The sequence below is a fragment of the Phoxinus phoxinus genome, assembly GCF_949152265.1.
Source record: "Phoxinus phoxinus genome assembly, chromosome: 7".
Lineage (NCBI taxonomy): Eukaryota > Metazoa > Chordata > Actinopteri > Cypriniformes > Leuciscidae > Phoxinus > Phoxinus phoxinus.
This window is the reverse complement of record NC_136882.1, coordinates 3,074,279-3,146,132: the sequence shown is the minus strand read 5'-3', so window position 1 is coordinate 3,146,132 and position 71,854 is coordinate 3,074,279. Positions and strand designations below refer to the sequence as shown.

Below are 71,854 nucleotides of genomic sequence, written 5' to 3'. Positions count from 1 at the left end.
TCCCTGATATTTCTATCCAGAATATGTTGTACATTATTCATGGCATATAAGTTCATAAATGGAGGAACCTTGTGTGAACATTCTCCTATTGATTTCAATTCAATAGTTTTTTTTCTTCAAAGCAGAATACTTGTTTGTATAATCGATGGGCTATAGTCAATTTAAAGGGTTAGTTCACCCAAAAAGGAAATTTATGTCATTAATTACTCACCTCATGTCATCCCAGACCAGTAAGATATGCCCATCCCTGCAGGTATGTCCCTCTTTGGCTAATGTATTTTCAAGATGGAGGCGCAAACAAGGAGATAATCCATCCGTCGGAGACAGAAGTCTATCAAGCCATCACCTGCTGTTAGCATCCCATTGACTCCCATTAATTTTGGCGTCAATTTGACAGCGAATAACTTTACATCTGAGGCGTCCAAAGACTCCATTTGTCCATTATTTATTTCTAAAGAAACACGACAATGTATAAAAGGCTCCATTACCTTGTACCTTACGTTATGACCCCGTAGAAGCCGTCTAACGATTGCGTCATAACCACTTGACTCTCTGTCGCACAGTCGAGAGATTACCATATAGACTGATGGAGAAGCTCGTGAGGCATAAAGTCTGATAAAGTGAAGGGAGAAGCCCATAGAGAGTGATAAAGTTGCTCCCGCTGCTGCGCATGGACAGCTAATGCTCACGCTCTCCGTCTCTGCGAGATTCGGAAGGGAATGATTCAGATTTCTCTCGGCACAGCTACTAGAAGACTTACAGCCGTCAGACAGGCTCATGTCACATCTACGTCATGAAGCTCAGTTTGAGCCTGCGCAGTTCGCCCAGCAATCAGGAAGTGATGCTTCTAATTGACCGTTCGCAAAGACGGTCTGTCAGATCCCCTTAGTTACTGTTAATGTCCGACAAGCTACGCCGCTCTCACACACACACACCATGTTCTCACGCAGTAAAAAAATACATTGTGGAGCAGAGAGGACACTGACAACGCGCTGACAGACAGGACAGACTTACTTTTCGGTTAATTTTTATATTAACCATATTAAACAAAGTCTCACCTTTCAAATTTGGTCATTTTTTTAAAGAAATTTAAACAATAAATACCGTTTTGTGGCTCTTTAATGTGTCTGTCAGATCGCTGTAGAGCCTCAGTTAAAGCTGCTCGTGAACCGATCATCTCTTCCTTCTAGTTAAAGGTACAATATGCAAGATTTTTTGCCACTAGAGGCGCTACATTCCAAACAACAACAACAAGGTAGCTTGATGACGATGTGAAGGAGCGTGGAATGATGGGAACTGTGGTTTTTATCTCCACCGTGGATGTAAATCAGTCAGACGGGAATCGAAAAATCATGTTCATGGATGAGGTAAAGTTCTATTTTTATAAATGTTGCGTTTAACCTGTTAGCCTTCACCAGAGCGAGGACGCTCTGAAGCGTTTTTTTTTTTAAATAGTTCAAAGTTACTATCAGATTTAATGTTATTACCTTGACAAACTATACATCATTAAAAATATATAAGTCTCACGTTTCAGTATTTGACCACTATTGTATTCTGAGAAACTTATAGTGACAGTTATGTCTTAATTTGTGTCAGGATTTATGTAATGAAAAAATGAGTCGATACCTTTAATGTGAATTATGAGCATCAGCGCGTCCATTCATAAAAAAACTCCGGTGGTGTTGTCTTGAGAACGTGTGACAAAACAACGTTCCTCAGGGCTTTTGGCTCAAAAATGTGCAGATTTGGAGAAATATTGATATATTCTCATAGGTTTACATCAGATTTCTATAGACAGGAATAATATTTATTGAATTTATATCAAAATGCGTCCATGTAATCATATGCGCGCTGGATACTCTGATGTACTGTGTTTTCAACCCATACAGAAGACTGAGGGCGCCAGAGATACACAGAATAATCCATATACGGATGCACTGCACATGAAGAAGAGCCCTACCATGTGACCTTCCAGGACGTCACTTACATAAACACAGCTAGCTTTCAGAGATCGTTGTAACATGCAGATAAAGATGTTTTGAAGACAATAAACATGATTGCAATGATATTTGATTTACCTGTGTTCTTCGAGCCATGTCAGGTATTTTTATAATAATAGATTATATGTATAATGTAATGCTAATCTATATAGACTTTACAATAGTGCAGAATAACATAAACTCATTTATTTTCTGTCTGATTTTCTTTTCTGAAGCCAAATAAGCTCATAGAAGATTATTTAAAACACTCGACTTGCGCTTTAAAGTAAGTTTGGAGCACACACACGGTTTTAATCTCATAAATTGTCGTGTATTGATGGTGTGCTAAGCTAACATGCTAGCTAGCTCTCTAGTTGCACCTGCCATCTAGCTGTTATTTTTTATGATTTTTTTCTAAATCGGAATGCTTACTGAAATATTTATTTATTTAAGAAAGGCATTTGATACAGTTTCAAATGTGAAGTGAAGATTATGAAAGAAATTAGGGGGTGAAACACCGTGATTAGCCAGTCGTTAGCGATTATAATGGAGACAAAGGAAAAGAATATTTATGGCCATAAGCCGGCTGGAAAGGTGTAAATGTGTGCAGGAGAGACTGACACTGAATGGGGCTCGTTTGCACCACAAAACAATAGAGACAATAGACTGAATAGATGCTAATAGATGACAATAAACACAAGTTTGCATTTTAGAGTCAATTCAAAATAAAGTCATTTGAGATGATCTTGAAAAACATTTAACAAAATACAGAGTTTTAGACTTATCACCTTCAAATTTTAAATATAACATGGTCAGACATGTGGCTTTAGCTGGAGTGCATTTCTAGAGTGCTGACGGGCCAACTTCAATTTAATTTTCATGAAGATGTTTCATAAAAATAAATTTCTAATAACTTACACAACTTTGAAGCTATTCATAATTTTTTTTTCATTATGACAATAATTCATTCTACATTTCCAATAAAGTGCCAGGTGTCAGCTTTCAAATGAGATCATGCTTGTGCTTTTAGGACAAAGGGTCAATTAACTGAATCTGTTTTAGGTTCAGAATGCAATTTCTGGGGATTTTTCAAAAATGGCGCTGAAGGCTAACAGGTTAAAACCTGTTAACCTTCACCAGAGCGAGGACGCTCTGAAGCGTTTTTTTTTTTAAATAGTTCAAAGTTACTATCAGATTTAATGTTATTACCTTGACAAACTATACATCATTAAAAATATATAAGTCTCACGTTTCAGTATTTGACCACTATTGTATTCTGAGAAACTTATAGTGACAGTTATGTCTTAATTTGTGTCAGGATTTATGTAATGAAAAAATGAGTCGATACCTTTAATATGAATTATGAGCGTCAGCTGCTCCATTCAGAAAAAAACTCCGGTGCTGTTGTCTTGAGAACGCGTGACAAAACAACGTTCCTCAGGGCTTTTGGCTCAAAAATGTGCAGATTTGGAGAAATATTGATATATTATCATAGGTTTACATCATATTTCTATAGACAGGAATAATATTTATTGAATTTATATCCAAATGCGTCGATGTATACATAAAGAGCGCTGGATACTCTGATGTACTGTGTTTTCAATCCATACAGCAGGCTGAGGGCGCCATTTGCACAGTTTTTTCCAAATATGAAAGCTCACGAAGAAGAAATAACCTGTGACCTTCCAGGACGTCACTGACATAAACACTAAACACAGCTAACGTTAGCTTTCAGAGATCGCTATAACATGCAGATAAAGATGTTTTGAAGACAATAAACATGATTGCAATGATATTTGATTTACCTGTGTTCTTCGAGCCATGTCAGGTATTTTTATAATAATAGATTATATGTATAATGTAATGCTAATCGGTATAGACTTTACAATAGTGCAGAATAATATCAAATCATATATTTTCTGTCTGATTTTCTTTTCTGAAGCCAAATAAGCTCATAGAAGATTATTTAAAACACTCGACTTGCACTATAAAGTAAGTTTGGAGCACAAAAAGGGTTTTAATCTCATAAATTGTCGTGTATTGATGGTGTGCTAAGCTAACATGCTAGCTAGCTCTCTAGTTGCACCTGCCATCTAGCTGTTATTTTTTATGATTTTTTTTCTAAATCGGAATGCTTACTGAAATATTTCTTTATTTAAGAAAGGCATTTGATACAGTTTCAAATGTGAAGTGAAGATTATGAAAGAAATTAGGGGGTGAAACACCGTGATTAGCCAGTCGTTAGCGATTATAATGGAGACAAAGGAAAAGAATATTTATGGCCATAAGCCGGCTGGAAAGGTGTAAATGTGTGCAGGAGAGAGTGACACTGAATGGGGCTCGTTTGCACCACAAAACAATAGAGACAATAGACTGAATAGATGCTAATAGATGACAATAAACACAAGTTTGCATTTTAGAGTCAATTCAAAATAAAGTCATTTGAGATGATCTTGAAAAACATTTAACAAAATACAGAGTTTTAGACTTATCACCTTCAAATTTTAAATATAACATGGTCAGACATGTGTCTTTAGCTGGAGTGCATTTCTAGAGTGCTGACGGGCCAACTTCAATTTAATTTTCATGAAGATGTTTCATAAAAATAAATTTCTAATAACTTACACAACTTTGAAGCTATTCATAATTTTTTTTTCATTATGACAATAATTCATTCTACATTTCCAATAAAGTGCCAGGTGTCAGCTTTCAAATGAGACCGTACTTGAGCTTTTAGGACAAAGGGTCAATTAATTGAATCTTTTTTAGGTTGGGTATGCTATTTCTGGGGATTTTTCAAAAGTGGCGCTGAAGGCTAACAGGTTAATGGCATGCTTTTATTTAATTAAAATGAATTAACCGCAAGAAAAGTAAGGTTTAATACTAAATTGGTTATCATAGATGTTACTGTATTTGTCGAATTCATTGTTGTGATAACGCTGCCCAGTTTTACATGTTCTAAACAATTGTTGTAAAAGTACATTCGAACATGCCCACATCATTTGCCAAAAGACGGATTGATCTTTATGTTTAACACATGCTATATTTATTTACATGGCCATAAACACCAGGGGCCTGTTTCAATAAGGAGGTTCAACCAACTCGGAGTTAAAACTTGAACTCTGAGTTGACTTACCCTGAGATGGGAAACTCTGGGCCCTATTTTAACGATCTGAAACGCAAGTGTCAAAGTGCAAAGCGCAAGTAACTTTGTGGGCGGATCCCGGCGCTGTTGCTATTTTCCCAGCGGGATAAATGACTCTTGCGCCCGACGCAAATGTAAAAGGGGTTGGTCTGAAGTAGCTTCATTATTCATATGTGTGGTTTGGGCGTAACGTGAAATAAACCAATCAGAGCGCCATCTCACATTCCCTTTAAGAGCAGGCGCGCTTGTTCCATGGCGGATCGCTATTATAACGGCGGATTTGCCGGCGCACGCCAGGAGCAGTTCACAGCCGAGGAAACCGACGTTCTCGTCAGGGCTGTAAAACACAGAGAAGTGGCATTGGGGATGATGGGAGAAACCCACCCAAATTAGGTTCGGTTAAACAGGCGTATAATTTGGGTAAATGTGTAGCCTAATCTAGATTTTTTTTTTTTTTTTATCTAGATAGATCTTTTTCACATCTTCACGGACACAACAATGATTTCCCTCGTGTGTTAATATTTTTCCTTGTAATAATGTATGATTTGCAAAAATGAAAACTGCTGCATCTGTTTATATTAGAGAATCAAAGTGGATGCGCGTTAACATTATGGCCAAGCACGCGCCCTTAAAATACCATATCACTAACGCGCAACGCGCCACTGTCTTTAGACTGTTTTTTTCCTGATCAATGGCGCAATTGCTTTCTAAAACTGGAAAATAGCACCATGGAAGTTTTGCGCCGGAACACGCCTTCTCTTTGCGCTGAACCTCCCCCGCGAGCGCAAGTTCATTCCCTAATTTACCGACGTGCGTCTGTGGAGGGAAAAGTCCGCTGTGCGCGGGTGCAAAATAGGAATGATACATGCGTCGGTGTTCAAAGTCAATTGCGCTGGGTGCAAGATAGGGCCCTCTGAGTTTTCGGTTACAGATCAGCTGAAATTAGTTAGTTCAATCAACTCTAGGTTGACTGACTCAGAGTTAAGCGCGTGCACCACAACTATAGAAAGCCATTATCAATGGAACGCAGATATCATGAGTCACCATGGCAACAGCGCCAGACACAAAGAGGAATTACTGTTATACAGTGTTGGGTGTAATTAATTACAACGTAATCTAAATATTGTAATTTATTTAAAGGGATTACTCTTAATTCTACTGTCATTTAAAATAAAATCTGATGTAATTACATTAAATAGGCTACTGCATAGACTATAGAACAATTCTGTGTAAAACAATAGTGGATTTAACATACATTTTTAAAAGGTATATTTTTAATATAACATTCTCCCTCTACACACTTTGGTCAATTCAAGAATAATTCATGCAATTGAATTGTGTTCATTTGAAAGCATTACAAGTGCAATTTCTTGTCTCTCCTTGTATTGTTCAAGTGGTTGAGGTTGATATGGGATTTAGTAATTAATAATAAGTAGACCAATACTTTCTAAAGATAGTAATTATTACATTAATCTAATTACACTGTTGAAGATGTCATTTGCAGCTAGTAATTAATTACTATTTTAGAGTAACTGTTATAATATCAGGTGAAACTGGAAGAACAGTTATTCAACCTTTAAATTTTCATATAGGCTATGTGCAATCCTGCAGGCATTAAAAGAATGTGGCAGCAGCTGAAAATAAAAAATATAAAAACATAATTCAATCAGGTAAGGCTTGAGCATATCATGGGTGTAGGCTACCTGACTTTACAAACATTTGACATATTAAATAACTAAATAGCATCCAGTGTCTAGCAGTGCAGCAGCATTTTTGGCTAGAGGAACTCCTTCATCAGAGCCAGTCACTCCCGGAGATCCAAGGGCCTTCATAAAATGTAAGACGTCTACATATGTGTTATTTTTTATATAGGGCATTTTAAATATTTCCATTTATTTGACTTTGGGTTGGGTTTTTCGTTGGTCCCAAAAGATTCTGATGGTAATATCTGTCTTTTGGAGCCTCCTGTCCCAACAGACCCCAGGCAGTTGTAAGTAGCCGACTCAATACACCATAAATTATGCAAATAGTGTTATAAAGTGTACTCGACCAAATGCTCATCTTCACAGGACGATGGGGATGAAACAGTTTCTGCTGCCATAGAGAGGCCTACAGAGGTAATGTTAATATTATGTGTCTACAGATCAGACAATCTACACATTCACATTTGTATGTGGAGTATAGAATCTAAGTTTATATCTAAGTATAAACAGACATTCTTATATTTCCCCCCAGTGTGTGGAAGAACAGCAGGAGGACGGTCCATCAACTTCTGGTGCACAGATGAACACACTTCAGTGATTTTCAGTAAATGCCACTGTTTAATTCTGTAGAATTTGTTTAGAACTACATGATGTGTGACTAATCTACTGTATTTTCAGTTGCCAGTTAAAAAGTTATATAGACTTCATCTTATTATAAAAAAATTAAAAAACAGCGGTAAAAACAGCAATAAATAAATGTACAGAAAGAATGAATTAAGTGTTTAAACACCACTTCCTCTTTAAAAAAGGGGAGGAGGCCGCAAGAAACTCTGGGTTTACCGAAGAAAACCTGCTCCCGACCAGGTTAGGTTCACAGAGTAAGTTACCATAGTAACTGACTCTGAGTATAAGTTACCTCTCTTTCAGAAACGGGGAAAACCCAGAGTTTCCCTCATTTCAGGGTTAACATACTCAGAGTTTTCACTTAACTTCCTTTCTGAAACAGGCCCCAGATGTGATAAACAATGTCAACAAACTTAACACAAACCTAAAGCAATAATACTTTCCTTACATAAACATAACTATTACCGAATGCTACATTTGGAATATATAAAATTGACCCGTACGCTCACCTGCTCACTTCAGGTTGGTGGAGAGTTCCTGCCTCAAGTGGAGGAGTTTAAGTATCTTGGGGTCTTGTTCACGAGTGAGGGAAGGATGGAACGGGAGATTGACAGACGGATCGGTGCAGCTGCTGCAGTAATGCGGTCGTTGTACCGGTCTGTCGTGGTGAAGAAAGAGCTGAGCCGCAAGGCGAAGCTCTCGATTTACCGGTCAATCTACGTTCCTACTCTCACCTATGGTCATGAGCTTTGGGTCATGACCGAAAGAACATGATCCCGGATACAGGCGGCCGAAATGAGCTTTCTCCGCAGAGTGGCTGGGCGATCCCTTAGAGATAGGGTGAGGAGCTCGGTCACTCGGGAGGAGCTCAGAGTAGAGTCGCTGCTCCTCCACATCGAGAGGGGTCAGCTGAGGTGGCTCGGGCATCTGTTCCGGATGCCTCCTGAACGCCTTCCTGGGAAGGTGTTCCGGGCACGTCCCACCGGGAGGAGACCCCGAGGAAGACCTAGGACACGCTGGAGAGACTATGTCTCCCGGCTGGCCTGGGAACGCCTCGGTGTCCCCCCGGAAGAGCTGGAGGAAGTGTCTAGGGAGAGGGAAGTCTGGGTGTCTCTGCTTAGACTGCTGCCCCCGCGACCCGGCCCCGGATAAGCGGAAGAAGATGGATGGATGGATGGATGGACCCGTACGTTTATGGGACGTGTCTCTGTCGACAGAACCGGCTGCAATCGGTAAAGAATAATTGTGTTCCATAACGACTGCAAGAAAGCTAACGTTTGTTTGTTGCTTGATAGACACTACAACTACAGCTTCCGCATTTGTCCAGGACTCCACCAGAGAATGTCTAATAAGACGGGCTCTGACTCCGCGTAGTACGAGCGGAAACCGAGGGTGACGCGGATATGACGTCACTGACTGGCGACTCCAGCTCACCCCCGCTCACACGCCCCGCTTCCTCGGTTAAAATCACAATTTTCTCATGATTTAAAAATAGTTGGAAACATTTGGGATATTGTAAGTAATCAACTTAACTAAATATATAACACTGGCCTTGTGATTTTGGGATATTTTAATGCACAAATATTATATTGTACCTTTAATTTACAGCATCAAATAAACAAGTTCAAATCCTCCCATGTTAATCTACTAACTCTCCTGACTGCTTTGTCGGACAAAATGACGGATGGCAAAGTATGATTGGTCAGATCACCTTTTCTTCAAGTAAGAAAAGAGTATGTTTATAAGGAAAGCAGTCTTAGCAAAGGATGGTTTCAATCCATCGACCTCTGGGTTATGGGCCCAGCACGCTTCCGCTGCGCCACTCTGCTCTCTATAATAAGCTTGCCATTCTCACAACCTTTCAAAAGGACTTGCGTTAGGCACATTTGAAGTACTCTTGTCATAATTTAGATCAGGTGAAAAAAACAGAATGTTATAGCATAGAGTTTAGGGAACTTTTCTTCAAGTAGGAACAGAGCATGTATTTAAGTAAGAAAGGTTTAGCAGAGGATGGTTTCGATCCATGGACCTCTGGGTTATGGGCCCAGCACGCTTCCGCTGCGCCACTCTGCTCCAGATAATGGACTTGACATATCCTACTGTTTTCAAAAGGACTTGCATTTAGGCACACTTGAAGTGATCTTCTGTTATCTATTAGACCATGTGAAAAATACACAGAGGGTTTTAGCACACAGCTGAGGCAACTTTTCTCCAACTAGGAACGGAGCATGTACATAAGTAAAGCAGTCTTAGCAGAGGATGGTTTTGATCCATCGACCTCTGGGTTATGGGCCCAGCACGCTTCCGCTGCGCCACTCTGCTGTAATCCACCCCAGATGGGACTCGAACCCACAATCCCTGGCTTAGGAGGCCAGTGGCTTAGGAGGAAAGAGACAAGATAAAGTTGCATTAATAAATATTCATGCTAAAGTGTTACTTGGTTAAATAAGTTCACATACTTAGATCAGTTTTTTTTACCAATTTATTTATTTTTTAAACGTGGAGCCTCCAGTCAGGCTTCTTTAGTGTGCAGTCTCTATCGGCTCATTTAGTGTGCAGTCTAGCTCTATAGGCTCCTTTAGTGAGCAGTCTAGCTCTATAGGCTCCTTTAGTGTGCAGTCTAGCTCTATAGGCTCCTTTAGTGTGCAGTCTAGCTCTATAGGCTCCTTTAGTGTGCAGTCTAGCTCTATAGGCTCCTTTAGTGTGCAGTCTCTATCGGCTCCTTTAGTGTGCAGTCTAGCTCTATAGGCTCCTTTAGTGTGCAGTCTCTATAGGCTCATTTAGTGCGCAGTCTAGCTCTATAGGCTCCTTTAGTGTGCAGTCTCTATAGGCTCATTTAGTGCGTAGTCTAGCTCTATGGGCTCCTTTTGTAAAGGGCCCTGACTGAGTCTGTTTCCGCCTGAAACATAATTCCACCACAAACAAGTTTACAAGTTTCCACCACGATCATTACAAGTTTTCTGGAGGCTAATCAACTCACAAAAAGTTCCTTGACAAACACCTGTAATTTATGTCAATGGTTTTAAATCCTTAACTTCTTCACATTTCTTCTGAAGCCTGTTGAGGTAGAGGCTTCAGTTTCTGGGACAGGTTGTGAAAAATCCTACAATAAAAGAGATGTGTAAGGGCCAGTCCCTGTTTTATGCCACATTCAAATGTTTGCCTTAATAAAAAGCCCAGTGCATTCACCTCAGCACCTGTCCTAAAACACAGACAGACTGTCTTCATCATCTCCTCCACCCTAATAAATAAAAGTAGGCCAATATAAAGCATAACTGTTGTAAAGCAGGTTATGTTTCTGGTGTTCTGTCTGCTGCATACTGACCTCTGTGTGCGGGACTGTGTGTGTGTGTGTGTGTGTGTGTGTGTGTGTGTGTGTGTGTGTGTGTGTGTGTGTGCTGGCTTTAACAGGGACACTGCATTTCCCTCGACTGCAGAACATACAGTCAGCCATATCTAAAACTTAAAATAGTAATGTATCGCAACGTACCCAGTGTTACTTGCTTAGAGGAGCCAGCACAGGGTCAGATTGTACAGCACCTGTAATCCCATCCATAATCAGAGCCAACTCAGTAATAATAATAATAATAATTCATTACATTTATATAGCGCCTTTCTGGACACTCAAAGCACTTTACATAGAAGGGGGAATCTCAATCACCGCCAATGTGCAGCATCCACTTGGATGATGCGACGGCAGCCATATTGCGCCAGAACGCCCACCACACACCAGCTTACTGGTGGAGAGGAGACATTGATGAAGCCAATTAGTATATATAGGAGGATGATTAGGAGGCCATGATGGACCAAGGCCACTGGGCATATTTTGGCCAGGATGCCAGGGTTACACCCCTACTCTTTCGAAAGACATCCTGGGATTTTTAATGACCACAGAGAGTCAGGACCTCGGTTTAACATCTCATCCGAAGGACGGTGCTCTTTGACAGTATAGTGTCCCCGTCACTACACTGGGGCGTTAGGACCCACACAGGCCACAGGGTGAGCGCCCCCTGCTGGCCTCACTAACACCTCTTCCAGCAGCAACCTGGTTTTTCTCAGGAGGTCTCCCATCCAAGTACTAACCAGGCTCAGCCCCGCTTAGCTTCAGTGGGAAACCAGTCTTGGGCTACAGGGTGATATGGCTGCTAGACTCAGTGTATTCTGGAGGAGTGGCCCTCCACGGTTTTCTGAGTTCCACTCTTTTTTCTAGAACTAGAATTGTTTGTGATTAAATGTTTACAAAAATAATAAAAGGTTATGTGTAACTTACTACTTTGAATTATATTTTTATATTTTGTCTTTATCTGCTGCCAAGAACGTTTGGAGTTGCATCTAAAAATCAATGAATATTAATCTTTATCAGTACATTTACATTTACATTTATTCATTTAGCAGACGCTTTTATCCAAAGCGACTTACAAATGAGAAACAATAGAAGCAATTAAACTGCTATAACCCTTCACAGTACAATCCAACGCATTTTTTTTATTTATTTTTTTAATTTTTTTTTTTTATAATAGAATAGATAAGAAAGTGTTAGTGTTAGTAGTACTGGATCAAGTGCTCAAGTGCTGCCGAAAAAGATACGTCTTCAGCAGTTTCTTAAAGATGGCTACAGATTCAGCAGCTCTGGCTGAGTTAGGCAGATCATTCCACCAGCAGGGAACAGTCATGGTAAAGGTCCGAGAGAGAGATTTCGTGCCTCTTTGAGATGGCACCACCAGACGCCGCTCACTTGCAGAGCGCAAGTTTCTGGATGGCACATAAGTCTGAATTAATGAGTTCAGGTACAGGGGAGCAGTGCCAGTGGTTGTTCTGTAGGCAAACGTCAGTGACTTGAATTTGATGCGAGCGGCAACCGGCAACCAGTGCAATTTCGTGAGGAGAGGAGTGACGTGTGCTCTCTTCGGCTCGTTGAAGACCACTCTAGCTGCAGCATCTGGATCAGTTGCAGAGGTTTGACAGTGCAAGCTGGGAGACCAGCCAGGAGAGCATTACAATAGTCCAGTCTGGAAAGAACAAGAGCCTGAACAAGGAGTTGTGTAGCATGCTCTGATAGGAAGGGCCTGATCCTTCTGATGTTGTACAAGGCAAATCTGCATGACCGGGCAGTGCTAGCGATGTGGTCTGTGAAATTCAATTGGTCATCAATTACAACTCCAAGGTTCCTGGCTGATCTTGATGGAGTTATGGATGACGAGCCTAGCTGGATGGTGAAGTTGTGATTAAGTGCTGGGTTAGCCGGGATTACAAGTAGCTCTGTCTTCGCAAGGTTTAGTTGAAGGTGGTGGTCCTTCATCCAGCCAGAAATGTCTGTCAGGCAAGCTGAGATGTGAGCGGCTACCGTCGTATCATCAGGCTGGAATGAGAGGTAGAGTTGTGTGTCATCAGCGTAGCAGTGGTAGGAAAAGCCGTGTTTCTGAATCACAGATCCTAGTGATGTCATGTAGATTGAGAAGAGAAGTGGTCCAAGCACTGAGCCCTGAGGCACACCAGTGGCTAGATGTTGGGTCTTAGACACCTCACCCATCCACGACACCCTAGAGGACCTACCCGAGAGATAAGACTTGAACCACTGGAGTGCAGTTCCCGAGATGCCCTTCATCTTTAGGATTGACAGGAGGATCTGGTGGTTAACTGTGTCAAAGGCAGCAGACAGATCAGCAGGATGAGAACAGAGGACTTGGAAGCTGCCCTTGCCAATCTCAGAGCTTCAATTACTGAGAGCAGAGCAGTCTCAGTTGAGTGTCCGCTTTTGAAGCCAGACTGATTGTTGTACAAGAGGTTGTTCTGCGTAAGAAAGGAGGAGATCTGGTTGAAAACAACTTTTTCAAGTGTTTTTGCGACGAATGGAAGAAGGGATACCGGTCTGTAATTCTCTAGATTTAGAGTGGGTTTCTTAAGCAGTGGGGTTACCCGAGCCTGCTTGAATGCTGTGGGAAATGTACCAGTGTGAAGAGATGTGTTTATGATGTGTGTGAGTGTGGGTATAAGTAAGTAAGTAAGTAAGTAAGCTTTATTTATATAGCACCTTTCACAGGTATAAGGCCACAAAGTGCTTCACAATAAAAACATTTATATAATAAAAATATACAAAATAAAAGCATAAACAGAACATGATCATATCAACCCACAAGCAGCTAATTAAAAGCCTGTACAAATAGATGAGTCTTTAGTCTGCATTTGAAGGCATCAACAGAGTCAATAGAGCGCATAGATGAAGGGAGGTCATTCCACAAACTAGAAGCAACAGCCTGAAAGGATCGGTCACCTCTAGTACGATAGCGAGTGCGCGGAACCGTCAGCAGATTCTGATCCACAGACCTCAGAGCACGCACAGGGGTATAGCGCTGAATCAAATCACTAATATAAGAGGGAGCCTGACCATGCAAAGCTCTAAAAACTAAAACCAAAATTTTAAAATTTATCCTATGAGACACTGGTAGCCAATGAAGTTCTTTTAGGATAGGGGATATATGAGACCTCCTATTAGTACGTGTCAGAATTCTAGCTGCAGAGTTTTGTACTAATTGCAGTCGAGAGAGCTCCTTCTGGTTTAGGCATGAAAATAAACTATTACAATAGTCTAAACGAGAAGACACAAAAGCATGAATGATAAGCTCCAAATCATTTTGTGAGACCATGTTTCTAATTTTTGAGATTTTCCTTAATTGAAAGAAGCAGTTTCTCGTCAGCTGCTTGCAGTGCTGCACTAATGACAAGTCTTTGTCCAGGATGACTCCCAAATTTCTAAGACTTGACTTAGCAGACTAGCCTAAATCACCCAGGTATTTTTTAATCCCAGGGATTGCATCCTCAGGGGCAATAATCAGTGTTTCTGTTTTGTCTGCATTTAGCTGCAGAGAGTTAACACTTAGCCATTCTTTCATTTCCACAAGACAAAGCAGCAAGGAGTGTAACTTACAGATCTCTGTTGGCTTAAAACTGCAGTATAGTTGGATATCATCCGCAAATAGGTGAAAAGAAACATCGCTGAACTTTTGTATGATCTTTCCCAGGGGGATCAAATACAACAAAAATAAAACAGAGCCTTGAGGCACTCCACAAAGCAAATCCGCAGACTCCGACCTTATTTGGTTAGATAACAGAGTAAGAAATAGCTTGAAGTAGGTTAGTGGGAATAGGATCAAGCGGACAGGTAGTAGGGCGATTGGAAAGGAGGAGTTTGGAGACTTCGGTCTCTGAAAGCAAGGAGAAAGAGGGTAGAATGTGTGTGTTAGCTGGTAAACTGTGTGTGTTAATTTGTGGATTAGTAAATTGGCCGCTGATGGTGGTAGTTGTTTATGAAGAATGTGGCAAAATCATCAGCTGTTTGGGTTGATGAAGGAGGACGAGGAGGAGGGTTAAGAAGGGAGGAGAAGGTTTTGAAAAGCATGCGAGAGTCAGAAGAATTGTTAATTTTGTTGTGATAGTAAGTAATTTTAGCAGTAGATATGTTAGCAGAGAAGGAAGAGAGGAGGGATTGATAAAGACCAAGGTCAGTATGATCTTTGGATTTGCGCCACTTCCTCTCTGCACCCCTGAGTTTAGCACGATGTTCACGAAGAACATCAGATAACCAGGGGGCAGAGGGAGTGGCGCAGGCTGGCCTGGAGGAAAGGGGGCAGAAGTTGTCCTAGAAGGATGTTAGAGTGGAGAAAAGAGTATCAGTTGCACTGTTAGTATCTAGTGCTGAGAGCTGGTCTGGTGGAGGAAGTGTGGACGAGACCAAAGAGGATAGACGAGAGGGTAAGAGTGAGCGTAGGTTACGCCGAAAGGTGACCTGTGGAGGAGTGTGTGTTGTGTTCTGAGGCAGGTTGAGAGTGAGGAAGTGATCTAAGGTGTGCAGTGGAGTGACTAGAGTATGGTCAGTGGAGCAGTAGCGTGTGTAAATAAGGTCCAGTTTGTTACCCGATTTGTGAGTAGCCGCAGTCGATACTCGTTTGAGATCGAATGAGGCAAGCAGAGTGTGGAAATCAGCAACTGGAGGTTTTTCAAGGTGGATGTTGAAGTCTCCAAGAACTATGAGAGGAGTGCCATCCTCTGGGAAGGAAGAGAGTAGCACATCTAGCTCCTCTAAGAAACTGCCAAGCTGACCTGGGGGACGATATACAACTACACAATGAATTTTAATAGGACTAGTGATGGTAATAGAATGTGATTCAAATGAGTTGTTACACAGAGGTGGTAAATTATTAAATTTCCAATCGTTTGAGATGAGCAGACCGGTACCTCCACCCCTTCCAGTCAGACGAGGGGTGTGTGAGAAAGTGAAGTTAGAGGAGAGCGCAGCCGGTGTGGCTGTGTCTTCTGGTCTGATTCAGGTCTCAGTCAGGGCCAAAAGGCTGAGACCTGTATGACTAGAAATAGATGTAATGAAATCAGCTTTGTTAACTGCGGACTGGCAATTCCAGAGACCAATAGGAAAAGGGAAAATAGTACTAGAAGACATGGGAAGGGTACGCAGGTTGTTAGGATTGTGCCGCCTCCGACGTGTGACATTGGATTTACGAATGTTAGTAATAGTAGGGATTATAAAACACATGGTGTAAGAGCTCACAAACAGAAAGATCAGTTGAAAGGTGAGTAGAAAGGAGAGGAAATTACAATAAGATAAAACAGAGATAGAAATTAATACTCAAGTGCCTTGAGGTGTCCTTGCTCGGTGTAGTCGCACAGGTAGAGTCGTTGGTCTTTACACTCTTCGGTCTTCACACGAGCCACTTAGCCACTCCCCGCAGCGAAACTCAAGTCACGACACAAACAAAGGCCACGTGCGCTCGCGTTTTGCCCGAGTAAAACACAGTAAACAACACAAAGTTTCCTAGCAACAAAGAACCGCGCTAAATCGACTGAGAAAAGTAAACACTCACACACTGAAGTTCTCTCTTGCTGTTCGACTATATTTCACACACACATACATTCATAGCCTACATATATACATAATTTTACATTAATATAGAATGTAGCCTATTTGTTTAGCTTACACATTAACCCAATCAGCAATCTTTCTCCAACAGTCTTCTCTTGCTTTGGCAGCAGAGACCGTATTGTTTCGAGCTTGTAATACATATTTAAATTAATCGTAATTCTGAATGATTATCTCTTGCTCCTCCGCGGAAAAAATATATCTCAGTAAATACAGTATCATGCATTGTAAATATGTAACTTATGTGACATAGTTCTAGCCTACCTGTTTTGCAGTCCATTTACTTTTACCATTTACCTGTTTTATTGACTTCTTACCGAGGTTGAAAAACACTGATTGATCCGAGGCATATACATTTCGGTAAATTCGGGTTTATTTACTAATAGTAAAGAAGAGCAGAGCCGAGAAGAGTTCGAGTTGATCGGGTCACGTGCCGCTTGAACTGAGACGCTACAGAGATCTGTCACGGGACGTCACATTTACAAGCGCCAAAACGGTATTATTGTTTGAATTGCGTAATAAAATTGACAGAATCTGAGAGCTGATCATTTATTTTATATCAAAGTATCCTGCTCTGTCTTGTCTGTCGTTGTCAGTGTCCTCTTTGCTCCGCGATTTTTTTCTGCGTGAGAAAATGGATGTGTGGCGTGAGAGCGTTTGAAAAGGACCAACTGCGTGAGTCTCGCGCTCAATGCGTGAGAGTTGGCAGCCCTGGATAGTGATTTTGACCTGAAAGCTGATCAAAAATATATTTGTTGAGGGCCAATAGCAAAACATAACCTCTAAGTACATCTTCAATTTCCCGGGCTTGCTCTTTCTCTCACGGTGCGTGCACACTGGCGCAAAGCGAGCATTTTAAAACTTTTCTATGGAAGCTGAGCTTTACGCTCATGCACGAGAACAAAACTGAAAACACTCACTTCATGCCAGTGTGCACTGTCAACATGTAATGCAATCGTTTATGCCGGATCGTTGAGAAACAATGGCGGAACGCAAAAATCCAAAATCTGATCCAACTCAAATAAAGCACTGTAAATAACCCTCAGTTATTTGAATTCGTTTTGGGCATCAATATATTATTCTGATATTCTCGTAATTCTATATTTCTTAATATTGTGTTTATTATATTTTGGAAGTTTACATTGCACTCTTAGTTATTTAACCTATAGAGACCTTTATTTTGAAAGGCGGCTTGCCGGAAAGGCTAACAGATCGCTCGCACACAGAGAGCGCGCATACAGAGATTGCTGACAGACGGAGACACGGAGCCAGGCGGTCACGGATCTGAATTATAGTATTAAGGTCACCTTTAAAGTGAATTTAGGCATCTAGTCGCTGTTTATTTTTATTTTGTAGTATTTGTTTTTTGTCCGTTTGTTTTAGCACCTGGCTGGAAAGGAGTACAAGGTATACATCATGTATATATATATAGCATATCTCGTCTTTATTTTATATGTGTTTGTTTGATTTATGAGTAATTTAAGTTGTTTATGATAAATGTTAGTATTAATTTAGTAATTTTGTTGCTATATCGTCTACTGTTTTGTTTAATTTATATGTATGTGAATTATTTACACATTCCAATAATGTTAATTCATCTGTTCTAGCTCTTACGGTGTTGTGATGGCATTGTGAAGATGTAGTGAAGGTATTAAAGGTGGGGTATGTAATTCTCTTTTTTGGCCATTTTTTCTAAATCACTTAAAATCCTATTCCTAACCCACTTACAGCCACTGAGTTAGAAGCACTGAAATAAAAATTAAGCAATTTAATCATCTGTGGAACGGGCAGGACTCGAAAAACTCCAGTCAATCATTTCCAAGACCACCTAGAATCATTGGACATGTGCGTCAATCAATCGGTCGTACCATCCCCCCCTCCCTGTCCATGTTCTTTGAATGGGTGGAGTCAAAGGAAAGAAGGTAGGACCATTTGAGTTGTGTATTTTCAAAATCTGCCAGCCGTTTTGCAAATCACATACCCCACTTTTAAGGACAATAAATCGACAACATCAGTGAGAGAGCGAATTTTCTTTATTCAACCGGGCTGCTACAAGCACTGCCTAACATCCATTAAACATGATCACCCTCCTACCCTTGAGTGTCTGTGTCCTGGCAATTTCAATTCCCTTACAAAAAGTTTACATTAGGGGAAAAAATACCTTTATGTATCTTTTTGACCTAACCCTTGTTTAGGTATTGTTATAGTATATGATTGACTTATTTTAAAATGGCCTCCTCACAAATCCACCGAAAAGCATCATTACATGGATAATCAGCCAATCCTGGCCCACGATTTAAAGCACAATCTTCATCAGTTCCACCGAAACTATTTGGCTCTCCAGACGCCCAGAACCTGAAATTAAAGATCAACATTTGCTTTCTGTGTGATATGATACTGACTGTGAGAATCATTTCTTAGACAATAATCAGTTTAATTCAGTGATTTCTCACCCGGAGTTCAGTGTGCTGCCATCAACCCATTTCCATGTGCCCTCCACATCACGGTCAGTCCCACCAATCCAGACTTTAACATCAGAAGATATTTTCTTTACAAAACCCTGTAAAAATGAAACAATAACACATTTAGATCTTAAAGAGAATTAACTATTTTCTTCCTATAAACTGTCATCCAGTCAGAAAACGAGTTTACTCACTTGTTCTTCTCTGTTGTTTATGATGATCAGATCGGCTCCTCTCTCTGTACAGTATCTTCTGCTCTCACTCCAGCTCTTGTTCTCAGAGGAAAGGAAGTAAAGACTGGATTTATAGTAAATCCATCTGTCTGTAAACACAACCAGTTTAGGTTTAAGCACTTGATTCCCATCACACTGACCTACAAACTTATTTTTAACCGGTTTCACCTAAATAATTAGTAATGTATCCTGTAAAAATTAAAGTTTTTAATATACTTTATGCTTACCCTTTACACGAAGACTTTCTGACAGTTCATTTTTCTCCTTGTTTAACTGGTCTCTGTGTTTAATCAGCTCAAGGTTACTTGATGAAAATCCATCCCTCTCTTTTGTCAATTGCATGTTCCTGGTAAGTAGCTCATCTCTCGCTTCTGTGAGGTTGGAGATCTTGGTCAGTAGCAGTAGCTTGGTCTCTTCAGTGTAGTTTGTGCTCTCTGTCTTGATGTGGACACACAGCACTATGACCGCGGTCAGCAGAACAACACACAGCAGAACCAAACACACGAGAGCTGCTCTGGAGCTTCTGTTCCTCACAGTATCACTCCCTGAACACCACAGATATGAAGATCATTGCTAATTGCTCATATGACTCAAATGTGTGTGTTATAATGAAATGAATCTCAGTACCTGTGTGTTGAGGTGTTTGTGAGTTCTCTGTTTCTGTCCTGACATCAGAACCGTTTATAGGATCCACATTAGCATAGATATTCATCTCTTCTTCATCTTTTCTGTCCATGCCATCTTTCCTGGGAATGTTCATATTGCCATAAGACATATTCAGTCTGCCGGAGTTAGATGTGAGATTATTAGAAGTTGTTTCTTCAAGTGGATTGCATGCTCTGAACTTCTGCTTTTGAGCTTTTGCTTTCAGCAGACTCAACGCCTGTGGTCAAGATCATGTGATATCCAGTTGAGGGGCTAAAACACACCTCTTTGCTGACTATTGATAAAAAAGTACTTCAACAAGTACTTATACATATATGTACAAAATTATCTTTATGGTTGTGAGTTTTAAGTTTGGGAGAAAGATGTGTATTTTTGTGTATATTTTTCTTTTCTTTGTTTTTCTAACAAATTATATCAGTCAGCATCAAGTGCTATATATCATTTTAAACAGGAGAACTTGAAGTTTCAATCTAGCTAACTTGAATTCCCAGTTTTACATTTATTTTGTCTTACAATGGATTGATTTACCAGATTTAAGAAAAACCTCCTGGAGTTTGGATGTTTTCCCTTTAGAAAGTTATACTTGGATATTCTAGATTTCCAGATGAAATTTTGTCTACATGTAACAATCCCTAAGCAAGTTATAGCAATTTATTACAACATTACTATAGGCGATTTTCAGTGAAAAGGCAGGATAAATACACACACTAAATATGACTAACAACGGATAAGGACTGACTGAACTGAAGGAACTAAATACAAACACTGATGAACATGATGAACTGAAGGTGACACAGATGATGATAATTAACGAAGAGTAATGAGGAGCGGGAAAACTGAACAAGGAAGACATGTGACTGATCAAAACAAGATAAACAACAGGACAGATGAACATAACTGTGACACATAGAATAACATTATAACTTTAACACACTGAAATGCAGTTAAGTGTGATAGTATAGAGCGAGTGAGACAGCGCTGCGTTACCTCACAAGCTTCAGTCGTCTAATAAACTGTCCTGTGTGAGTAATTCAGCACTTGCGGGTAGTTCGGTAGATTAATGTCCTTATTCCTTTATATCCGCGGGACTCGCGTGTGGCGCTGATATCTGTCTCTTATTAGCACTCGCGTCTGCTTCACACCACAGTCATGATAAACACATCAATGTGTTCACTCATCCATAAACATTATTAGATCCATCAGCTTGACGACAAGTCCCATAATTCCGCTTATCACTGCGTCATCAACCTACGCCTTTCCCAGATAGCAAATAGTAATTGAACAGATGTTAAATCAACATCCCGCTGTCAACGATAAAGTCATTGAATCAACGTCGAACTCTGATGTTGATTCTTCATCATGTTGCACCCTCTATTATCATTGAAACAACGTTTAAATCATACCTAGAGATCAACAGAATTTCAATGGTATTTTGTTTCAATATCCATTGTAATCGATGTTGAAATCCCAGCATATCAACAAAATTCAATGGTTTTTTAGATGGTATCAATCACAGAGTTGACAGTAGTTTTCGACAGTAAAGTAATGAGGGAATCTCTGCCTCTTGATCCTGACGATGCTTGCAATGTTTTGCTTTTCTCAATAACATTGCTGAGATGCTCTTTCAAGCAGACATCATACTCTCCCAATAAAATGATCATCTCCAAAAAATGTCCATGGTTAATTCTATTGATGTCCAATGTATATGCAGTCTCATTCTCTACCTGTCTGTAGCTTAGCCCTCTCTTCCCTATTACTTTAACAACCTCCACTACCCGTTCCAAAACCTGACGTCTCCTTTTTACTTGGTCTCTGTGCGCTGTCAGTTGTCTGCAACTACAAGATGCAGTTCTGAAAAGTCTTGTGAAAAAATGTTTACTGTGTTATTTGGCATTATTTCAGTGACTTAACATTTCGTTTTTTTCAATAAACACGCATAAGCACAATTTTCTCATAAATACACACATGTGCATACATGCTGCTCACATATTATTGTAGCCCTGTTTGTGCTGAACACAGTGTAATCAAATTAGCCATTAATATGTTTTAAAGCAACTGAAAAAGCACAAATTTCAAAGCATGTCAAAACTTCTCCAAGGCCCCAAAACCCCTTCAGACCCCAGAGGGTTAAACAATAAATACTGTTTTGTGGCTCTTTAATGTGTCTGATAGATCGCTGTGTCGCCTCTGAAGGGTTGGTCAAAATCCCTTGTCTCTTCAGTCAGTTATATATATATATATTTCATTCCATATCCTTTTGAATGCTTACATTACTTTTATAATAATCAATAATCAAGTATATGCATTATCACATAATCATTTCTATATTCTTTTGTGCTTGTGAAATTATATTTTTCTCTTGAATACATGTTGCATTCCAGTCCTGGCCTAAACACGAGGGACACGTTTCGCACGTACTTCACGACACCCCCAACTCTCCGGGGGTCAAGGGTGACAGGTGGCTCCTTGTCTCTGGAACAGAGGATCAAGCTATACAGTGTTTTACATGTGTTTTAAATGTATTCTGTCATGTATATTTTCTCTAGAGAGTAATGCAATTTCTCTCCCTTTCTTCCTGAGGAGCTATGTTTTGGTTAACTGATAATGCAGAGCTCAAGCACTCTTTGGCCTTGGTGATGTTATTTGGTGTTGTTCTGTGTGTGTGCGTTTGACTTTCTACATAGGCACTGGGGACACAACGCTCAGCCATACTGGCGCTCTCCTCTAACCTGCGAGGTCAACGCTGACCTAAATCTGAGGATTGGCGACAGCTATCCTAACTAATGGCGATAGGCACCTTTTATCTGCTCACATGTGTTAAATTGTTTATGGTTTTATGTTCTCTCAGCCAATCAGATGTATGATGATGCTATGCTTGCCCTTGCAAAATGGTATAATTGGTGTATGATTTTGTGTAAGGTAGAGTTGGCTTGCGACCTCCTCGTGAGACTTTGACGCTCGCTCTACCGATGAAACTGCAAACTATTCTTCAGTAAATTTTTATCTTTTTGATTGAACCTCACGACTCCTGGTCTTCTTTCATCATATCTGGTCTCGGGTCTTATAACTGTTACCCCCCTAACAGTTTGGTGGAGGATTGGCGGGAAACCATTCTGTGGTGACATCTCTGGCAAATCAGCAAACAAGGTAGAAAGATTTTATTAAGTATTAGGGCTGTCTGATTGGAAGAGATTTTGAAGGGGAACGGGAGAGCTTCACTCCGACGAGGCGAGTGAAGATTATTTATACTACGAGAGTATAAAGGGTTGCTGTTTTGTTTAAAACAGCAAAAGTGAAACGCACTCTGTGGGGGCCCAGTGGGGCAATACGGGTGTGGTACACCACCCCAGCAGAGGGCGTCCCTGGATTAGGTCCAGTGGCACCGCAAAACCTGATCAATCTCTTCCATCTCAGATAGGGGATCCCCGAAGTTAGTGATTCAGGCAGATAGGGAACAAGATGTTAGTTAAATCAATAAAATAAAATAAAAATAGTAAAATATAGGGTTGTTTGCCAGGGATGCATCAGGAACGGTCCCAAACAAATAAATATATATATAGTGTGACCCAAATTGGCATAGACCAGTTTTATGTGACTTGGGAAGCGAAACATAATTTGCAGTTTCATTGTGTAGAAGTCTCACTATTGTTGCTAAACGTATTTTTCCGCCAAATTTATTGTTGTGGCTGCTAAATCTTTTTCTGTGGTGGTTTTTCATCTGTGACCAATAAGAATGACTGATAAAGAAAAAAGTCCTGACCAAATGGAAGAGAGCGAACGCTGTAAACAGCTCTGCTCTGACGAGCTCAAATCAAAGAAATACGCACAGCTCATTAAAAAAATGGTCAGTCAGGGGTTTGATTCTGATTGGAAAATCACACAGCAGTTAGACTGGCTGCAAACAAAAAAAGAAGCTGATAAAGTAAAATTTTTATCCGTGTTTGCCCTATTCATGGATTTGTAAGATGGGTGGTATACCAATAACTCCTGAAAAAAAAAAACAATCCCTAACATGATTAATGGGTGGTCCAGCTTGATTGCTTAACGTGATAGGATGACAAAAATTATCGGACGAGAGATAGGATCTGATCTGTGCAGTTTGAGTGAAGGTCTAAAGGCAGTGTGTGATCAGGCTGAGAGAGCTGCGAAATGTGAGACGGTCTCTCGTGCTCCCTCCGCCCCCACCATCTCTTCTCAGACTGTTCAGACGGCAGCTTTAGCCGGTCAGACTGAGAACCAGTATGATGGACCCTATACTGAGGTGCGCGGACTATTGAATGTGGCTGTTGTAACCAATCGATCTTGAAATCACTTCTGAAACGTTGTATATAGAAGGTCTAAATGGCAAACAGGTGTATCACAAATCTGTTTCTGTCCCTCTAACCATTTCTAACTCTGAAAATGTATATTAGACTGAATTTTGGGTAGGAGAAAACACTGTAGGGACAATTATTGGTGTTTACATTTTGAAAAACCTTGAAGCTGATGTTTTGCTTTCTAAAAATAAGCTAGTGCTTGGCTGCAATGAAACAATTCGCTTATCTCAGACTGGCCCCCACCATGAGGAGAGATGTGCAGTGGCTGATTCTGTGAGTATCGCTGAAGTTTATAATTTCTAAATTCCCAAATGTATGGGCAAAAGACAAATATGATTGTGGTCTGGCACAGATTCAGCCTCTGAGCATTCCAGGTCCCTTGCATGAAGCCAAAAGACAATACCCTTTGAGAAATGAAGCACGAGAGGGAGCTGAAACTATTCAGACTGTTTTGAAGGCCCTCCAAAACGGGGGATTCAAAGTGAACTTGAAGAAAGCACAGCTAGCATTACCTGAAGTGACTTATCTGGGACAGATTGTGGGGGTGCGTGGCCGACGCATCCCCCCCGAACGAGTTAAAGCTATTATTGAACTTCCAAAGCCAAACACTGTCACTGGTTTAAGGCAAGTGATGGGTCTTTTGAATTACTGCCGCCAGTATGTTTCTGAATAGACTAAACTCTCTAAACCACTCACAGAGGCACTGAAAGAAGGAAGACCTGGATCGGATTTGATCGACTGGACTGAGGAGATGGAGGAGGCTTTCGTGAGTATCAAAGAAACTCTTGCTTCCTCCCCAGCATTACGACATGCCGATGCCAGCAGGCCTTTCCACCTATGGACATGGGTGGGGACCCGGTCTTACTCCGCTGCTCTGGGTCAAAAGGTTCTGGGCCGGAACTCGTATGGGATGGTAGGATATTATTCTGCTCCTATTTCTGTTTCAATGGCAGGGCAACATCCGTGCCTGTTGATATGTGACTGTGCAGAGTGGGCAGTGACATTGTGACACATCAAAAGGTGATACTGCACACCAGACACCAGATTTTGAAACTGTTAACAAATACCCGTTTAGGCTCCATCTCTAATCAACGACGAGCCAAATGGGAGACCACTCTCTTGAGTGGAAATACAAATTGACATTGAAACTGCTATCAATCCTGCCTCCTTGCTTCCAGAAGAAGGAACTGCACACAACTGTGCCCGACTGATCGAGGCGGACAGCCAAAGCCCTCTTCAATCTGAACCCCTGTCTAATGCTATGAACTTGTTCGTGGACGGCTCCAGCTTTCATGAGCAGGGAACACGCTTCGGCCCCGTATGGAGGCGCAGGGGATTTCTGACTACTGCAGGACTTCCTATCTCACATCAACAGCAGGTACAAGAACTTATGAATGCCTGTGATCTTCCCGCAGAAGGAGCAGTCATCAAAGTCACCGGGCTCGCTACTGACAGCTCCCCGGAAGCCAAAGGGAACCACGCTGCAGACGCTGCTGCCAGAGAGGCTGCAAAACTGACTGAATCATGTGTGAGTGTGATGGCTCTTTCCCTTCAGGAGAATGAAACTTCCAGAGACATTTTTGAACTTTATGCAGAGGATGACCCTGAAGAGATAGAACAGTGGACAAAGTTAGGAGCACAGAAAAATTCTGAAGGACTTTGGAAATTTAATGGACGCTTTGTTTGCCCTGTTTCTGCTCGAACTGAACTTATGTCCTTGTATCATGGGTTGGCACATGCAGGGCCTGAGAAATTACATGCGATGATTTCAAAAACCTGGTGGTGGTCAAAGCTGAGGGCTTCTTGCAATGATTTCTGTAAGAGATGTTTAGTATGCCTTAAGGTTAATTCTTCCTCAAAGCTGAAAATTCCCTTAGGACATGCCCCTCGACCTCAGGGTCCGTGGACACACCTCCAAATTGATTTCATAGGTCCATTGCCCCCTAGTGGAGGGTTCACATACATTTTAATGATTGTTGATCTTTTCTCCAGATGGGTGGAGGCATTTCCACTGAGAAACTGCACCGCAGACGCAACCGCAAAAGTAATGTTGAATGAAATTTTCCCAAGATGGGGCTTACCCTTACAAATTGATTCAGATCAGGGTACACATTTCACGGGAAAGGTAATGAAAAATGTCATGAAATTGATGGGAGTGAAGCAACACTTCCACATCCCGTTTAGGCCTCAGTCTAGCAGCTCCATTGAACGTACAAACAGAACACTTAAAACGTCATTGAGAAAGAGATTGTTGGAGTGGGGGAAGGGGTGGCACGCAGCTGTTCCAATGATTCTTTTAAGTCTGAGAGCCAGCCCTAACAAAACTACTCAGATCAGTCCTTTTGAAATAATGACAGGTCGTTACATGCGACTGCCTTGGGATGCTCCCCTGCAACATGAGGGACCGTCCGGGCCGTTGAAAGATGCTTTGCAAAATTATCTGAAGGCTTTGGATAACTGTTTACGCGATACACGAGTTAGTGTCAGTGTCCGACAAGCAGAGAGAGATAATGTTGAGCAAAAAGACATGCCGGCCTTGCCTGAAATAGGTGACAGTATAATGTTGCAAAGAGAGATTGTTTCTCCTCTAGGTCCAAAATTTGATGGACCTTTCCAGGTGCTCTTGACAACTAATACATCTGTTTTACTTGACAGAGGGGTTCTGGGTACTGTCTGGAGACATTGGTCACAGGTGAAACCACTCGATAAAGGTTCCAAACAAATCACCGCATCATAATAACGAACTATCTCGTAAACAGTCTGTCGTTTATATGTGTGATAGTGTAAAAATTCTGTAACAATGTTTTATCATTACAGATGGCGGAATCCGACGATATATTGAAGCTGCTAATTCTTTAGGGAGTACCAATCGAATCCATCATTCGATTGGTACTCCCTCTCTCGTTTGTGGCTTTGATTATAATAGCCTTATCATTCCTGTGGATTCAGATTTAAATTTGGACCGGTAGACTTCATGCGTTCTCCACTCACTGGGATTGTGAGGAGATTGATAACCGTCCATCATGGGTTAGATACCCATGCCTAAATTCAACTGAGGGTCTAAATTTAATTCCAACCATGTATCAGAACGTTAATGATCACTGCTATCGCTTGGACGGAAATGAGACGGTGACCTTTTGGCTTGGTCACTCCCCAAATTATCCCTGTAATACCCTCAATATGCAAAAAGGTTGGTGGGATAGAAGTGGAGGCGTGGGTTGGCTCTTCTTTGTGTATGTGTGTTCGTTTCTTCTTCTCATATATTTGCAGGTCTGCTTGCAGTAAGTTGAATCCTGCCGAGGAGGAAAGCAGACTGATCAAGCTGACAAACCGCCTGAGCGATAAACTGAGAAAGAACAACATTGATGCCCTGTTGTGAGTGGAAGGTGGGAGAGCCTCGGAATGGGGACTGGAATTTTTAGTTTCCAGCATGTCCGTAAAGAGGCGAAGAGACTTTTGTGACCCGCCAGGGAAGCATTTGTCACCACTCCACCTTCCGTAGTGACCTCACTTGTTAGACCAGACGTGGCGGTATTGGGCCCCACATAGGTCTAAAACGGGGGACTGAAGGGTTGGTCAAAATCCCTTGTCTCTTCAGTCAGTTATATATATATATATTTCATTCCATATCCTTTTGAATGCTTACATTACTTTTATAATAATCAATAATCAAGTATATGCATTATCACATAATCATTTCTATATTCTTTTGTGCTTGTGAAATTATATTTTTCTCTTGAATACATGTTGCATTCCAGTCCTGGCCTAAACACGAGGGACACGTTTCGCACGTACTTCACGACACCCCCAACTCTCCGGGGGTCAAGGGTGACAGGTGGCTCCTTGTCTCTGGAACAGAGGATCAAGCTATACAGTGTTTTACATGTGTTTTAAATGTATTCTGTCATGTATATTTTCTCTAGAGAGTAATGCAATTTCTCTCCCTTTCTTCCTGAGGAGCTATGTTTTGGTTAACTGATAATGCAGAGCTCAAGCACTCTTTGGCCTTGGTGATGTTATTTGGTGTTGTTCTGTGTGTGTGCGTTTGACTTTCTACATAGGCACTGGGGACACAACGCTCAGCCATACTGGCGCTCTCCTCTAACCTGCGAGGTCAACGCTGACCTAAATCTGAGGATTGGCGACAGCTATCCTAACTAATGGCGATAGGCACCTTTTATCTGCTCACATGTGTTAAATTGTTTATGGTTTTATGTTCTCTCAGCCAATCAGATGTATGATGATGCTATGCTTGCCCTTGCAAAATGGTATAATTGGTGTATGATTTTGTGTAAGGTAGAGTTGGCTTGCGACCTCCTCGTGAGACTTTGACGCTCGCTCTACCGATGAAACTGCAAACTATTCTTCAGTAAATTTTTATCTTTTTGATTGAACCTCACGACTCCTGGTCTTCTTTCATCATATCTGGTCTCGGGTCTTATAACTGTTACCCCCCTAACACCTCAGTTAAAGCTGCTAGTGAACCGATCATCTCTTCCTTCTAGTTCATTTATAGCATCAAATAAACATGAATGAACATCAGAAGGAATGTTGTTTTAACCGCGGAAAGGCGTCAGTACACTCCGCTTCCCAAGTTCAAATCCACCGACGCTAATCTACTAACTCTCCTGACTGCTTTGTCGCACAAAATCGCAGATTCTGCGGATTATGATGGGTCAGATCTGTCAATCAAACTCATCATATCAGACCAGTAACTTTCCCTGATATTTCTATCCAGAATACGTTGTACATTATTCATGGCATATAAGTTCATAAATGGAGGAACCGTGTGTGAACATTCTCCTATTGATTTTAATTCAATAGTTTTTTTTCTTCAAAGCAGAATACTTGTTTGTATAATCGATGGGCTATAGTCAATTTAAAGGGTTAGTTCACCCAAAAAGGAAATTTATGTCATTAATTACTCACCTCATGTCATTCTAAACCAGTACGATATGCCCATCCCTGCAGGTATGTCCCTCTTTGGCTAATGTATTTTCAAGATGGAGGCGCAAACAAGGAGATAATCCATCCGCCGGAAACTGAAGCCTCCCCGGGGGCAGCCATTGGCTATCAAGCCATCACCTGCTGTTAGCATCCCATTGACTCCCATTCATTTTGGCGTCACTTTGACAGCGAATAACTTTACATCTGAGGCGTTTAAAGACTCCATTTGTCCATTATTTATTTCTAAAGAAACACAACAATGTATAAAAGGCTCCATTACCTTGTATCTTACGTTATGACCCCGTAGAAGCCGTTTTTGTAAAAATAGGCTAACGATTGCGTCATAACCACTCGACTCTCTGTCGCACTGTCGAGAGATTACCGTATAGACCGGCGGAGAAGCTCGAAGGCAATCGGGGGGACGTGGAGCATAAAGTCTGATAAAGTAAAGGGAGAAGCCCATAGAGAGAGATAAAGTTGCTCCCGCTGCTGCTCATGGGCAGCTAATGCTCACGCTCTCCGTCTCTGCGAGATCCGGAAGGGAATGATTCAGATTTCTCTCGGCACAGCGACTAGAAGACCTACAGGTTGCTCACGTCACATCTACGTCATGAAGCTCAGTTTGAGTCTGCGCAGTTCGCCCAGCCATCAGGAAGTGATGCTTCTAATTGACCGTTCGCAAAGACGGTCTGTCAGATCCCCTTAGTTACTGTTAATGTCCGACAAGCTACGCCGCTCTCACACACACACACCATGTTCTCACGCAGTAAAAAAAATACATTGTGGAGCAGAGAGGACACTGACAACGCGCTGACAGACAGGACAGACTTACTTTTCGGTTAATTTTTATATTAACCATATATAACAAAGTCTCACCTTTCAAATTTGGTCATTTTTTAAAAGAAATTTAAACAATAAATACCGTTTTGTGGCTCTTTAATGTGTCTGTCAGATCGCTGTAGATCCTCAGTTAAATCTGCTCGTGAACCGATCATCTCTTCCTTCTAGTTAAAGGTACAATATGCATTATTTTTTGCCACTAGAGGCGCTACATTCCAAACAACAACAACAACGGCGTAGCTTGATGATGAAGTGAAGGAGCGTGGAATGATGGGAACTGTGGTTTTTAACTCCACCGTGGATGTAAATCTGTCAGACGGGAATCGAAAAATCATGTTCATGGATGAGGTAAAGTTCTATTTTTATAAATGTTGCGTTTAATGACAAGCTTTTATTTAATTAAAATTAATTAACCGCAAGAAAAGTAAGGTTTAATACTAAATTGGTTATCATAGATGTTACTGTATTTGTCGAATTCATTGTTGTGATAACGCTGCGCAGTTTTACGTGTTCTAAACAATTGTTGTAAAAGTACTTTCGAACACACACATAATTTGCCAAAAGATGGATTAATCTTTATGTATAACACATGCTATATTTATTTACATGGCCATAAACACCAGACACCTGACTGGCGACTCCAGCTCACCCCCGCTCACACGCCCCGTGTCCTCGGTTAAAATCGCAATTTTCTCACGATCTAAAAATAGTTGGAAACATTTGGGATATTGTAAGTCATCAACTTAACTAAATATATAACACTGGCCTTGTGATTTTGGGATATTTTAATGCACAAATATTAAATATTGTACCTTTAATTTATAGCATCAAATAAACATGAATGAACATCAGAAGGAATGTTGTTTTAACCGCGGAAAGGCGTCAGTACACTCCGCTTCTCAAGCTCAAATCCTCCCATGTTAGTCTACTAACTCTCCTGACGCAGATTAGACTTTTAGTTATTGAAATATGTTCTCAGGGCAGCATTACATCTTATTGGTTCTCTCAGTCGTCCAATCAGCGACAGCAGGAGGCGGGACATGGATTATTTGAATTGTTTTTCTCAGGACGCGGAAGACATCCTGGAGAGTGTAGACATCACGCTAAGGAGATCCTTGTAGTTAAGGTAATGTTATGTTTTATGTTGAACTATATTAGATTATTACATTAAAATGTCAAGATAATGAAGTATTTGGATTTTAAGTAAAGCTTGTTTTTCTACCAAGCTGTTATTTAACTAGCTAGCTATCTAATGTAAGTAAGCTAAATTGCAACATTAGCTAGCTAGCTCTGAGAAAGGATAATAGCTAATGTTAGCTTATATTCTATTATAACTTTTACTGGCTATTATAGCAAGTTACGCTGCAGTCATTGCACACTTTTGCTGTGGTAATGTTGCTGCTCCCAGGGCATTTTATCATAGCTACATACAACAAAATGCTTAGCTGCTCTTTAGTGCATTTTTGATGCATATATTCTAATACTGGTCTTAGAGCACCATGTCATATTTACGTGCAACATTAATTTGCTGCTTTAAGGACATTTTTGCAGCATAAATTATAATACTGCTCTCGGGGCACCTTACTGTATCTCCATGCAACATTCTTTTGCTGCTCTCAGGGCACCTTACCGTATCTCCATGCAACATTCTTTTGCTGCTCTCAGGGCACCTTACTGTATCTCCATGCAACATTCTAATACTGCTCTCAGGGCACCTTACCGTATCTTCATGCAACATTCTTTTGCTGCTCTCAGGGCACCTTACCGTATCTCCAAGCAACATTCTAATACTGCTCTCAGGGCACCTTACCGTATCTCCATGCAACATTCTAATACTGCTCTCAGGGCACCTTACCGTATCTCCATGCAACATTCTTTTGCTGCTCTCAGGGCACCTTACCGTATCTCCATGCAACATTCTTTTGCTGCGCTCAGGGCACCTTACCGTATCTCCATGCAACATTCTAATACTGCTCTCAGGGCATCTTACCGTATCTCCATGCAACATTCTAATACTGCTCTCAGGGCATCTTACCGTATCTCCATGCAACATTCTAATACTGCTCTCAGGGCACCTTACCGTATCTCCATGGACCATTCTTTTGCTGCTCTCAGGGCACCTTACCGTATCTCCATGCAACATTCTTTTGCTGCTCTCAGGGCACCTTACTGTATCTCCATGGACCATTCTTTTGCTGCTCTCAGGGCACCTTACCGTATCTCCATGCAACATTCTTTTGCTGCTCTCAGGGCACCTTACTGTATCTCCATGCAACATTCTTTTGCTGCTCTCAGGGCACCTTACCGTATCTCCAAGCAACATTCTAATACTGCTCTCAGGGCACCTTACCGTATCTCCATGCAACATTCTTTTGCTGCTCTCAGGGCACCTTACTGTATCTCCATGCAACATTCTAATACTGCTCTCAGGGCACCTTACCGTATCTCCATGCAACATTCTTTTGCTGCTCTCAGGGCACCTTACCGTATCTCCATGCAACATTCTTTTGCTGCTCTCAGGGCACCTTACCGTATCTCCATGCAACATTCTAATACTGCTCTCAGGGCATCTTACCGTATCTCCATGCAACATTCTAATACTGCTCTCAGGGCATCTTACCGTATCTCCATGCAACATTCTAATACTGCTCTCAGGGCACCTTACCGTATCTCCATGCAACATTCTAATACTGCTCTCAGGGCACCTTACCGTATCTCCATGCAACATTCTAATACTGCTCTCAGGGCATCTTACCGTATCTCCATGCAACATTCTAATACTGCTCTCAGGGCACCTTACCGTATCTACATGCAACATTCTTTTGCTGCTCTCAGGGCACCTTACCGTATCTCCATGCAACATTCTTTTGCTGGTCTCAGGGCACCTTACCGTATCTCCATGCAACATTCTTTTGCTGGTCTCAGGGCACCTTACCGTATCTCCATGCAACATTCTTTTGCTGGTCTCAGGGCACCTTACCGTATCTCCATGCAACATTCTTTTGCTGGTCTCAGGGCACCTTACCGTATCTCCATGCAACATTCTTTTGCTGCTCTCAGGGCACCTTACCGTATCTCCATGCAACATTCTTTTGCTGCTCTCAGGGCACCTTACCGTATCTCCATGCAACATTCTTTTGCTGCTCTCAGGGCACCTTACCGTATCTCCATGCAACATTCTTTTGCTGCTCTCAGGGCACCTTACTGTATCTCCATGCAACATTCTTTTGCTGCTCTTAGCGCATTTTGTTGCAGATATTCTAATGCTGCTCTGAGGGCAACTTATGACAGTAGATCTACAATAGGCTGCTCTAAGGGAATACCGTTTTCAGGTCACCTTGTAGTATCTGCATGAAACATGAATTGGCTGCTCTAAGGACATTTTTGCTGCAAGCATTCTAGTACTGCTCTCAGGGCACCTTATAATATCTACATACAACATTAATTGCCTGCTCTATGGGCATTAGTGGCACACTTTCTTATACTACTGCATCCCTAATCATACACATGTGAATACTGCTCTTAGAGCACCTTATAGTATCTAAATAGAACAACACAAATCTCAGGGCACTTCATATGCTACTTTCTGTGTAGTACTGAAATTTGCAAACATACAGCTAGTTTTCTTCTAATCCGATAACATTCAGGTATTCTGTGTCTATTTCTGAAATGTTTCTTCAAATTATTGTTTTCTTAAAGCTGTATTGTTTATATCAACTGCAGATTATGGAGCAGCTATGGATCGAGGGCATCCGAAGGAAACTGAGAATAGAAAAAGATTCCCGTGTTTCCACGGATATCAAAATTGTTCATGGGGACAAGAAAACAGAGTTTATGGAGAACTATGTAGAAGAACTACAGAAGAAAACAAAGACCTTTTTCTTGGCGGCAAAACAGAACAGCAAAAATTATTATTTCCATGCCTGTGAAAGAGGCAACAAACCAACAGGAAAAAGCATGGGCAAGGCATGTGAAACAAGGGCCAATTCCTGTGAAGCCTATGTGTCGTTTAAATTTATAGAGGAGACCAGTTTCACAGCAGTGGTAGTTCGGCAGCAATTAACACACACAGGACATGATTTGTCAAACCCTGAAGAGAGGAAGAAAAATGCAATTAATCCAGAATTGTTAGGATTTGTCGAGATATGGCTCACGCAAGGTCTATCCATATCACAGATTGTCATAAAAAGTTGTGATTGGGCATGTAGTCGGGGTTACACCGATAAGCATGACAGGCGTTTCTTCCTAACTCCAGAAGATGTAAGGTTGGTAAAACGCCACCTCCGTATCCTTACTTTGCCGGACATCGATGATGCTGTGAGTGTGGAAAAGCTGGTGACAGGTGAACTGAAAGAAAATATTTGCTTTTTTCAACCTTTGACAAAAGACCAGCCACTGGTTATTGTTGTCCAGACACCACAACAGAAGGCTCTACTCCAAGAGAACCCCCACCCCATGGTTTTTATGGACGCCTCCTACAAAGGTTTGACATCATATGGGTATGCCCTGTATGCCCTTGTACTTGTCAATCAAACTGGAAGAGGAGTCCCATTTGCATACCTAATAATGAGCCAGGAATCCTCAGCAATAGTTGAGCTTTGCTTGAACATGCTTTGTTCAAGCAATCCAAACTTTTATCCAAGGTGAGAAGTTATTTTCAAAAACCCAATACCCATACAAGCACAAAGGAGTTGTAATACTGAGAGATAATTGAATACTTTTTGTAACTTAAACAATGGTCAATTTACTACATTTGCCTAGATGAAATTGTGGTACTCCAGTATTCTGCAATATTATTGTCTGGTCTTATTTTTCCTAGGTCAGTTATGATCGACAGAGACTTGAAAGAGCTCAATGCCATAAGAGAAGTTTTCCCCAAAACCAAAGTTCTCCTCTGTTGGTTTCATGTTCTCCAGGTACTGATTGCATTTAAGAAATGCACGAGTAAATACTTCGAACATTCTGTTTGGTTGTAAATAAATTGATTTACAATTTTGATATCAAATGCCTGCTGTAGCTTTTGAAAAAACAATGTAGCCTCATTTACAGTGCCATATATTGTGTATTAAAGGCTGTACATCGCTGGGTTACATCAAGAGATGGTGGGAACCTGTCACCTGACAAAAGACACGTCGTCATTCATGCCATGACCTCAATGAAAGCTTGCATAACGGTAACTACGATAAAAATGTAGGCTATGTCTCAAAATCTGCTATTACCCTTGTTTCGTCTGTGTTGGGTACTCTAAACTGGCAACCATAATATATGGTATGGTATGATTTCAGGAGGAAGATTTTGTGACAGTTTCCACTAGCGTGTGCAATGACCTTGATGCCCAGCTTGGCAGCAATCGAGTGACAACATACCTGAAGGTGCACTGGCTTCCACATGCAGCACTATGGGCCAATTTTGGACGACTGTTTGAGCACAACAGCAGTGACACCAACAACAAGGCAGAGAGGTAGTCAAAGATTAAAAATCATGTTTTTTCAAACATTACAATGCATGATATAAAACAAAAAAGTAACTCATGATCAGGAACATTTGGTTCCCTAGACGGCACATTTTTCTTCTAATCTGCCACTGAACACAATTTTTCTGGTCACATTTGGAACTGTTTTTTTTTTTTGTATTTACAAATTAAGTTATAATTTCCAAAGTTTCCAATATCACAATCCTATCTCCCCAACACTGAGTATTGTTTTCTCAATCTATGTCAGCATCAACATGTACAGCAGCCAAGAACACAGTGGGACAGCAGATCCTGATAAATGAGCAAGGAAAGTGCTCTGTGCAAACAGGGGCAGGCCTCAACTCAGATTCAACTCTGAACACTGTGGATCTAGTCAAGATGCAGTGTGACTGTGGATTGTATGATAAGGGAAATGCATGCACACATATTGTATCAGCATACACTGAAGCACAGAAATGTATTGATATTGCACAGCTACGTGCTGACATGGCTAGAGATATTGTTGCCAAAAAACAGTACCACGTTGATGGTGATTTCATCACTGTTCACCCCACTGATGTAAGCGCCACATTTGTATTTACTGGTGACCCTGCCTTTTGTACCTGTGCTGTCAACAGTTACGGTCAAAAGTGTGTGTGCTTACATGTTGCTGACTGCCTGCAAACCACCAACAATTCACATTCTACATGTCCCACTACATGTCCCACTGCTGGAAGCGAAAATCTGTTTGTGCCAACAAATCTCAATGCACAAGTTCAACTTCAGTCTATGTTGACCGATTTACTGGAGTGGAGCAAATCAGAAAATTACATGTATAGTAGTGACCTGTACACTACAGTGAAGAGGGCACACACAGTGGCCTTCAATCGTTTTGGCATTGTGTCAAGAAAACGAAAAATACATGCACTTCATGCTTATCGCCAGCGGATAGAGCAAGCCAAACGAGAGCTTTACAAAAAGCGCAAAACAAGAAGATACAAGCGCTAAATAATAATAATAAACAGATTTAACCAAAAAATATTGTTTAATTGCATTTTTTTTGCAGTCATTTAACAGTGAAAAGTGCAGTACAGTGAACAGTTTGCAGCACATAGTGTCAAAACTCAATTTTCTAGAGCCCTTGCTTTTGCAACAAGGCACTGTCTGATGACCTGAAACGCAACCTGGCATACTTGGGGTCCAAGTGTGTGTGTGACCTTTGAATAGATGTCCATGTTGTCGCCCAACACTTGTTCAATTATGTCAAGTTCAGCACTGTAAACAAACAAAATTAATCTCTGAGACAAGTTACATTATATACAGACAGTACAATTGTGAATTGAGTGAAAGCACTGGCATAACAATATTGTGTCAAGTTATCTTCATTTATATAGCGCTTTTAACAATGTAGATTGTTTCAAAGATGCTTTACAGAGATAAACGTATAATTTAAGGTAACAGATTGTTTTGGCTTTATAGTGGTTCTTAAATAATGTTATTTTCCAGCTAAAGTTAGTTTTGATTGATTCACTTCGGTCGAAAGGATAATTTGTTATTAAATTAGGGGCCGCTAAGACGACACCGTTCTCTCTACACAGAGTGTGTCTGATTCCTGGACAATGGTAGGAAGACTGTTCCAAAGTTTTGGTGCTAAATAGGAAAAGGATCTACCGCCAGCAGTCGATTTTGATATTCTAGGTATTAACTGGCCGGAATTTTGAGATCGCAATAGACGTGAAGGACTATAATAAAAAATAACGCTACAGCAACACGCATCGCCGCAGCTGAGCATATCTATTCATCAAGCCAACGTACAAACAATCGCAAATCAAAGTGAAAGTAAGTCGCAGGCGCTTAACACACAATCATCTTCATTAAAAGTAGAGAACCAAAATGATCTTACCAGGGCTCTCTTATTGCGGTCTTTGATAAAAAAAATTAAAAAAAATGCTGACGCTTAAACTAAGTGTTTTGCCACTTTTGCACTTGTTATTAATGTATTTTTAAATGCAAAAGGAACTTTGTTTTAAAACAAATTGTGTCGATTTGTTATGCATGTTTATTAAAAACAAGTTTTGTAATAACCAATTATTTCCGGACCTTTGACATTGATGAAAATTCTGATTTGGACCTTTGAATGTAGAATTTGAAAACCCCTGCAGTAGAGCATTACAATAATCTAGCCTTGAGGTCATGAACGCATTAACTAATTGTTCCGCATTTGTCAATGAGAGCATAGGGCGTAATTTAGATATATTTTTAAGATGGAAAAATGCGGTTTTACAGATACTAGACACGTGACCTTCAAATGAAAGATTGGTATCAAAGAGCACACCCAGGTTCCTAACCGACGACGAAGACTTCAGCCATCAAGTGTTAGACAGTACTCTAGGTTATTACGTGTGGAAGTTTTTTGTCCAATAATTAGAATCTCTGTTTTTTAAGAATTTAGTAGTAGGAAATTACTAGTCATCCAATTTTTTATATCAGCTATGCATTCCGTTAATTTTGTGAATTGGTAGGTTTCGTTAGGTTTTGAAGAAATATACAGCTGAGTATCGTCGGCATAACAGTGAAAGCTAATTCCATGTTTCCTAATGATATCTCCTAATGGTAGCATGTACAGAGTGAACAGCAGCGGTCCTAGTACTGAGCCTTCTGGTATGCCATACTGAATTTGTGATCGATAAGACATCTCTTCATTTACTGCTACAAACTGATAACGGTCAGATAAGTATGATTTAAACCATGCTAGTGCAATTCCACTAATGCCAACATAATGTTCGAGTCTATTTAAAAGGATGTTGTGGTCAATGGTGTCAAATGCAGCACTAAGATCAAGTAATACTAATAGAGAGATACAACCACGATCGGATGATAAGAGCAAATCATTTGTGACTCTAACGAGAGCTGTCTCGGTACTATGGAACGGTCTAAATCCGGACTGAAAATCCTCGCAGATATCATTTCTTTCAAGAAAGGAACACAGTTGTGAGGATACTGCTTTTTCTAATATCTTTGACAGAAAAGGCAGATTCGAGATCGGCCTGTAATTGACTAATTCTGTAGGATCAAGTAGCGTTTTTTTAACAAGCGGTTTAATCATAGCCAGCTTAAAGGTTTTTGGTACGTATCCTAGAGACAAAGATGAATGAATGATATTAAGAAGAGGAACATATTTATAACACGGAGTCGGCTTTGCAGCCTTGGCTAAATGTAATCTACACGAGACTAGATAGTGATCTGAGATGTCATCGCTCTGCTGCAGAATTTCAATGGCATCAACATTTATTCCATGTGATAATATTAGATCTAGAGTATGATTACGGCAATGAGTAGGTCCTGACACGTGTTGTCTAACTCCAATTGAGTTTACAATGTCTTTAAATGCCAATCCCAATGCATTTTTTTCATTATCTATGTGTAATGTATATTAAAATCACCAACAATTAGTACTTTATCTGCAGCCAATACTAATTCTGATAAAAGTCCGCAAATTCTTTGATAAAGTCTATATGGTACCCTGGTAGCCTGTATACAGTAGCCAGCAGAATTCTCAACACACTAAATACACTATGCATTTTTACATTAAGCACCAACACTTTAAAATAATTATATTTAAAACTAGATTTCTTAGTGGGTTTTTAAAATATTACTATAAATTACAGCAATTCAGAAGGAGAAAGACTTAAAAAGTGGAAGGAAAAAGTATGCATATTTTACCTCAAGTCATGACCCTCTCTTCTGCAGCCTCGCTCGGCCAGCTGCTGGCCTATGATTTTGAAGGGTATTTCCTTGGTCAAATATCCTAGGTCTTTAGCAAGACCTTGGCACTCCTCTGTGACACAAAAGGAGCCAATGAGTAAATGAGACCTTAACATGTTACTAATGTAGTTTATATTTTAGTTACTAAAAACCGTTTACATTTTGTTAAACTATATGGCCATTGACATTTGTTTGCCTATGCCTCATTCATTCACCTAGGCTACTTATGCCTCCAACATGGCTGACATTCTAAAACTTGCAGTTCTACAACCTTTGGTGGGAACACCTAATTCAATAATAGGGGGATTTGTTTGAATGTACACCTTTAAGAAATCGCCTAGTTCTGACTGCATATATGTTACCTTCAACTAGTTTGGTGCACATTGTAGTGTTTGAGCCATATGGACTCAGCAGCACCCCTGCCTCTTTCAATTCCCTCACAAGCTCCTTTTTTTTCCCCTTTGCCTTCCTCAAATAAGTCACCATGAGGTGACCAGAGAACTTTTCTGGTGCAGAGCATCTCCTCTGCAGCTCCTCTACTGAAACAAAGTGCCTGTGCAATCATAACACATTTTTGTGAGCATCAAAAACCAACATATCTGTAGACAAAGATCAGATCACCTATAAAACCATGAGGCTTAAGTGAACAATATCATATTGTTTGACAAATAAGCCATTACTCATTACTCTACATAGTTTTTAGTTTTACCTGTTTTTTGCATTAGTTGCATTAGGCACGTAACACATGTTCTACTGATGTTATCTGCACTCTTGCCTCTATCAAGTCAATTTGTCATATAAAAAGGCACACTCACCCAACCCAACTCTAGTCGTAGCATTACCAACCTTTTAGCTTTCTTTGAAGATGCCACCTTCAACAGGCTGTCCACATAGAATCCATCTTCAATAAAGAATACATACACATGCTGTTAAATGTCATTTCAGTTCAGTGTCATTTCAATGTTAATAATGAAATATTTATTGGCACCCCTGTTGAAATTAGAGAGAAGAGTGGTCCGCACATCCACAAAAATCAATTGTATCAAATATAGTAGAAGAGGTAGTCTGCCCCCTGTTTAATGCTCCGAAAGGAAATTTATTTACTTGAAAACAACGTAATGTTTCAATCCCATCGGATCTTCATTAGGCATTGAAAACACAGGGCGAGACGGCCTATATTACATGACTGCACACTCACGTTCAAGTAGTCTTTGTACATCTGAATGTGTGCATGAGAAGAGGCATATATGCGCAGCTGCTTTGTGTGTACGCAAGCTTTGTACATAAGTCCCATGCTCTTTTTAAATGCAGATACTAGAGATGATTAATACTACAGGAATGAGACGTGGAATCGTGCATATACGTCAGCTGAATTGGAAATTGAGCTGTTGTTCCAACTGTCGATCGCGGAGGCCACCTGTGCCTCTAAGAACCAATTGGGCAAACTGTACAGCCAATCAGACCAATGATACCAAAGACATTGGGCTTAACATGAGCATAGAACCAGTCTTGGTATCCATGCTGACCTGTAGAGCAAAATCCAAATAGCTTGTAGGGCAACATTATAATAATAAAGCTTCATTCCAGACAGGTCCATATAACACCACATAAAGTATAATTAGTATAGTGTATTCTGCTCCTTCTATACTCACTCGGACTACAAAATATCTTATTTGAGCCCAACTTTGTATATGTGTGCCAGCAAGTTAACAATCAGTCCATCCTATCCACCTTGCATGTATAGATAGAATATAAAGTACAGTATCATAATATTATATACCCTTTTTCTTCGATGCCTCCTCCTTCTCCTCTTCCTCTGCATCTGATGTATCTGGATCATTTGAACAGACAGGAAGTCAAATTGACACATTCAAATTTTATAAATAAAAATGATGATCCTGTATAACTCAACAGAACTAATTCATTGTTTACCTGCAACAACCTCCACCTTCGTTTTTGCTACTATTGACACATGAAAAAAAAAAATGTTACTCTGAAAAAAAGAAGGGCGTGTGTGTAACTCTGAATAAAATCTCAGAAATACATGTTTTACCTTCAACTGCCTCTGCAGTCTCCATCTCAGCTGTTTCTGCTTCTGTTAATACATGAAAATAATCTACATTGGAAATATGTGACATTCTCAAATTGTGATTTTCAATAAGTTTTTCAGTCACCTTTAACAGGGGTGCCTACAAATTTGTTAGGCACTGTATGAAACATTACATTGCTTGTGTAATGTAACATGCATAAATAGAATATAAAATACAGTATGTAAAGTACAGTTATATAGTATAAAGTACAGTATCATAATATTATATACCGGTACCCATTTTCTCCGATGCCTCCTCCTCCTCCTCTTCCTCTGCATCTGATGTATCTGGATCATTTGAACAGACAGGAAGTCAAATTGACACATTCAAATTTGTTAGGCACTGTATGAAACATTACATTGCTTGTGTAATGTAACATGTATAAATAGAATATAAAATACAGTATGTAAAGTACAGTTATATAGTATAAAGTACAGTATCATAATATTATATACCGGTACCCATTTTCTCCGATGCCTCCTCCTCCTCCTCTTCCTCTGCATCTGATGTATCTGGATCATTTGCACATAGCAGACAGGAAGTCAAATTGACATATTCAAATTTGTTGGGTGCTGTATGAAACATTACATTGCTTGTGTAATGTAACGTGCATAAATAGAATATAAAATACAGAATGTTTAGCCACTGCAATCCAACTAACATCAGTAACAACGCTGGGGCCAACTAAGAGTAGCCTCCGTAAACAAACCTGTTTGTGTGTGTGTGTGTTGTCCTACCTGGTTTTGGACTCTTTCCTGTAGAGCAGAATGTGCATGTCTCCTGCAAAAGATTTTGCATGATACATAGTTATGCCAAGTACATATAAAACGATTATTTTGTCACAGACCAGTCATGGGAGTCATTCAAATTAAGTCCCAGTCCCTGATGAGGTGGAGTTTGGGCTATCAACACATCATGACACTTCACATGTTACCCCTCATCATCACAGATTTAACTGCTGATTCACTCCTCACCCAAGGATTATGTTAATGACTCCCTTGACCAATCTGTTACTAAAGAATAGTCTGATGTGTACTTGGCTTTAATCTGACAGCGGAATGTTGCTTTAGATAAAATATAATTAGCACTTGCCTTTTTCTTCCCTGACATCTTCTTGTAGCAGACTGTACAAATGCCTGAACTATCTGAAAAAACAAATGCTTTGTATAATACAATGATACTTTGTATAACACAAACACATTAAAAGCAACCATAACCTTCACATATTTCAAGAGCCATAACCAGTCCAAAGTATGTCATCCTCCGAATTTACTAGTTAAAGCTACCCCTCCAAATCATCAGTGACTTGAACTAATGCAGGGAGCGACAGGTAGCCAGCAGAGCTCAATAAAGAGCACCCATGCCGTACAAATGTATACTACTTACCAAGGGACTTAAACAACAAAGTCCCAAGTCTCTCCCGCTCTTGGGAGATGGGGAGGCATTGGAGGTGACCTTGTTGTCCCTGGAGGATCATTTCTGCAAACTAAAAGAGCAACAGAAAGTCTATTTTAATGAAAAAACATCACGTATAATAACTGAACCTTATAGAGCAGGCAACAAATTGTGGTAAAACAATGTCAATTTGGGAAAGGGACTATTACAAGAGAAAATGATGGTGCTCATTTAATAATTATACTATCATGACTCCTGTATCATATGCTGAAGGTAGCACTGTGTCCAGATCCATTAATATTTGATCTGCAACTTTCATTCAAAATTGATCTAGTTAACAAGTTAACTGAGATTCGGGAGCAGGGCCACGCCTCAACTAATCAGCTCGTTCCCCGTATGTATAAATACACTGAACCCACCTTCACTGCACCGTTCGTCTCAGTTTCTCGACCCCACCCACCCCTCCCCTTTCAACTCATCCATCCATCCATCCATCCCACTTCCCCCCGACCTCAATCCCCAATCTATATTTTCAAAAGACAACAGAAACATTATGCAGAAAATGACCACATTGTACCATAATTGAGAACACTCCACATGACACAGAGTCATTTTGCAAGTCATGGTTCCTGTTTATGAACTTCCAGGGCCTTTGGCAGCCTCTGCTAGCAGCAAATAAGCTGAAAGATTAGAGAATATAATTATGAAGGAGATCTCTACTGAGTTTCCATTACCTCATTTTATAGAGCAATACAAAAACTGTGTACCTCCAATTTTCGATGATTTGGGAGCAACGCTGTGGATGCTCCCCCAATGAGTCCATGTATGTTATAGTTCCCTCTTTCAAGTTGCAATGCTATACAGAAGATTGGAAAACGTATGAGAAATGTTTGAAGGACAGTTTCAATCAATCTTGAAATGACTGTGTTGAAAATCATTGAAACTTTTAAAATGTCAAGCAATAACAGCTCAAACAACACAAATGAGAATGGCACGACAGCAACAATAATGATAACTAATGTGTGATGCTATTTTGCGCATAAGGCCCATTTCACACCGGGGACGTGGCATGAACGTCGCATGTCTGTTGTGTGGCTAACCTACTAAGAAGGAAGCCAAAATAAAAACGGACACGCCACGCAGCTGACAAGCTCACAGCACGCACCTGGTGTGAAACGGGCCTAATAGTCTCTACATAACCTAACAGCAACCTACAAAGAGGGTCCAGTGGCACTCTCCCACCAAGTAGGGCCCGAAAACGGCACTGGCTTCTTTAAGAATGTTTTTCTGACAGGAAATAAAGAAAACATTCATGAACAAACAAATAAACTTGACACCCAATGTATTCTGTAGCACTGAACAATAACCTTAAACATGCACATAACTCTTACTTTTAGAAAATAAGTGCTCCTGGCCCTGGAGGTGCCTTCCAATATCAGGCGCATAGCCTGGCTATTTATGGGCTCTGTTCCAGGCTGGCTCTAAACGAGGGAGAGAAATGGTTTAAGTCATTCAATTATGTTATATCTATATTTGATGCATGTATATATTTGTGTGTGTGTGTGTGTGTGTGTGTGTGTGTGTGTGTGTGTGTGTGTGTGTGTGTGTGAGAGTATTAAAAAGGTATGGGTTACCCTGCTGATTATGTAAAATAGGGCATCCATTACCTGAGGAAGTAATACATAAACAAATATATAAACTACAATAAAACACAATAGAGTCAAGGTGAAGTAAAAAGCTGACACAGTTATATAGGCTAGAAGGGGAAGAGAATAATTTTTTAAAAGAAATAGAAAATTACCTCATCTGGAAGTTCAGATGGGCCTACAAGGGCCTCCAAACTGCCCAGAAAGATTTTAAAAGGCCCAACTGTCCCAAGGACATCTTCACGATGAAGTCCTTGGGACTTCAGTGTTTCTAAGTCTGCATGGATAAAGAAATTAAGTCCCAAAATAGGTTACCTTACTTAGGCTAATGGCACAAATTTAATCCAATCAACTAGTACGCATAGCATACAAAACTACTGTAAAGTAGTGTTGGCAATTCAGCGACTTAGTTTTTTTTCTCTGGCTACTAGAATTCAAATTTTTTAGACTAGCAACTTTTTTGCCGATTTGTTAAAAACATTTTTTTTGAGAAACATCAAAATATGTAGTCTAACTTCCCTACAGCGCTCTGTCTCAAGTGCTTTTCTGTGAGTTAGTGATGTCACACCAGCCTGAAATGGGCAGATGTATATGATGAGGCAAGTCAGGGGCCACATATTGTCCAATTTAGACATAGCCTAGTTGTGTTGAGTTGAATGCCATGCCAATGACAGTTTCATGTTACAGTAGCCCCAGCATTTCTCAGTATTTCACTGATTTTTGGTGGGCTACAGCCTCATCATGGGCCTATTACATAAATGTAATTAAAACACTCCAAGCTGCATCTGGCCCAGGACCTTATGTTGCCCATGTGTATGATCGTACTAAAAACACCAACTAAAAAAAATGTATGTGCTCTACCTGGTCAGATGTAAATATGCAAATTATGCAAACAATATAATTATGTATGCAGATGATTCAAATGACTAACATAGATTAGGAAAAAAATAGTATAAGAATAACTTACTGTTCATTTGGCTTGGTCGAGTTTTCCAAACTAGACAAAAGACAAAAATTAAAAACATGTATTTCTCCTGAAGCAGTAAATGGGATATTTATGGTAAAACAATGTCAATTTTGGGAAAGGGACTATTACAAGAGAAAATTATGGTGCTCATTTAATAATTATACTATCATGACTCGTGTATCATATGTTGAAGGTAGCACTGTGTCCATGTCCAAGATCCATTAATATTTGCCAAAAAAAAGTATACTTCAAGATAATTTTATTAAGTAAATATTTCCCAAGTATACTTTACATAGTAAGTATACTTATACCAATGCACTAGTGGTATACTTATAAGTGTACTAGGTACTTTAATACTTCTTGGGACTAAATTGGCCCACTAAAAATGAACCGAAAGCCACTTGCCTCCGCTCAGTCAAAAGAATGTTGCATGGAGATACTGTTAATATAGAGGATGATTTTGCAATTAAACTGCCTTGATTAATGCTTGATTTGCTTTGTAGGGATGTAACTTACAGTTAGGTCCATATGTATTTGGACACAGGCACAATTTTTCTTTTTTTCAGGTATTTACCAACACATATTCAAGCTATAGTTATTTAATGGATATGGGCTGAAAGTGCACACTCTCAGGTTTAATTTGAGGGTATTTACATCCAAATTGGAGGAAGGGTTTAGGAATTACAGCTCTTGGGAGAGCCACCCCCCCTTTTTCAAGGGACCAAAAGTAATTGGACAATTGAATCAAAAGTGATTTCATGGACAGGTGTGGGCTATTCCTTCGTTATTTATTCATTAATTAAACAGGTAAAAGGTCTGGAGTTGATTCTAAGTGTAGTATTTGCATTTGGAATATATTGCTGTGAACCTACATCATGCGTTCAAAGGAGCTCTCCATGCAAGTAAAACAGGCCATCATTAGGCTTCAAAAACAAAATAAATCCATCCGAGAGATAGCAGGAATATTAGGAGTGGCCAAATCAACAGTTTGGTACAATCTGAGAAAAAAAGAATCCACTGGTGAGCTCAGCAACATAAAAAGGCCTGGACGTCCACGGAAGACAACAGTGGTAGATGATCGCAGGATCCTCTCCATGGTAAAGAAAAACCCATTCACAACATCCAGCCAAGTGAAGGACACTCTCCAGGAGGTAGGCGTGTCATTGTCAAAGTCTACAATCAAGAGAAGACTTCACGAGAACAAATACAGAGGGTTCACCACAAGGTGCAAACCATTCGTAAGCATCAAGAATAGAAAGGCCAGATTAGACTTTGCCAAAAAGCATCTAAAAAAGCCTGACCAGTTCTGGAAAAGCATTCTTTGGACGGATGAAACTAAAATCAACATGTACCAAAATGACGGGAAGAAAAAAGTATGGAGAAAGCTTGGAACAGCTCATGATCCAAAGAATACAACATCTTCTGTTAAACATGGTGGAGGCAGTGTGATGGCATTGGCATGCATGGCTTCCAGTGGCACTGGATCACTGGTGTTTATTGATGATGTAACAGAAGACAGAAGCAGCCGGATGAATTCTGAAGTGTATAGGAATATACTGTCTGCCCAGATTAAGCCAAATGCAGCAAAGTTGGTTGGACGGCGCTTCACAGTACAGATGGACAATGATCCAAAACACACTGCAAAAGCAACCCAGGAGTTTTTTAAGGAAAAGAAGTGGAATATTCTGCAATGGCCGAGTCAATCACCTGATCTCAACCCGATCGAGCATGCATTTCACTTGCTGAAGGTAAAACTAAAGGCAGAAAGACCTACAAACAAACAACAGCTGAAGACAGCTGCAGTTAAGGCCTGGCAAAGCATCACAAAGCAGGAAACCCAGTCTTTGGTGATGTCCATGAGTTCCAGACTTCAGGCAGTCATTGCCTGCAAAGGATTCTCAACAAAATATTAAAAATGAACATTTTATTTATGATTATATTAATTTGTCCAATTACATTTGAGCCCCTGAAAATAGGGGTACTGTGTATAAAAATGGTTGCAGTTCTTAAAATGTTTACTTGATATTTTTGTTCAACCCCTTTAATTAAAGCTGAAAGTCTGCACTTCAAATTCATATTGATTGTTTCATTTTAATTTTATTCTGGTGGTATACAGAACCAAAAGTATGAAAATTGTGCCTGTGTCCAAATATATATGGACCTAACTGTAAATAGTAATAATGCTTATGCTAAGATAGATATATGTAACCCTGTTAGTGATGTTGAAATTATTAAGAAAATTACTTACTTGCATGAAATGTATGTGTTGACTGATTTAGAGTAGAAAGTACTTATGTATTAGAAATAGTTTTATGATGTACTAGATAAAGTATATTTTGCAGACGATTAAGAGAAGAAAGCAGAGGAAGAGAAAGCGGAGGCGACGTGATAGAAGACGACATAAGCAGCTAAGAGCTGTGTCTAAGAAGTTGGCAGAACTCCACTTGATGACGTCAGGAGAGAGTTTGGAACCTGCATTCCGGAGTCTGCATATAAAAGGCGGAGAGAGAGACTGAAGGCTTTGGATACTGAATGCGCAGTGTCCCTCGACGCCTGTATAACCAGCTGATTGTTGAAACTTATTATTATTGTAACCTAACTTTAACTTTGTTATAACGCTTGTTAACTTTAATAAAACTTATATTATATTATTGGCAAGTTATTGTCTGAATAATTATTTAAGGACCTTAAGCAAGAACTGACCACAGGGAAGTCTGCTGAACTAATTGTAAGTATTTTGAATGCTTATAGTATTGTCCAGACTCGACTTTCCTTACCTACCTGAGAATAAAGGATAAATAGGTAAAAGGTGTAAAGGATATTTGAGACACCATAAAACAATACAGTAAGGTGCCCTGAGAGCAGTATTAGAATGTTGCTTGGAGATACGGTAAGGTGCCCTGAGAGCAGCAAAAGAATGTTGCATGGAGATACGGTAAGGTGCCCTGAGAGCAGCAAAAGAATGTTGCATGGAGATACGGTAAGGTGCCCTGAGAGCAGCAAAAGAATGTTGCATGGAGATACGGTAAGGTGCCCTGAGAGCAGCAAAAGAATGGTCCATGGAGATACGGTAAGGTGCCCTGAGAGCAGCAAAATAATGTTGCATGTAGATACGGTAAGGTGCCCTGAGAGCAGTATTAGAATGTTGCATGGAGATACGGTAAGATGCCCTGAGAGCAGTATTAGAATGTTGCATGGAGATACAGTAAGGTGCCCTGAGAGCAGCAAAAGAATGTTGCATGGAGATACGGTAAGATGCCCTGAGAGCAGTATTAGAATGTTGCATGGAGATACGGTAAGATGCCCTGAGAGCAGTATTAGAATGTTGCATGGAGATACGGTAAGGTGCCCTGAGAGCAGCAAAAGAATGTTGCATGGAGATACGGTAAGGTGGCCTGAGAGCAGCAAAAGAATGTTGCATGGAGATACGGTAAGGTGCCCTGAGAGCAGCAAAAGAATGTTGCATGGAGATACGGTAAGATGCCCTGAGAGCAGTATTAGAATGTTGCATGGAGATACGGTAAGGTGCCCTGAGAGCAGCAAAAGAATGTTGCATGGAGATACGATAAGGTGCCCTGAGAGCAGCAAAAGAATGTTGCATGGAGATACGGTAAGGTGCCCTGAGAGCAGCAAAAGAATGTTGCATGGAGATACGGTAAGATGCCCTGAGAGCAGTATTAGAATGTTGCATGGAGATACGGTAAGATGCCCTGAGAGCAGTATTAGAATGTTGCATGGAGATACGGTAAGGTGCCCTGAGAGCAGCAAAAGAATGTTGCATGGAGATACGGTAAGGTGGCCTGAGAGCAGCAAAAGAATGTTGCATGGAGATACGATAAGGTGCCCTGAGAGCAGTATTAGAATGTTGCATGGAGATACAGTAAGGTGCCCTGAGAGCAGCAAAAGAATGTTGCATGGAGATACGGTAAGGTTCCCTGAGAGCAGTATTAGAATGTTGCATGGAGATACGGTAAGATGCCCTGAGAGCAGTATTAGAATGTTGCATGGAGATACGGTAAGGTGCCCTGAGAGCAGCAAAAGAATGTTGCATGGAGATACGGTAAGGTGCCCTGAGAGCAGTATTAGAATGTTGCATGGAGATACGGTAAGGTGCCCTGAGAGCAGCAAAAGAATGTTGCATGGAGATACGATAAGGTGCCCTGAGAGCAGCAAAAGAATGTTGCATGGAGATACGGTAAGATGCCCTGAGAGCAGTATTAGAATGTTGCATGGAGATACGGTAAGGTGCCCTGAGAGCAGTATTAGAATGTTGCATGGAGATACGGTAAGGTGCCCTGAGAGCAGCAAAAGAATGTTGCATGGAGATACGGTAAGATGCCCTGAGAGCAGCAAAAGAATGTTGCATGGAGATACGGTAAGGTGCCCTGAGAGCAGTATTAGAATGTTGCATGGAGATACGGTAAGGTGCCCTGAGAGCAGTATTAGAATGTTGCATGGAGATACGGTAAGGTGCCCTGAGAGCAGCAAAAGAATGTTGCATGGAGATACGATAAGGTGCCCTGAGAGCAGCAAAAGAATGTTGCATGGAGATACGGTAAGGTGCCCTGAGAGCAGCAAAAGAATGTTGCATGGAGATACGGTAAGGTGCCCTGAGAGCAGCAAAAGAATGTTGCATGGAGATACGGTAAGGTGCCCTGAGACCAGCAAAAGAATGTTGCATGGAGATACAGTAAGGTGCCCTGAGAGCAGTATTAGAATGTTGCATGGAGATACGGTAAGGTGCCCTGAGAGCAGCAAAAGAATGTTGCATGGAGATACGGTAAGGTGCCCTGAGAGCAGCAAAAGAATGTTGCATGGAGATACAGTAAGGTGCCCTGAGAGCAGTATTAGAATGTTGCATGGAGATACGGTAAGGTGCCCTGAGAGCAGCAAAAGAATGTTGCATGGAGATACGGTAAGGTGCCCTGAGAGCAGTATTAGAATGTTGCATGGAGATACGGTAAGGTGCCCTGAGAGCAGCAAAAGAATGTTGCATGGAGATACAGTAAGGTGCCCTGAGAGCAGCAAAAGAATGTTGCATGGAGATACAGTAAGGTGCCCTGAGAGCAGTATTATAATTTATGCTGCAAAAATGCCCTTAGAGCAGCAAATGAATGTTGCACGTAAATATGACATGGTGCTCTAAGACCAGTATTAGAGCATCAAAAATGCACTAAAGAGCAGCTAAGCATTTTGTTGTATGTAGCTATGATAAAATGCCCTGGGAGCAGCAACATTACCACAGCAAAAGTGTGCAATGACTGCAGCGTAATTTGCTATAATAGCCAGTAAAAGTTATAATAGAATATAAGCTAACATTAGCTATTATCCTTTCTTAGAGCTAGCTAACTAATGTTGCGAGTTAGCTTACTTACATTTTAGCTAGCTAACTTAGTTAAATAACAGCTCGATAGAAAAACAAGCTTTACTTAAAATCCAAATACTTCATTATCTTGACATTTTAATGTAATAATCTAATATAGTTCAACATAAAACATAACATTACCTTAAAATCCAAATACTTCATTATCTTGACATTTTAAATTAATAATCTAATATAGTTCAACATAAAACATAACATTACCTTAAAATCCAAATACTTCATTATCTTGACATTTTATTTGTAATAATGATGTAATATAGTTCAACATAAAACACAACATTACCTTAACTGCAACGATCTCAACGATTAACAGCGTGATGTCTGATGTCTCCCGCGTCCTGAGAGAAAAAAAATCAAATAATCCATGTCCTGCCTCCTGCTGTCGCTGATTGGACGACTGGGAGAACCAATAAGATGCAATGCTGCCCTGAGAACATGTTTCAATAACTAAAAGTCTAATCTGCTCTCCTGACTGCTTTGTCGGACAAAATGGCGGATGGCAAAGTATGATTGGTCAGATCACCTGTCAATCAAGCTCCCTGCGAAGGGTCAATTGGCTTCACTTTTCTCCGTTGAAGTCTATGGGGTCGCTGTGTCCATTTATTTAGCTGTCTATGGGTGCAACATGGCTGCCGCCATTAGAGCGACTCGCTCGTATGTATTCTGAATGGAAGATTCTACGCTTACGAGAATAGTTGATTAGTTGGTGGAATTACAGTAATTACACATTAATGAGCACATATAATTTTGAAAGAACAAAGTGTTTTTTTGCTAAGAATCAACTTAAAAAATGACACAGTGTAGCTTTAACGTTAGTTAAAGCTGCAGTCCGTCGTTTTTCCTCTTTGTCGCCATCTCTGTTCGAAATCTGCAATTTCTGTAGCCACTCTGAAGTCCAAAGTCTTTTGGGTTTTACAACTGGTGAATCTCCAGTTGTCACTGGTGATTGTCGCTTTAAACTTTCGGGATCCGCCATACCAAGTGCTAAGCTAAATCTCCACCATCATCCACACACGCTATATAGCCGACTAGCCGGGGACTCCTTCTCTATGTGTACAGAAGTGACGTAATGACGCAAAGACATGATCGAAATTCCCGCGGAAATCCACCAGTACCACTGGAATTAAAATCATTATTACAAGCTTACTGTTTTGAATCGAGGTAAGGCAAGCAGATCGTTTTCAACACTGGCTGGTTAAGTTTTTTTATTAAATGTCTTTTTTGATATTTTTAAACCCAAAAAAGTGCCGGACTGCAGCTTAAATAAAAATAGAGCTGTTTGTTGTTAGTTCATTGTGCATTAACTAATGTTAACAAGATTTTAATAAAGTATTAGTAAATGTTGAAATGAACTTGAACAAAGATGAATAAATTCTGTATACGTGTGGTTCATTATTAGTTCATGTTAACTAATGTAGTTAACTAATGTTAACTAACTAAACATATTGTAAAGTGTTACCCCAATAACATTTGTGGGATACTTTTGTTTTGTGCAAAAGATGCAGTGACCTATATATGTAGAACCACCGAAATTATGAATTAAACATTAAACATCTGAATTAAACTTTACATAGGTTTGTGTAGATGGACATGTGCAGAGCTGAAGAGTTGTTATAGGCTAATCAACTTTTATAATAAAAACGCATTCCAGCTTAGACTGGTGTCACTGTTTGGTTAAAGGGATCTTGTCCAGATCTTGTCCAAAGACATTTCCAATTCCTTTTTGAATGGTGGAAAGAACGGCAGATCATAGCAGCTTTATAAACAGCAACATACGGTACTTGAAAGTTAAGAAATGTGGATGTACATTGATTAAAAACGTAAAGATTATTTACGTAGTATTGGATTATTAAAGGGTTAGTTCACCCAAAAATGAAAATAATGTCATTAATGACTCACCCTCATGTCGTTCTAAGCCCGTAAGACCTCCGTTCATCTTCGGAACACAGTTTAAGATATTTTAGATTTAGTCCGAGAGCATTCTGTCCCTCCACTGAAACTGTATATACAGTATACTGTCCATGTCCATAAAGGTAATAAAAACATCATCAAAGTAGTCCATGTGACATCAGTGGGTTAGTTAGAAGTTTTTGAAGCATCGAAAATACTTTTTGGTCCAAAAATAACACAAAATAAGACTTTATTCAGCATTGTATTCTCTCCCGGGTCTGTTGTGAATCTGCGTTCAGGACTCCGCAGTGACGCTGCTGACGTAAGACGCTGCTGACGTGTTATCTGGTGCGCCCGAGCTTCGTTTACAGTCTGAGGAAGACGCACGCTATATTCAAGCTATTCTACATTGTTTGCGTGGATATCATTTTTTTAATGGTGCGTAAATGTGCATGTCGCGGATGAGACACTTTTACAGCGTGCGTTTCCCTCAGTCTATAAATGAAGCTCGGGCGCACCAGATAACACGTCATCAGCGTCTTACGCCATCAGCGTAACTGTGAAGGATTGACAACAGACCCGGGAGAGAATACAATGCTGAATAAAGTCTTATTTTGTGTTATTTTTGGACCAAAAAGTATTTTCGATGCTTCAAAATCTTCTAACTAACCCACTGATGTCACATGGACTACTGTGATGATGTTTTTATTACCTTTATGGACATGGACAGTATACTGTATATACAGCTTCAATGGAGGGACAGAAATCTCTCGGACTAAATCTAAAATATCTTAAACTGTGTTCCGAAGATGAACGGAGGTCTTACGGGCTTAGAACGACATGAGGGTGAGTCATTAATGACATTATTTTCATTTTTGGGTGAACTAACCCTTTAAGGGATCTCCTAATGCTTTCTGAAACTTTTCAATAATTTTGTTTCTGTATTTTTAAAATGAACATTTTAATGAGAGTATATTTGTTGAACTTTTATTTTTATTATACCTCTGGTATAATACAACCCTATCTGAAACCAATAGTTTCAACTATAAGTGATATTCCTATTTTCAAACAAAGCAGTGTAAAAACAATGTTCACATTTTCACAGGCTCTATACACTTCATCACAGTTTAACCCCCCCAAAAACTCACACACCCTTTTAAATGCCAACATAACAACATTAAAAACCAACAGGTCTATCTTTATTAATCAGATGCCAAAACATTTATTTCAGCATTTACTCTCCTCTCAGAGACTGAAGCAAAGCATGCTGGGAACTACAAATCTGCTGCAACTGATTCAGTTTGAGTTCTGCTGAACATTATTAAGTTCCCATAACTTTTTTCTATTAAGTGCAATGAACTCTCAGTAATATTAGAGTGAAATTAACTCGTTTCATTTAATAAATGTATGTATGCGTTTTTGTATGTAAATTTCAATGCATGTTTGTGTTTTTTAATGTGTGAACAGGGCTTTTATTATGGTGTAGTTATGTGACATCATAAGTATGCGCCATGCTCCTCCGTCTGTGATTTGGCTGAAGAAAGGTTTGTGTTTGCATGCGTTTTAAGTGTTTAAATCGATACAAAGTCTTTTTTTATAGCGTTTACAATAAATGTTCATAAGGTAATTGTTACCGAATGAAACAGAAGTGCTTTATCTAGCATTAATGCACGTTATTTCTGTGAGTAAAGCACATCCACACGTGAGTAACAAAAGATGCGTCTCATTTGGCGCCCTATAGTGTTTATGGTAAACATGATTTGGTGTCTGGTAAACTGTCACGGGAGAAACGGAGCTTTTCGAAACTCCGAGTCAATTGAATCAGTTGCTCTGCGATCGCAGAGTGATTCACAGAGCCGCGCGCAGAGCGACACAACATGAGTAATGTATCTTTACTATAAGCTACAGTTGCAAATGTTTTCATGAACGTGAATGTCAAATAACTACAAATAATTAAATACTAAATATAATTCGTATTTATTTAAATGCCTATATAATTCGTATTCTCTGTTACTCTTGATTTCATTTGAAGTCTTGTTTTAAGTGTTATGCCAGAGAGACTTCACGTGCTATCAGAAGTGTTCCTACTAAATTAACCATGGTTTTATTAAAGTAATGAAGTAACTATGTTTTTTTTTGTAGCTAATTGGTTACCATTTGTACGTTTTACCACAAATACCATAGTTAAAGGTTAGAGTAGCATGTGGTAACCATGGTTTAACATAACCATGTTTTTTTTTGTAGTAAAACCATGGTTAATTTTCGTGGTTAAAGTGTTGTTGCAATGAATAGCAATCATGTTCATTCTTGCCTATTTCGTGTGGAAACCGCATTAAAAGGCAAATCTTTTGAGAATACATTAGTTTGTCACACCACAGAAAAAATTTGAATGATAAAAAAAGCCGGCAAGAACATAAATTAAGCTATCAAAATCTTGAAAAGATGAGCAGTAGTCTCAGCTCTCAAACGCTGGGGGCGTGTCCGCCGGCTGCGCTGAAACCACTCCCACTCGCGGGAAAGCTGCAGTCGCCACACTCAACTGTGGAGTTACTGTGTTCCACCTACTATAATTATAACATAACAAGCACACAAGGCAACTTGCACTCATTGGTGGGCACGCACTGCCGATGATGGCACCAGTTGTCGAGGATGAAGGTCGAGGCGGGAGATAGTCGGTTCGGCCACATTCACCAGTAACAGCGGATTATCAGTGAATCCCAGTTGTCTCAGACGAAAGTTATAAATCTATCCTGTGTAAAATGATCACTACAGAGGCGGGTTTTGGCGGCGATCCTCAGCTTTCCATCAAGGTGGCTCTTCACAAAATTAATCCACCTCTTTTTGATGTGATCGTTTTTCGGAAATTTAAATAAGGACACCGATCTGTTTTGTACGTGTTCGCATGCAGGTAGTACGCATTTCTGTGCCGAAGGCTAGCAAACTGTAGGCTGTAACTAATAGTACTGACAGTAACTCGTGATTGAGCGGCGAACTGATGGGAATGTGCTCTATTGTTAGGGGAGGGGCCAGCGTCAGGGGCTCCAGTGCGTCATCAAGTAGGGGCGGGGCCAGGAGCGTCAGGGGCTCCAGTGCGTCATCAAGTAGGGGCGGGGCCAGGAGCGTCAGGGGCTCCAGTGCGTCATCAAGTAGGGGCGGGGCCAGGGGCTCCAGTGCGTCATCAAGTAGGGGCGGGGCCAGGGGCTCCAGTGCGTCATCAAGTAGGGGCGGGGCCAGGGGCTCCAGTGCGTCATCAAGTAGGGGCGGGGCCAGGGGCTCCAGTGCGTCATCAAGTAGGGGCGGGGCCAGGAGCGTCAGGGGCTCCAGTGCGTCATCAAGTAGGGGCGGGGCCAGGGGCTCCAGTGCGTCATCAAGTAGGGGCGGGGCCAGGGGCTCCAGTGCGTCATCAAGTAGGGGCGGGGCCAGGAGCGTCAGGGGCTCCAGTGCGTCATCAAGTAGGGGCGGGGCCAGGGGCTCCAGTGCGTCATCAAGTAGGGGCGGGGCCAGGGGCTCCAGTGCGTCATCAAGTAGGGGCGGGGCCAGGAGCTCAGGGGCTCCAGTGCGTCATCAAGTAGGGGCGGGGCCAGGAGCTCAGGGGCTCCAGTGCGTCATCAAGTAGGGGCGGGGCCAGGGGCTCCAGTGCTTCATCAAGTAGGGGTGGGGCCAGGGGCTCCAGTGCGTCATCAAGTAGGGGCGGGGCCAGGGGCTCCAGTGCGTCATCAAGTAGGGGCGGGGCCAGGGGCTCCAGTGCGTCATCAAGCCCCCGTTTTAGCCCAGCCCAAAAAATCCGGAACACAGCTGTTGGCTTTTGTACAGATGCGTCAGACAGAAGTTTTCAGCCATTATATGTCAGTGTTAGGGATGAAATGGTATGGTATGAAAATTTCATATCACAATAAGTGATCAAAATTATCAATATTATCACGGTTTTGTTAAAATGAGCTGAACATTTTCAAAAAGAAATAATGCACTGAAAACATTTCAACAAGCTTTATATTTGGAAAATCAACAAACAAATAAAATTAGCAGCTGTTATGCACTTTTTTAAAGCAAGATTCTGCGGCATTTCCTTACTGCAAATGACAGTCGTCAATAGCAACGCATTAGCCTATAATATAGTTAGCGCACAGCACACCTGTCTCTTATCACCGCGGACGCGCTCTCTCGTTTCATTCAAATGCAACTTTCCGTCTTGCGTCTCAGTTTTTTTTTTTTTTTTTTATTGAAGATGAAATCAGAGGACTTTAGTATCCGTACTCTATAATATTGTTGGAGTGATCATCTGGTCTGGACGATTGTTTTGTTCACTGTAAAAAAAATATTTATAAACGGCAAGATTTTAAAACTTTAAACGCAATTCAATATTTCATATCCTCGTAATTATTTATGTGGTAAAAAAAGTGTAATAAGTGTACAATTAAACTTGTTCGATTGTCTTGGCTCAAAGCCACTTGCTGCAAACTTTTCTTTGTGGAAGCTTCGCCTTAACTACAAGTGAGATAATAAAAAATGTAAACTCAAAACAATATTTTTGTGTCCAATTATTTCCCCAACCTATTTTTGATATTGAGGTCAAAGTTAACATGCCATTCAAAATCACGATAATCAAATACGGTTTTAATGATAATTATGGTACATTTGAAAAAGATAATACTAACCGAGCTTTTCTGAACGTTTTCTCTAAACTCCGGGTCTGAGGTTCTTCTAGCCTTACAAAATTATCTCCCAATCATAAACATGACTCGAGAGGCCGTTCTTGTCCAATTTCCAACTATGAAACTGGTATTTGCGCTACGTCTGATAGCACATGAAGGCAGCATGAGATGCACACAGGTAACTCTGTTTTTCTTTCTGTTAATTATTCTGATCTTAAACCTGACGAATTGTCCAAACACGCAGGAAACCTCCTGGTTCAGCTGAGATCCACGTGACGTACTCGTATAAAGATGGCGTTGGTGAAAGATGAGAGTGAAGACGTGGTGATTGTGAAACATGAAGATGCTGTGGAACAAACAGGTTGGTTATTTGATCCTTATTAAAATCCTGATCTCTACACAAACTAATGATATTTTTGAATGTCACACAGGCTGTGTTCGATATATCGATACGACATTGTGTTTTCACGTTCTCCTTCCCGATATGGGTATTGATACAGCTTCTTCTGTTTAGTTTCTGCTGCACATGCTCAAGTTTAATGTGTGTTATTTTGAAGAACTTGGAAAAGGGTGAAGCCTAGACTGTGGCTGAATTTATACCAGTAGTGATCTGTATGTGACCACAAAACCAGTCACATGGGTCAATTTTTTAAAATTGAGATTTATATATCACATGAAAGCTGAATAAAGCTTTCCATTGATGTGTGGTTTGTTATGATAGGACAATATTTGGTCGAGATGCAACTATTCGAAAATCTGGAATCTGAGGAGCAAAAACTCGAAACATTGAGAAAATCTCCTTTAAAGTTGTGCAACAAAAATAATGTTTTATATATTTACGGTAGGAAATTTACTAAATATCTTCATGGAACGTGATCTTTACTTAATATCCTAATGATTTTTGGCATAAAAGAAAAATGGATAATTTTGACCCATACAATGTATTAGTGATCGACCGATATTGATTTTTTAAAACCGATACCGATTATTTGCATGTTTACATGCCCGATAACCGATATGCAGAACCGATATTTATTTACTGTTATACTTCTGTTTTTGACACAATTATTACAACACAACTGAACTGAACAAACCATTTTATTTATAACAATCACTCCCTCCTGTTTCCAAAAAAAAAATATATATATTTATACACCAATAAATAGAGAAGTCTGAGGGCAAAAAATGAAGTGCACTGTTACTAAAGTGTCTTTGTTTAAAAATAAAAGCTTTGATGAGGTAAAAAAAAAAGTCTTACATTTCATGAGGCACACACGCGCGGTCTCTTGCTCTCTCCCTCTCTGCCGTGCACGCGCTACGCGGTTTGGAGCACAGTCTCTGTCTCGCGGGCGCGCTCGCTCGCTCGGTCGCTCTTGATTCCGGGATATTTGAACTAATTTGAGATTTTAAAAGGCTATTTTGTTGGTGTCTCCTCAGCACTCGGTGCCCTACTGCATGTGTGCGCGTGATGCGCCTGGTGGGACCGGCGGCGCTGATTCATGGAAATAATAAATAATTAATTTCCATAGAGCTGTGTTTATTTAGATTTGCATTAGCGAAATAATGGTTATATAATAAGTGCTAATATCATTTAGGGTGTTTTAAACAAGTGAATCTTGTTAAAAGTTTCATGCAGTGGCCGTGCATGAGCATTCCTGATCATCAACCCAGTGAGTGCTCAGCAATATGAACAAACTTTGTTTACGCGACTAATGGTGAGCGATAATTAAAGAGATAATTAAATTCAGCGTTTTATTTACAACATGCACTCATTCACGTCGGTTTTATTTAATTAATGTAAAGTTACGTCTTTATTGAGACAGAACACAACGGATTAGGCTGACTCCGTGATTTTTTTTTAGAGCCGCCAAGCTGCATAAATAAACTACATATCAGGCATTTTTGTCTCAAATCTCATTCGTGCATTATGTCTGTTATGTAAAATAAGGTTGAATAATTGAAGCAAAGCAAGTAGTAGGCCTACATATAACCTACTTTACCTGTGCTGTGCACGCAGTTGTTGTTGTCTCGTCTGTCCTCAGACGCGGTGCTGCAATGGCGGAATTCTCAAAACGCCCACAAGATGGCGCCGTCTATCGGTGAATCCGATATTACAAAACCGATACCCGATTATGGGAAAATGCTTAAATATCGGTAAAAATATCGGTAAACCGAATCGGTCGATCACTACAATGTATTGTTGGCTATTGCCTCCCGTGTGACTCCAGACTGGGTTTGTGGTCCGTATCATATAGTGGATTTGTTGAGATACTCCTCTGATATGCTACAGCTTCCATTTTGGTGTTTGGTTTGCTGGCTTATTTGTCTATCTTTTATTTCTTCAATATTTTTACTGTTTAAAATGTGAATCTATAATGTTGAATGAGGGCTGTGCGATTAATCATAACTGTAACAAAATTGCGATGTGAGCATGTGCGATTTCTAAACCACAGAAAGCTTGATTTTTCCGCCAGACAGATCATGTTTTTCCATTCCACTGCTTTACTTTCTCTCTGTTTCTCAATAAAAGGTTTTTTTTTTTTTTTTTTTTTTTTTTTTTTTTTTTCTCCCTGGTACTCACCGATACCGATTTCGATCCCTGTTCTATTAGAGCCCTATAATTTCCGCGATCACGGAATCGTGGACGGAATCACGGAATTGTGGACGGAATCACGGAATTAGCAAATTAACGCGGAATTTAGTGTTAACGTGGAATTTCGCGGAATTTTACATATTTGGAATGAAATTCTGTTTTTGTGTGGGAGAAGAACGTATGTCTGGGTAAAATGCAGACCGGAGGAAGCAAATCTGGGCAACAACCCCTCTCGTCATTTCTGATTGGGGGATCGTTTCAGTCGATTTAACCTGATTTCTATGGCTGAATGAGGGCTTATGAAACTGTAAGCCACGCCCATTCTAGCAGAAGTGGCCTGATTGGTTCGTGCATCTGAGCCGCCTCGCCATAGGTTCGTGCAGTTGCCGCAGCACAGCCAATGACCGCGCTAGATGCTCAGCAAACACGGCTGCACTGCGCTTTAACCAGTTAATATAACCATTCATATTTTTAAGCTCGTAAGCATTAATATTTCGTTGTTACTTCAAGTACTTAGAGTGCAGTGTTATGTTGCATCATGCAGTATTTGTCCTGAAAAAAGTAAATGTGGTGTCTGTTACCTCAATAAATTTAAGGTCATTCCTTTTTTATTTGTATACATTTTAATAATTAACATTAAAAGCACACTCTTTTTACGACTAAAATAACAGTAAAGGGTAAATTCCCACAAATTAAAACGGAAAAAACGGAATTCGGGGAAAAATAAAACGGATTTTAAAGGGCCCTATACTATTTGTTAAAAAAAGATTTTTTTTTGTGATGTGCCAATTTTCCAAGAACAACACAGTGAGACTAATGCATATAGGACAGCGTCTTTATTACGAATAACTTCAACTCAGACATACTATGAAAAAAGAAATCATTCTTATGTGCGTCACAAACTTTAAAAGCACACATTTCACAGTGTCCAATAACCTCCAAAGGGCATAATTTTTACCTGCCTGTCACAGAGACTAAACTGCTCAATTCATATAGATTAGTTTTACGATCTCTTGATGAACAAGTGTCAAAGTGGTAGTTGCTTAGTTATCAGCAATCGCTCAGGTGTGTTTCCCGTACAATGCCGTAACTCGCTGCTTCACTACCATAGCTAGTCACGACTGTTTTCCGAAATCGTATTGTCGCAAATTGGTCGTTCAACCACGTTGGTTAATGATGTCACGCAGGTTTTGGATAATAACTACTTTAATGAATCTGTTTGATTGAATTAAAGCTAGATGTTTTGCTATAAATTATGGACATAGTTGGCTAAAGAAGCTTTTGGAAAACGCACCCCAGATTTCATTAAAAATCTTCATTTGTGTTACAAAGATGAATAAAGGCCTTGCGAGTTTGCAACGACATGAGGAATGATTTTTTTATGGTTGAACTATCCATTAAATGCTTTATTTTGATATTGCATGTTTAAGGGATGTGACTGGACGTATTGAGCTGTAACTCGGAGTCAAGTGGTGTGGTTTCTCTTACAGATGCTCCAGTGCCTCATCCAGCCAAACTTCGTATCATTCTTCAGGAACATGACATTCGCAAACTGGACTTGCCTCTTGGAATCCCTGGGAGTGTAAATGAACTTGAGCATATTGTGAGGAAGACATTTGGCCTCATTGGGAACTTTACTTTGCATTATAAGGATCCTGATTTTGGAGAGGAATATTTCTCTGTTACCGCAACAAGTGACATCAAGGACAAGGACACAATTAAGGTGATTCACATGGCTGAACCTCCCACACTTACTCTGACCTTTACCAATGTGGATAATTCCGTTAAAAGTGCATCCTCAATCCAAACCTCAAATCCAAAGACTTCAATCCAAACCTCAAATCCAAAGACCTCAATCCAAACCTCAGCATCCTCGGTCTATACTTCAGTGACGTCCGTCCATCCTTCTAACAGCAGTTCCTCTCCTGGATCACAGGATACATCGACTCTTTCCTCACCCGAACACAAGACTCAGCGTTCACAGCGTTGGCCTACTGAATTCCCAGTACCTCGCTTTGCATATGATACAGAACTTGTGCTAGCTTCAGGACATGAAGCTTTCAAGAAGGACGGATTTCAACTCAACTTCACCTCAATCCTTCCAGACATCCTGGAGAAACTGGCCGAAAGCATCTTTCAGTATGTGGCCTATCCGACGAGCGCACAATTGTCTGATGTCATCGAGGCGCTGATTCAGAAACATCCTTGCCTTCGAGAACCGGGCTCCTATAATGGATGCTACCAATGGCGACAAAGACTAAAATATAAAATGGGCAACTATAGAGCGAAACTGAGAGGTCTCGGATGCCCTGAGCTCGATGTGAACTCTCTCAAAAAGAAGCGAGCACATGAAAGAGCACCAGCGAAGAATATCAAAAAGCCAAGAAAGGCAGAGGTGAACTTTTTGCCCCCTCACCCACAAGGAGAAACTGAAGAAAGCTTGGAACATGAACGAGTGGCGCTCCTTAATGAAGTGAAGATGAGGAACAACTATCAGATCATCTGTGAGAAAATGGCAAAGACATTCTCCTTTCGCAGGCAGGAAGTTGTCAGTCACACACTATCAGTCAATGATTTAAAAAACAGATGGCCGGCTCTTTTTTGTGCAGATCAGGTAAATATTTTTTTATGTACATTTTTTCACAACATGTGCTATATTAAAGCTGAATTAGGTTAAAAAGTATCCAAAATAAATTTGAGCAAACATAACCAGACAATGTTCAAAACTATCTGCTTGCCTTGGCTCAATTCAAACCGGTAAGATTGTAATAATGTTTTTAATTCCAGTGGTACTGGTGGATTTCCGCGGTAAATTTGAGCATGTCTTTGCGTCATTACGTCACATCTGTACACATAAAGAAGAGTCTCGGCTAGTCGGCTATATTGCTCATTACGTCACATCTGTACACATAAAGAAGAGTCTCAGCTAGTCGGCTATATTGCTCATTACGTCACATCTGTACACATAAAGAAGAGTCTCGGCTAGTCGGCTATATTGCTCATTACGTCACATCTGTACACATAAAGAAGAGTCTCGGCTAGTCGGCTATATTGCTCATTACGTGACATCTGTACACATAAAGAAGAGTCTCGGCTAGTCGGCTATATTGCTCATTACGTCACATCTGTACACATAAAGAAGAGTCTCGGCTAGTCGGCTATATTGCTCATTACGTCACATCTGTACACATAAAGAAGAGTCTCGGCTAGTCGGCTATATTGCTCATTACCTCACATCTGTACACATAAAGAAGAGTCTCGGCTAGTCGGCTATATTGCTCATTACGTCACATCTGTACACATAAAGAAGAGTCTTGGCTAGTCGGCTATATTGCTCATTACGTCACATCTGTAGACATAAAGAAGAGTCTCGGTTAGTCGGCTATATTGCTCATTACGTCACATCTGTAGACATAAAGAAGAGTCTCGGCTAGTCGGCTATATTGCTCATTACGTCACATCTGTACACATAAAGAAGAGTCTCGGCTAGTCGGCTATATTGCTCATTACGTCACATCTGTAGACATAAAGAAGAGTCTCAGCTAGTCGGATATATTGCTCATTACGTGACATCTGTACACATAAAGAAGAGTCTCGGCTAGTCGGCTATATTGCTCATTACGTCACATCTGTACACATAAAGAAAAGTCTCGGCTAGTCGGCTATATTGCTCATTACGTCACATCTGTACACATAAAGAAGAGTCTCGGCTAGTCGGCTATATTGCTCATTACGTCACATCTGTACACATAAAGAAGAGTCTCGGCGAGTCGGCTATATTGCTCATTACGTGACATCTGTACACATAAAGAAGAGTCTCGGCTAGTCGGCTATATTGCTCATTACGTCACATCTGTACACATAAAGAAGAGTCTCGGCTAGTCGGCTATATTGCTCATTACGTCACATCTGTACACATAAAGAAGAGTCTCGGCTAGTCGGCTATATTGCTCATTACGTCACATCTGTACACATAAAGAAGAGTCTTGGCTAGTCGGCTATATTGCTCATTACGTCACATCTGTCCACATAAAGAAGAGTCTCGGCTAGTCGGCTATATTGCTCATTACGTCACATCTGTACACATAAAGAAGAGTCTCAGCTAGTCGGCTATATTGCTCATTACGTCACATCTGTACACATAAAGAAGAGTCTCAGCTAGTCGGCTATATTGCTCATTACGTCACATCTGTACACATAAAGAAGAGTCTCAGCTAGTCGGCTATATTGCTCATTACGTCACATCTGTACACATAAAGAAGAGTCTCGGCTAGTCGGCTATATTGCTCATTACGTCACATCTGTACACATAAAGAAGAGTCTCGGCTAGTCGGCTATATTGCTCATTACGTCACATCTGTACACATAAAGAAGAGTCTTGGCTAGTCGGCTATATTGCTCATTACGTCACATCTGTCCACATAAAGAAGAGTCTCGGCTAGTCGGCTATATTGCTCATTACGTCACATCTGTACACATAAAGAAGAGTCTCGGCTAGTCGGCTATATTGCTCATTACGTCACATCTGTACACATAAAGAAGAGTCTCAGCTAGTCGGCTATATTGCTCATTACGTCACATCTGTACACATAAAGAAGAGTCTCGGCTAGTCGGCTATATTGCTCATTACGTCACATCTGTACACATAAAGAAGAGTCTCGGCTAGTCGGCTATATTGCTCATTACGTCACATCTGTACACATAAAGAAGAGTCTCGGCTAGTCGGCTATATTGCTCATTACGTCACATCTGTACACATAAAGAAGAGTCTCGGCTAGTCGGCTATATTGCTCATTACGTCACATCTGTACACATAAAGAAGAGTCTCGGCTAGTCGGCTATATTGCTCATTACGTCACATCTGTACACATAAAGAAGAGTCTCGGCTAGTCGGCTATATTGCTCATTACGTCACATCTGTACACATAATGAAGAGTCTCGGCTAGTCGGCTATATTGCTCATTACGTCACATCTGTACACATAAAGAAGAGTCTCGGCTAGTCGGCTATATTGCTCATTACGTCACATCTGTACACATAAAGAAGAGTCTCGGCTAGTCGGCTATATTGCTCATTACGTCACATCTGTACACATAAAGAAGAGTCTCGGCTAGTCGGCTATATTGCTCATTACGTCACATCTGTACACATAAAGAAGAGTCTCGGCTAGTCGGCTATATTGCTCATTACGTCACATCTGTACACATAAAGAAGAGTCTCGGCTAGTCGGCTATATTGCTCATTACGTCACATCTGTACACATAATGAAGAGTCTCGGCTAGTCGGCTATATTGCTCATTACGTCACATCTGTAGACATAAAGAAGAGTCTCAGCTAGTCGGCTATATTGCTCATTACGTGACATCTGTACACATAAAGAAGAGTCTCGGCTAGTCGGCTATATTGCTCATTACGTCACATCTGTACACATAAAGAAGAGTCTCGGCTAGTCGGCTATATTGCTCATTACGTCACATCTGTACACATAAAGAAGAGTCTCAGCTAGTCGGCTATATTGCTCATTACGTCACATCTGTACACATAAAGAAGAGTCTCGGCTAGTCGGCTATATTGCTCATTACGTCACATCTGTACACATAAAGAAGAGTCTCGGCTAGTCGGCTATATTGCTCATTACGTCACATCTGTACACATAAAGAAGAGTCTCGGCTAGTCGGCTATATTGCTCATTACGTGACATCTGTACACATAAAGAAGAGTCTCGGCTAGTCGGCTATATTGCTCATTACGTCACATCTGTACACATAAAGAAGAGTCTCGGCTAGTCGGCTATATTGCTCATTACGTCACATCTGTACACATAAAGAAGAGTCTCGGCTAGTCGGCTATATTGCTCATTACGTCACATCTGTACACATAAAGAAGAGTCTCGGCTAGTCGGCTATATTGCTCATTACGTCACATCTGTACACATAAAGAAGAGTCTCAGCTAGTCGGCTATATTGCTCATTACGTCACATCTGTACACATAAAGAAGAGTCTCAGCTAGTCGGCTATATTGCTCATTACGTCACATCTGTACACATAAAGAAGAGTCTCAGCTAGTCGGCTATATTGCTCATTACGTCACATCTGTACACATAAAGAAGAGTCTCAGCTAGTCGGCTATATTGCTCATTACGTCACATCTGTACACATAAAGAAGAGTCTCAGCTAGTCGGCTATATTGCTCATTACGTCACATCTGTACACATAAAGAAGAGTCTCGGCTAGTCGGCTATATTGCTCATTACGTCACATCTGTACACATAAAGAAGAGTCTCGGCTAGTCGGCTATATTGCTCATTACGTCACATCTGTACACATAAAGAAGAGTCTCGGCTAGTCGGCTATATTGCTCATTACGTCACATCTGTACACATAAAGAAGAGTCTCGGCTAGTCGGCTATATTGCTCATTACGTCACATCTGTACACATAAAGAAGAGTCTCGGCTAGTCGGCTATATTGCTCATTACGTCACATCTGTACACATAAAGAAGAGTCTCGGCTAGTCGGCTATATTGCTCATTACGTCACATCTGTACACATAAAGAAGAGTCTCGGCTAGTATTACGTCACATCTGTACACATAAAGAAGAGTCTCGGCTAGTATTACGTCACATCTGTACACATAAAGAAGAGTCTCGGCTAGTATTACGTCACATCTGTACACATAAAGAAGAGTCTCGGCTAGTATTACGTCACATCTGTACACATAAAGAACAGTCTCGGCTAGTATTACGTCACATCTGTACACATAAAGAAGAGTCTCGGCTAGTAGGCTATGATTGTTATGATGTTGGAGGTGGAGATTTATAGCCTTTTCTCACACCACTTGATATAAACTTATCAATTTGATGGCGGATCCAGAAAGGTTAAACGATAATCATCAGTGACAACTGGAGATTCACCCGATGTAAAATGAAAAAGACTTCGGACTTCGGAGTGGCTACAGAAAAAAAGAGACTGCATCCGGCCCATGCGAAAACAAGGATAATATCGGAAGAGCATTAAATATAGTCACGCAATGCGGATGATGTTAACATTACAATTTGAGAACAAAGTATCATTTGCACGGTTTGACGTGATATGAAGCGATCGTTAGATTTAATCAGCGCGATTTAATGCAATGCTTTTTTCCCTTTAGTTGGTCAGAACAAAAGTGCATGTTACTTGTTCAGAGAAATTTTCCGGTGAAAATTATTATGTTGGTCATACTTCCCAAAAGTATAATCTGTGATTGCAAATGCCAGTATCCACACCGGCGTAGCGACTGACAGCAGCATATTCTCCTCAAAACATTGGATTCATCCGCACTGTGCCGTGTCGAGACACAACCCACGTAAAGTTGATCATTCTGCGAATAACTGCAATTGCAGATTTCGAACAGAGATGGCGACAAAGAGGAAAAACTACAGACTGCAGCTTTAAAGTCAATTTTCTACATTAACATGTTGTGGCTTGTTTTCTGCAGATAAACAAAGAATTCAACAGGATCACCACTGTTAACCTGGAGGAAACTTTCATTGCAAAACTGGACCACTACTTCCCAAAAATAATATCCTTGGTGTTGACAAGAAGAGGCCCTGCAACAACCAGTATTCAACGTATCAGGAACATGCTGCTAGAGGTATGAACGTATCCGTGAATGAGATATTTATATAGTGCTTTACTATGTACTACTGTACACTCAGCTATAGGTGGAGAGGAGAGAGTGAATATAAAATGTGTAAGAATAATGTCAAGTCACTATTTATTGAGTCTTTATTTATAGAGTGCTTTATACAATAGCCTTCAGTTTGTTTCAAAGCAGCTTCACAGTAACAAACAAAAACAGAATCAGACTTATGAATCATCAAATATGAGACAACTTCAAATTCTGCTGCAAAGCAGCTCTACAGAAGACAATAGTTTCAAGTTTAATTTATTTATAAAGCACATTTAAAACAACCTTGGTTAACCAAAGTGCTGTACAAGAAATATCTAGGTCCATCCCCAAAATTAAAATAAACATTCACAAGACATTAAAAGCACTTGAAGGTTTTCAAAAGACTTCTAAACTCAGACATTGGACGCTGTTTTGATAGATGACGGAAATTTGTTCCATAACCTGGGACCAGCTACTGCAAAGGCTCTCACAATAGTGTTATTATTCAGCTCAAGTCAGTTCAGTTCATAAATGTATAACATAGCTACAAATATAAACTTAAAGTAGGTGATGTTGGGTTAGATGGGTGGTGTTGTGTTGGGTCAAGTCGGCGCGATCACTTGCATTTTTTCCTAATAACAGTGGAAACAACTAAAAATACTCTTGTCAATTTTGATCATACAGATAAGAGTAATCTCTGTATCAGCAAACTGTAAAGGGTCTACTTTTATTTGTGTAAATTCACTATCGCAAGAAAAAGTTGTGCCTTTGTAAAATGCGCTTTCTGCCGTCTCGGTCTCTTTTTCTTCTTGGGCGCGGTGCCACCACCTGATTCCTCTCTCTCTTCCTCTTCTCTCTCTTGTGCGGGACCGGGTGTCGGACTTGCGCGTGTTGCCGCCGCCGCCGCCATCTCTGCTGCCAGTTCAGTGTTTGTGGCACTTAGCTCGGGTGGCCTCATGTGGTGATCTCTGTATCGTGGGTCAAGCAAGGTTGCGTTGCTTATCATCCTCTGGGTGGAATCATGGCCATATTGCCTTCCATCTGCTCCTAGATGACGTGCTTCTGGTCGGCTGTGAGCTTGGCATGCTGCTCTGACTCCTCCAGGTGGGCTAGCATGGGCAGAAGTGAGGAAACAGTAACATAGTTTTCTCCAGAGAGAATACCTGTAAACTCTACTGAACACTTGTGTTCTGCCATGTAAGCTGCGGGAGGGGGCGACGGCTTTTGTCCTGAGCAAACACCAGTTTGATGGCTTGCACTTGCTCCTGGATTCTCTCCACCATTTGCTGTTTGGCACGCCATCGTGTTGCACAGTCCTATCAGGAAAACATATTCAGCTAATAGTAATTATAGTAGTTATTCAGCCCACTTCGAAATAACTATACCGTATAGGCTATTTACAAAGCACACATTTACGTTTTTCTAACCACGGCTGACAAAAAAGGTACAAAGTCTCCAATGTGGTGATCACACAAGTCAAATCAGCTTAACATATTAGCTTGGTTATGCAAAATCTGTGTGTCATTCATTCAATTAATTTTCAATTAGGAATCCACAAATCGGAAAACGAAAAACAATTAGGCCTAAACAACGAAAACTTATTTCATTATTGCTTTACTAAACCAAATAAAATAAATAAATAAGAACTTGATATTCATAATTTTGTTTCTATGCACAATTAAAAAATGGCAAATAAGAATAATGACAAAATCAAGAATAATGACAAAATCAAATTCATTCCTTAATCATTATTTTTATTCCCCATTTTTTTATTTGTGTATAGAAACGAAAATATGAATATCAAGTCGCTATTTGTTTTTTCGTTTTGGTTTTGAAAAGAAAATATGAAATCATGATGTTGTTTTTTCCGATTGTGGATTCTTAATTTAAAACTATTTGAACGAATGATACATGGATTATGCAAGTCATTTATGTTTGTCTGTGCGTGTGCTCGCACGCGTGCACTGGTGTAGGCTAATAGACAATTGTGTGATTTAAATAGCTTCATTTACTGAGCTATCTAGTAGGTCTATATGCGCAGTTATGGTTTTACATGTTGGAACACTTATTAAATTATTGCCATTTTCAGCTCATGGGTGCACAAATGGGCGCAAATTAATTTGCTATTTAAATTTGCTATTTAATGTGGCGCAGGACGTGAAAATGATAACTGTGTCAGGCTGAAACTAGCAAAATACACTTGTTTAAAACAATGAAATGATTGCCATTAGGTAATAGGTATTGGCCAACACTTTTAAAAATGACCGTGATTAAGGAGTGCTGAGGGAGTTTCAGCTTCTCTTGTGCTTTGCTCAGCTTGCATCTCCTCCAGCAGCTGTGGGGAAAAGCAGTGAGTGAGTGAGTTGTTTATAGTAATGTACAGGTGACCAAACCAACTTACCCACGGCCATTTTAATTGTCTGATGGCGCAACAATATTGGCCCCATTATCAGTAGTTATGCAGGAGATTATTATTCTTCTATTTTCCAGTCATGTATACTCTTCCGCCATTCACGGTACCAGAATTGTTTCTTTGCCAGTGCTAGACCAATATGTGGGTGTGCTAAGAAAATAATCTATTCATATCATCAGAGCTACTTTATAAAGAAATTGTCATTCTTTTTTTTAGTAAAAGCAGCTGTGGTACACACTGGATTCAACAGAAGTGTAGTTTTAAATTATATTTGGCCAAAGAATAGGCATATTCAACAATATATATATAAGCTATAAGCTTAATACAAGTGACCACAAGACAACAAGAAACAAAAACCTTTTACATGCAAAGGTGAAAGACTTCAGCACTGGACAGCACCATGCGCTCAGCATTAACAACACAACACATATGCATAATCAGAACTCTGCATACTTTACACTAAAATTAAACATTAAAACGAACGCCACATATCAACCTCAGTGACTATGTAATGGATTACATGTAGCCTACAGAAGAATGATACGTCTGTTACCGTAGTTTAGCGCAAATGAGTCTGTGCTCTTCTGAACATCCAAGGCCTTGGTTCTCGGACAGGCAAGCATGGTTTCTGAGTCGAGGGTTTGTCATTCTGTTTCTCAGGTAGGTTTTTACACGTTGGCAGTGTGACAGCTATGCATAAACGTTTATAAATGTCCACGAAGGAGTCTTTGTAAGGTTTAAGCATGGATAGGGACTCCAGTGCACTGCTAACTGTGCCCCCCCTTTACTTTTTTCTTTCCAAAAGCCGGCGCATTTGGTGCACCTCAGCCAGGAGATTGTCCTCTCTATGGGCAACAGCAAAAAAATATTTAGGCTCTGTATTTCTTAACTCCTAGTTTTTGGACTTTTGTGCCAGTCCTGGAATCAGTTCCTGCTGGGCACAAAGAAAAGTGCCACGTTACACTTTGTGCAGGAAACTGGTGTTTTATTGTGGCACCTTTTTCGTCCCCGAGTGCTGTCTTGTATATATGCAGGCATGCACATTTGTGAAGACTGTTGTGGAGTTGTGTCTGCTTGGGCTGCTCCTTCATGAGCTTCTCCCAGAATGCTTTCTGGGTCATTGGCACCAAACACTTGGCCTTGATTGATTGATTGATTTGATTTTTATTTCTGGATCAAACCGATACAAAATAACAAGACAAGTAAAAATGCAAAAGTAAAAATGCTTATTTCCAGCACGGTCCTTGGTGTTGCACACAGGAAAAACAATAGACAGAAAAACAACAGGCAAGACATACAATATGAGGAGAAGGGTAAAAAAACATCACGTAAAAACAAACTAAAACATAAAATAAAACTATAAAGACTCTCCAATTTATCAATAACTATTCACCCTGTCCCATAAATGTTTTTTGACCTGTGCTTTAAAAATCCCTCGTGATGATGGCAGTTTTGTAGCAGTAGGCAAACTATTCCATGCCATAATACAAGTATAAAAGAAAGAAAATGTAATTGCGTTTGTAGCTCTAGGAACTATGCAAGATCGGATGTTGGCCCTAGTATTATAGCCATGCTGCGTATGGACCATGTTTACGTTAGAGCATACATATTTTGGGGCATGACCATTGACAATGTTAAACATGATTCAACTTAAGTTGTTCCACTCTTAAATGTATAGGTAGTAGACCAGCTCTTGTAAACTCCTCCCTATCTATATGAGTACGGGAGGGTACTTTCAATAGGAACCGAATAACATTGTTTTGCAGCACTTGGAATTTGTTTTTAAATTTCACAGTCAACTCAGAAAACCATGCAGAGCAAGCAAAATCTACATGGCATTGAATCAGAGTTTATACCAATCATTTCTTTACAGAGAAATCAAAAAGCTGTGTCTTGCGATATAAAAACTTTAACTTACAGGCACATTTGGCTAAAACCTTGGCTGCAATGGCTTCACCTTTAAGTGATTGATCCAATGTTAAACCCAAGTATGTAATACTTGATTTGGATACAATTTCAAACCCATTACACATCACTTTCAAAGTATTTAATTTTCAAGTTTCATTCATAAGTTTCATTCGCTCCTTATGCAGGATGAATGCATTAAAAATGGC

At 40.3% G+C, this 71,854-nt stretch overlaps 5 protein-coding genes across 13 annotated transcripts in view; 3 read left to right on the top strand and 2 right to left on the bottom strand.

Annotated features, from left to right (window-relative positions):
• Positions 1–18,396: 18,396 nt before the first annotated feature.
• LOC307001849 (uncharacterized protein) lies at positions 18,397–19,940 on the bottom strand. Its single transcript, XM_079618856.1, has 5 exons — positions 19,703–19,940; positions 19,303–19,620; positions 19,037–19,164; positions 18,834–18,940; positions 18,397–18,735 (listed from the first exon to the last, which is right to left on the bottom strand). Exons 1-5 carry the CDS (start codon positions 19,848–19,850, stop codon positions 18,600–18,602), a joined length of 837 nt encoding a protein of 278 aa, XP_079474982.1. The 5' UTR covers positions 19,851–19,940; the 3' UTR covers positions 18,397–18,599.
• A 2,022-nt stretch (positions 19,941–21,962) lies between these two features.
• Positions 21,963–26,887, top strand: LOC307001936 (protein NYNRIN-like). Its single transcript, XM_079619031.1, has 2 exons — positions 21,963–24,970; positions 25,236–26,887. Exons 1-2 carry the CDS (start codon positions 24,895–24,897, stop codon positions 26,792–26,794), a joined length of 1,635 nt encoding a protein of 544 aa, XP_079475157.1. The 5' UTR covers positions 21,963–24,894; the 3' UTR covers positions 26,795–26,887.
• A 4,035-nt stretch (positions 26,888–30,922) lies between these two features.
• On the top strand, positions 30,923–36,379 carry LOC307001882 (uncharacterized protein). The gene is made up of 6 exons (XM_079618911.1): positions 30,923–30,970; positions 33,568–34,487; positions 34,664–34,760; positions 34,916–35,017; positions 35,130–35,305; positions 35,565–36,379. The coding sequence occupies exons 2-6, from the start codon at positions 33,571–33,573 to the stop codon at positions 35,617–35,619; spliced, it is 1,347 nt and encodes a 448-aa protein (XP_079475037.1). The 5' UTR covers positions 30,923–30,970; positions 33,568–33,570; the 3' UTR covers positions 35,620–36,379.
• Positions 36,380–36,385: 6 nt separating this feature from the next.
• LOC307001881 (uncharacterized protein) lies at positions 36,386–50,959 on the bottom strand. Of its 7 annotated transcripts, XM_079618904.1 has the most exons (20): positions 50,826–50,959; positions 45,160–45,189; positions 44,348–44,469; positions 44,181–44,213; positions 43,938–44,027; positions 43,762–43,833; positions 43,314–43,402; positions 43,124–43,226; positions 42,538–42,637; positions 42,244–42,296; positions 41,889–41,931; positions 41,613–41,663; positions 41,388–41,438; positions 41,115–41,156; positions 40,994–41,023; positions 40,842–40,892; positions 39,908–39,962; positions 39,424–39,614; positions 39,020–39,134; positions 36,386–36,571 (listed from the first exon to the last, which is right to left on the bottom strand). In XM_079618904.1, the coding sequence occupies exons 2-20, from the start codon at positions 45,164–45,166 to the stop codon at positions 36,421–36,423; spliced, it is 1,449 nt and encodes a 482-aa protein (XP_079475030.1). In that variant the 5' UTR covers positions 45,167–45,189; positions 50,826–50,959; the 3' UTR covers positions 36,386–36,420. The 7 variants fall into 7 exon arrangements, with proteins under 7 accessions (XP_079475030.1, XP_079475031.1, XP_079475034.1 ...); XM_079618905.1 differs by lacking the exon at positions 40,994–41,023; XM_079618908.1 differs by lacking the exon at positions 41,388–41,438.
• Positions 50,960–53,886: 2,927 nt separating this feature from the next.
• The window catches only part of LOC307001837 (uncharacterized protein), a 22,088-nt gene continuing 4,120 nt past the window's right edge, over positions 53,887–71,854 (top strand). Inside the window, exons 1-4 of one of the 3 annotated variants that reach the window (XM_079618824.1) lie at positions 53,887–53,976; positions 57,329–57,445; positions 61,168–62,291; positions 67,154–67,309. In XM_079618824.1, the coding sequence (XP_079474950.1) occupies positions 57,376–57,445; positions 61,168–62,291; positions 67,154–67,309 (1,350 nt within the window). In that variant the 5' untranslated portion in view covers positions 53,887–53,976; positions 57,329–57,375. The other 2 variants (XM_079618826.1, XM_079618825.1) reach the window with 2 other exon arrangements.

Coding starts and splice junctions, on each gene's coding strand:
- LOC307001849 (XM_079618856.1), bottom strand. CDS start 19,850: ATGTCTTATGGCAATATGAACATTCCCAGGAAAGATGGCATGGACAGA. Junction 19,165..19,302: donor AGAAAGTCTTCGTGTAAAGG/GTAAGCATAAAG, acceptor TTGTGTTTACAG/ACAGATGGATTTACTATAAA. Junction 18,941..19,036: donor TAAACAACAGAGAAGAACAA/GTGAGTAAACTC, acceptor TCATTTTTACAG/GGTTTTGTAAAGAAAATATC.
- LOC307001936 (XM_079619031.1), top strand. CDS start 24,895: ATGGACATGGGTGGGGACCCGGTCTTACTCCGCTGCTCTGGGTCAAAA. Junction 24,971..25,235: donor GCCGGAACTCGTATGGGATG/GTAGGATATTAT, acceptor CCTTGCTTCCAG/AAGAAGGAACTGCACACAAC.
- LOC307001882 (XM_079618911.1), top strand. CDS start 33,571: ATGGAGCAGCTATGGATCGAGGGCATCCGAAGGAAACTGAGAATAGAA. Junction 34,488..34,663: donor AATCCAAACTTTTATCCAAG/GTGAGAAGTTAT, acceptor TATTTTTCCTAG/GTCAGTTATGATCGACAGAG. Junction 35,018..35,129: donor CAATGAAAGCTTGCATAACG/GTAACTACGATA, acceptor GTATGATTTCAG/GAGGAAGATTTTGTGACAGT.
- LOC307001881 (XM_079618904.1), bottom strand. Junction 40,893..40,993: donor GAAGGTGGAGGTTGTTGCAG/GTAAACAATGAA, acceptor CAAATGATCCAG/ATACATCAGATGCAGAGGAA. Junction 39,963..40,841: donor GGAGGCATCGAAGAAAAAGG/GTATATAATATT, acceptor TCTTTATTGAAG/ATGGATTCTATGTGGACAGC.